The sequence below is a fragment of the Lactuca sativa genome, chromosome 4 (assembly GCF_002870075.4).
Source record: "Lactuca sativa cultivar Salinas chromosome 4, Lsat_Salinas_v11, whole genome shotgun sequence".
Classification (NCBI taxonomy): Eukaryota; Viridiplantae; Streptophyta; class Magnoliopsida; order Asterales; family Asteraceae; genus Lactuca; species Lactuca sativa.
In genome coordinates, this window is record NC_056626.2 from 10742451 (window position 1) to 10814539 (window position 72089).

Genomic DNA, 72089 nt, shown 5'->3' on the forward strand with positions numbered 1-72089 from the left:
CCCAATCTTAGCAGAGAAAGCAGTTGTGTATCAAAAGGTCAGGACCACTCCAAATCAAGTATATTGTAAACGAAGACAATGCTGATGGATGTGATGAGTACTTCTGGTCAGCTCCAATAGATAATGCAAACGAAACTGTGGGCTTATCTGAAAGGACCTCCTGGATGAGTAAAGGTAGATACATACCTGAACCCTTGAATTAGCCAGATAATTTCGATGAGCCAAGCACCAGTGGTACGAAAGACATTCCTCAGGAGGATGAAAGTTCGGCAAAAGAAGACGTTCCCTCTACTCCCTCAGCTCAAAGTGAAACTCCTTCAGTTCAAAAGGAACCAGCCAAGGAAAAACCAAAAATGAAGGCAAATATTCATCATCAACCAAAGCAGATGAGGAATAAGAAACGTGAGAGGAACCAAAGATACAGGAAGAATCTCTCTGAAAGGAGGCAATTCTGGCAATCCCAGAATGCATACTTCTCACATCAAGACAAGAATCTGAAGTATGAAAATAATCCTGTCGGAAAGCCTGAGAGCCACAATAACCGAAAGCCAAGGTTCGGTTCACCAGAAAATACCAACCGAAACCAAAGGTTCGGTTCTGAGAATGACTTCAACCGAATGCAAAGGTTCGGTTCTGAAGTCAAGAGAGAACAAAACTCTAAGGTCAGTCCCTCGAATGATCAAAAGCAAAAGGGTCACCTAGAGTCTCCAGCCAAGAAGTCCTCTCATTCCAAACCCACTCCTTCTAGTTCTTCTAATTCTTCTACATCCACCAATTCATCTCCATCTTGCTCTAAGGCTAATTCTGTTCGCTCTCAAAGATCTCATTCGTCAGCTGAACAAAAAGGCAAACAGAAGGTCAATGAATCCAAACCAGAGTCCAAACCGAACTCACCCAACCCTAATAAGATAAAAGTTTTTACCATTAAAAAGAAAGATGAAACAACACTCATAAAACGAACATATGTTGTTGACATCTCTCTTACTGTTCCTGTTCCCATGAAAAGCTCACGTGGACCCAAGAAACTTTGGGTTCCTAAATCTGCTTAATTTTTGCAGGTTATAAGTGACGAGCAGTTCGACGAAGAATGGTACATCGATAGTGGCTGCTCACGTCACATGACAGGGAGGAAAGAGGAGCTCAGGGAATACATAAATCTTGCAAATGGTGGCAATGTCAAGTTTGGAAATAACTCTTTCGGCACCATAAAGGTATACGGGATGATAACAAATGGCGACTTTACTATAAGGAAGGTGGCTTATGTGGAAGGACTCCAACACAACCTCATCAGTGTATCTCAACTTGTTGGAGGTACAGGTCTCAAAGTCTCATTCGATGATGAAGGTTCTGAAATTATTGAGAAAAAAACAAAGAAAGTGATTCTCAAGTCAGAGCGAAAGGGTGAAATGTTTCCTCTAAACCTTAAACCCATCAAAGGAAACCCAGCTATATGCCTGTTATCAAAAGCTGAATCTGACGAAAGCTGGTTGTGGCACCGAAGACTCTCTCATCTCAATTTGAAAGATATCAACCGACTTGTCACTGGAGGTCATGTTAGGGGTCTTCCATTGCTAAAGTTTGATAGAGATCATTTGTGTGCTGCATGCGAAATGGGGAAGCAGAGTCGTCAAAGTCATCCATCTGTAATTAACACAAAAGTTGTTGAACCACTCGAATTACTTCATATCGATTTGTGTGGTCCTTCATCTATCGAAAGCATCGGTGGTAGCAAGTATATTCTTGTTATTGTTGATGACTTTTCACGATTTACATGGGTGTTCTTTTTAAAGCTCAAATCTGAAGCGACTCATAAGCTGAAAATGTTCATCAAGCATATTGAAGTACAGCTCAAGAAGGTCGTTCGCAACATTAGGAGCGACAATGGTCTGGAATTCAAGAACAAGGAGTTTGAAGAGTTTCTAGCAGAAAAGGGAATAAGTCACAACTTCTCAGCTCCCTACACACCTCAACAGAACGGAATAGTCGAAAGACGAAACCGATCTTTGTGTGAAGCTGCCCGAACTATGCTAAGTTTCGCTTCCTTACCTCTTTATTTTTGGGTTGATGCTATTTCTGCTGCTTGTTTTACACATAACAGGTCTTATCTCAACAAGCGATTCACGCTCACACCTTATGAGATACTAAACAACAGAAAGCCCAATGTGAAATTTTTCCATGTGTTCGGTTCACGGTGTTTCATCTTTAACTCTAAAGAACACCGCAACAAGTTCGATGTCAAAGCCGACGAGGGAATCTTCCTGGGCTACTCTCTCACATCCAAGGCATACAGAGTCCTAAACAAGCGTTCGAGAAAAATTGAAGAGACATATTATGTGACCTTTGATGATAGCTATGTCAAAAAGCTACAGGCCAAAGAAGACACCGCTGGGGAAATCTTTCCTCAAACTGGCCAAGTCACAGTCTCGATCGCTAATCTATACGAAAAATTTTTGGAGCTCTTTGATGAACCAGAGAAAGCTTCTCTCTCAGAAGCGGGTGCAGCAGACAACAAGGTTGACCACATGAAGCAGATTGTCGAAGAAGCTGGAAGGAGAATGAATGAAGGAGGATCCACTTCTAATGAACCTCCATTCCACAATGCTTCTGTCGAGGGGGAGCCAAGCTCACATGTCGAGGGGGAGCCAAGCTCACATGTCAAGGGGGAGCCAAGCTCACATGTCGAGGGGGAGCCAAGTTCTACAACTACAACCGAAGGTGCTTCTCCAACCGAAGGTACCTCTCCAACCAAAGGTGCTTCAACGCCTGAAAGTCCAGCACCACAAGAAACCTCTGAACCTCAAGTTTCTCAAAGCTCATCAATCGAGGGGGAGCATGATGATATGACGCTTGATTACGATAGCCAATCTGAGCCAGAAGAAATGATCAATGCTGAACTAGACCCTACCTTCGATCCAAACTATCCTCCTCTTACCAAATGGACCAGAGATCATCCTATCTCTCAAGTAGTTGACGATGTCTCTGAGAAGGTTCTGACCCGATCACAACTGAAGGCAAAACAGACATCCTTATTTTCAAAGGTTGAGTTTTGTATGTTTAACTCTTTTGTATCAAAAGTTGAACCGAAGACAGTTAACACTGCCCTCGATCACTCTGATTGGGTTCAAGCAATGCAAGACGAACTGAACGAATTTGAAAGGAACAAAGTATGGCGCCTTATTCCAACTCCTCCAGATGCTTAGGTTGTTGGCCTCAAATGGGTCTTTAGGAACAAAATGGACAAGGAAGGGAATGTTATAAGGAACAAAGCTCGTCTGGTGGTAAAGGGATACTGTCAAGAGGAAGGAATTGATTATGAAGAAACCTTCGCTCCTGTAGCTAGGCTGGAATCTGTAAGAATATTTCTTGCTTATGCTGCCCACAAAAACTTTGAAGTTTTCCAAATGGACGTCAAATGTGCATTTCTTAATGGAGAACTCAAAGAAACCGTGTATGTGGAGCAACCTCCTGGGTTCGTGAACGAAAAGTATCCAAACCATTGCTATATTCTGGATAAAGCTGTGTATGGCCTTAAACAAGCTCCGAGAGCCTGGTATGAAACGCTGACTAAATTCTTAAAGATGTCTAAATTCAAACAAGGTTCGGTTGACCCAACCTTCTTTCGCAAAAAAGAAGGTAACCACCTTATGATAGTTCAAATTTATGTCGATGACATCATCTTTGGCTCTACGAATCCCAGCTTAACAGCTGAATTCAGAAAGTTGATGGAGACTAAATTTGAAATGAGCTCAATGGGTCCTATTAACTTTTTCCTCGGTTTAAATATTAGACAGGGACCCGAAGGCATCTTTATCAATCAGGAAGCTTACACGAAGACTCTCCTAGCAAAGTTTGGTATGATAGGAGACTCCAAAGTCAAAGTCCCAATGGCATTCGGCACCAAGCTAACTCCATCCCTAGACAAACCGGCTGTTGATATCACGCTCTATCGTCAAATGATAGGCTCACTAATGTATCTTACTACTAGCAGGCCTGACATCATGTTTTATGTGTGTTATTGTGCTCGATTTCAGGCAAACCCACGCGAACCTCACATGCTTGCAGTAAAGAACATTTTACGCTATCTCAAGCGAACCACCTCCTTAGGTCTATGGTATCCATCCAACTCAGGCTTCTTCGTTCAAGCCTATTCTGATGCTGACCTTGGAGGATGTGGACTCGACCGAAAAAGCACTACTGGTGGCTGTCAATTCCTTGACGGGAAGTTGGTCAGCTGGCAATCCAAGAAACAAACGTGTGTGTCATTGTCTACTGCCGAAGCGGAATACATAGCCGCTGCTTCTTGCACCTCACAAGTGATTTGGATCCAGAGTCAACTTCGAGACTATGGACTCAATATGAAGAAGATCCCACTATATTGTGACTCTGAAAGTGCAATTAGGATCTGTCATAACCCAGTGCAACACTCTAAAACCAAACACATAGCACTGAGGTATCACTTCATCAAAGTTCACGTGGAAGATGGAAACGTCGAAGTTCACTTCGTAAGAACCACTGATCAACTGGCTGACGTCTTTACCAAAGCTCTTCCTGAAGCATCATTCAATAGAATATTGCAAGGGCTAGGTATGATGGAATCAGAGTCAGTACCTCACACTACCTCTCAACCTCAAACGTAAGAAGCGAAACCAACCGAACGTTCGGGTTCGGTTAGATCATCTGACTCGCTCATCACTTCAAAGGTAGTTTTCTTGGTTGTATATTTCTTGTACAAAATTGTTTTTCTTAGTGTTAAAAATATTTTCCAATTGCAAGTCTAAAATCCCTGGTTTCTTAAAATTTTTCAAAACCGAAACCTACCGAAGGTTCGGGTTCGGTTTCTTAAAATTTTCCAAAACCGAAACCTACCGAAGGTTCGGGTTCGGTTTTTCAAAATTTTGTTGAACCGAAACCAACCGAACGCTCGGGTTCGGTTTTTCAAAATTTTCTGCAACCGAAACCAACCGAACGCTCGGGTTCGGTTTTTCAAAATTTTCTGCAACCGAAACCAACCGAACGCTCGGGTTCGGTTTTTCAAACTTTTTCACAACCGAAACCAACCGAACGTTCGGGTTCGGTTTTTCATAATTTTTCCAAAGTTTTTTTTTTGTCTTATTTTTTTTCTCTTGCTAATATTTTTAATTTTATTAAATTTTTTTCTTTTCTTTTATTTAATTATTATTTCTTTAATCAATCTCAAAAACTCCAAAAAAATATTTTTCTCTTTTATTTTTTCTTGTGTGTTCGTTCGTTTATGGGGGTATAATTGATGAATTACTTAAGTGTCCCTAGAAGCATGCTGTTGTATGTCTCCCAAGCCTCATAAGATTTTGAATAACAGCCTTCATGACCTGGTATACACAAACCTTGTCTTCCCAATAAGGCTACCTCATTTATTCTAATCATGAGCTACCTCACTCTCTTCTCACATGAGTTAAGAGTTTCCTGCTTGGTCCTTAGTTTCGCAGCAAAGGTACTTTATCTTCTTACACCATCTCCATTACACTTCTCCATTACATTCGTTTCATCAACGTAACCCTTGAGACTCTCAGAAATTACCACTGAGGTTTATGGTTACACAACATCTGTGTTTATGATCTTAGTTTCGTGTCACTACGAGCTGAGTGAAACCCAAAATTCAACACCAAATCTGAATTGACGGTGATCAATTAATTTGCTCAAGTTTTCACCAAAGAATTGACGGATGTACTTTCATGAAATCTCAAATTTTATTTTGTGTGATTCCTATGAAATTGTTAAACACCATAACATTTCTTCCCTTGGGATCCAGTTTTTAATTTTTTTTGAGATTTTATATTTTCCAAGCCAATTTCAAATACATTCCTACCTACTTGTTCAACAGACTTCACTGGTCTCACAAGTACTTTGATCCCTTTCTTTCTTATTTCAAGATTAGAATTGTTGCATCAAAGCGAAAGCCACCCCAATGTAGCTTAATTAAAAGAAGTCTTTCAACATTTCTTAAAAAGTGTTTGATCGTAATTCAACGGGATTCCACACTAACACTTTAAGGTCTCTCTTGACCTTGAAGGAAGAGATTCGTGCCCGGAATCATCAGTTTCGTGTCATTATTGCCATCACAGTTAATCCTAAAAAGAGTTGCTTTATTTCTTTTCGTTTTACACTCTTTGCACGAAAATCTTTGATTTTCCAAAATTCCGTTACTTATTAATTTCATGCTGATTTATTGAATTGGTGGTTCATAATTAAGACATGGTCAACAATCCTCCACGTGGGCAGTTTATTCAAAAAGATGCGGTTTAAAAGGATAAGACGAAAGGTTGTTGACTCGGCGGGAGTTAAACGGATTGAAATTCAAATGACGGTAAAAAGGGGGCGCGTGTGAATTTGAAACGCCCTTACTTTTACTGACATTATGGACGCGTGTGCGAAATCCAAGCGACATCTTTCTGGCATTTAAAGGCACGTGAGGATTTGAACCGTTTTTCTTCTGAAACGGCGCTTGTTGGGTGGCGTGATCCTAGGAAACTGACACTCTCTCTCCTACGTGATCATCACATAGAAGATTTGAAACGATTTTTCTCTCTCCAATCCCTCACTATAAAAGGCAGTCTACAATTTCATTTACCTTTTTACTGCTTCCGGATTTTCTAGAGAGCAAAAACTCCCAAAAGCTTCACTGTTCATCTTCTTCTACTACCTTCAACAATGGCAGAATCATCTTCCGTCCATGCTACCTCACAAATCCTTCCAATCCGTCCACAACAATGCCTGGTGATCGACCTCAATCCTCTGATGTACGACTCCTACATGTCGCCGATCATCGAATGCTTGAAGTATTCTCAAATTGCTCTGGCTCTCTCCAGGTTTATGCGACTGCCTATTACGACAAAGCAGTTGAGCGGGTGTTCTTCGAGATTGCTGAACATAAGACCTCTGTTTCTCGACAACGTTTCTGCACAATGCTAGGGTTGACTGTTGACCCATCGAGAATAAATCCGGAGACGATTCCGGTTGGGCATCTGTATAACATGTTTTACAATATGGGGTACACGGAGGTCCTCACCTCCGTCGCAAAGTTCAAAAAGTCCTGCTTGCCGCCACAGTGGAATGGCTTGTTTACAGTCCTCTTCAAGGGCTTATCGGAACGGAGCTCAGGATCCGACGGTGCCAGTCGACTTTTCCTGTCGATCATGTACGCAGTCTACAACGGGATTAACTTGGACTTTGGGTTGGTCCTCTGGCAACAGCTCATTCAGAGCCTCTCTTCATCATCACGACACTCTGACGTGTCGCTTGCCCGGTTCTGGATTTTGATCACAAAGTGGGCAATGGACAAGTTCGACATTCCCACTGCTGCAGGTGCATCGATGTCTTCAATCGGTACGTTTCATACCAAGAAGATCATCGTCTCGGATGCATCTAAATTTTCGTTCATTGGCTCCATTCCGGAGACAATGTATGGCGACGTGCCCTCTGACAGCAGGCTGATACGGACGATCAAGGAATTCAGGCCAACTGGTCCTAGGGAACTTACACCGGATATGCTCAGGTCCATCCACGATGCTGACAAACCGGTGAACAGGGGCAAAAAGGCGGACAAAGGGAAGCAAGCGACCAAAGCTCCTAAGGGTCCTTCTCCCAAGAAGAGGAAACAGCCTAAAGCTGCACAATCCCCACAACCGAAGAGGAGGAAAACTCAACCGAAGCGAAAGCTTGTTATTCCCTCTTCTTCGAGTGAATCAGAGAACGAGAGCTCGGGTTCGGACGGCTCTCAAGGAGGCGAAACCCCTCAACGAGGCAACACACCACCTCGGTCACCTACCCCAGAGATGGAACTTCATAATTCACCAGTTCCTTCACCTCCTCCAACCATTCCTACTTCCATTCCGACCATAAACCCCACTACCACTATTCCCCCAACCTCTTTCCCTATACCACCACCCATTTTCACTCATACAACAACAACCACAGCAAAGGTTACAACCAACGTATCTGATACGGGGGTTCATACCAGTGCAACCGAAACCCCACCCGTAACCGAACCACCACAAACCGAAACCCATACAACCGAACATACCTACACTCAACCACCACCCGAAACTACCCCACCCCATACTCAACCTGAATCCACAAAACCCACAACACCCCCAGCTTCACCACCCCCTCCATCTCCAGAAAATGCCTCCGATGGCGAAAACCCTTTCCTTGGCGATGATCACATGACCTTTGATTCGGTCTACTTCAGTCCGTTTCAGGTTCAGAGTGATGAAGAGGATGATGCTCCAGTGACAAAGAAGCATCTTAAAGAGCTCAACGAGAAGGTTGACTTACTTCTCGCCTCCTCTTCCAACCAACAGTCCTCCTTATCTGAAGCTGCTCTTTAGAAGCTTGTTGATGCCTTCTCCAGGGCTCAACATGATTCGGTAGCCTCAACAACTGCCGCCATCAGTGCCTCTACCAAAGCCTGTGAGGCTGCGACCGAAAAAGTCGATAAACTATTCTCCGACGCTTCCATCCTGTTGCAATCCTTACAGGAAAGCGCCGACGCCACAAAGACAACTTTGGAACCGATTGTTCAGCAATTGGCAAAGTTTGTTTCTACGGAGTTGACCTCGTTCGCTACACTTCGCCAATCCCTAAGCGACGACAACTCGGCCCTTCGTGCCTCCATCGATGCGCGCCTCGCTAAGCTTCAGGAGGATCTCGCAGTCGAAAATTCATTGATGGACGTTCTGGCGAGCAAAACCACCGCCCTCAAGGTCAAGAGCACGCAGCTTTCAAACTCACAGCAACAACTTGAAGCTCTTCGATCCGAAAGGGAGGTCATTAAGACATATGTTTCGGATGTACACACTGCTTTATCCAACATCCTAGAAGCACATGATCCGATTCTAAACCATTCGGTGAGGCGAACCCTTGCTGAAAAGCTTTCTCCGGCCATGGACCTTCTCAGCAAAATAGAAGGCTTACCCAGTTTCGTGTCCATTCCGAAACAAGGGGGAGAAAAGAAGAAGACCGGATCGAAACCACCTCCTTCCTCCAAAGCTACTCACACAACCGAACCACCTCCGACTGGTCAACCTTCGGGTTCGGGTGTGAAGGACAAAGGGAAACATATAGCTGAGGAAGAAGATGAAGATGAAGACAAGGAGACCATTGCTGACATGTTGAAACGAAAGAACAGTCGCAATGTGGATGACGACGTGAATCGTGTGGCGCGAGAGGCTGAAGAAGCCGAACGCAAGCAGAAGGAAGCCCACGATCTCCTCGAGAGCAGGAAGACTCTCTTCCCTGCGTGGACTCGGGAGAGAATGATCAAAGAGGCCATAGACACTCCCAGCATATTATGGCTCGAGCCGGTAATTTCGTTCGACTGCGATAATTCTGTCGATTCGCAGTTCGACATGCCGTTGACTCGAAAGGCATTCATCTTCCATGCCTTCTCAAATATCTTTGAAGTCCCTCATCCGAACGCTGAGCTTGACAGGGAGCTCATCGACTTCTATCTGGCGGCTGCTCGTCCTCAATATCTAACTTGGAGCGCACAGAAGATAGTAAGCGTTCGGGTACTGAAGCCTTACACCGAAGGTCGTTTCATAAACGTTCGGTTCAAGGTGATTCGGGGATCTGCAAGAACTGCACATCACATCTCCCTGGCGGATCTACCGAACTTAAATCCTCATGATTGGATTGTTCTGCACAACATCCTCTTGATGAATGAAGCTGAATATGGTCCGATTATAGACCATCTCAAGAGGATGATTGTTTGCTATATCATGGAGGTTGCCCTGATGGATCAGGAGGTTGCTACTGTCTTCAAGAAGAAACCGAAGATAGCTCCTGTGGGATCGGCCAGTGATCTCAATCAGATGAAGATGGGCAAGATCGACCCGAGATGCAATTCGGTCATGTTCACTAGAGCAGAAGGACAGAAATGTCTCTTTGCTTTAGCTGAAAAACATCTCTACACCACTGCTTGTCTAGAGCATGTATTATCGATCATTCGAAGGTGTAAAGAGAATACAGCGGATGATGTCAAGTACTTCAACGACATGATCCAGTGGTACATCAGGTTTAGGCAGACGATTCTGGCGCTAATCTCTCGTCTGTTTAACACTGTGAAGAAGAAGGTACCTGGCTCCGCTGCTGGCCCAAGTAACAAATGAAGGTCTCGCTCCAATTGACGCAAAGGGGGAGATTGTTGGGTTGAAGAATTGCTCAAGTGTTGCGTCGTTGGGCTCGATAGTTTAATTATTTTACTTGTATTCCGGTTTGGACCTGTCCAACCGAGAGCCCATTTTGTTTAATATATAAGTATATGCTTGCATGCATATTAGGTTAACGATTTTAGCGATTCATCTAGAGCATAATGATAGTATTTCTAGATTTCTTTAATCGTTCTTGTAACCTACCAATCCTCTACAGTTGATGTTCTTTATCGAGCTCTTCTGAGGATTTTGTTTAATCATTCGACTCGTTTGATTCAATCTTGTCTCGTTCTTATTTTCGTGTTCTTACAGTTTTTATTTACTTACCTGTTTGAGATCTAATCGATCTTCATAGATTTAAAGGTGGCTTGTCGGAACGGAGCTCAGGATCCGACGGTGCCAGTCGACTTTTCCTGTTGATCATGTACGCAGTCTACAATGGGATTAACTTGGACTTTGGGTTGGTCCTATGGCAACAGCTCATCCAGAGCCTCTCTTCATCATCACGACACTCTGAGGTGTCGCTTGCGCGGTTCTGGATTTTGATCACAAAGTGGGCAATGGACAAGTTCGACATTCCCACTGCTGCAGGTGCATCGATGTCTTCAATCGGTACGTTTCATACCAAGAAGATCATCGTCTCGGATGCATCTAAATTTTCGTTCATTGGCTCCATTCCGGAGACAATGTATGGCGACGTGCCCTCTGACAGCAGGCTGATACGGACGATCAAGGAATTCAGGCCAACTGGTCCTAGGGAACTTACACCGGATATGCTCAGGTCCATCCACGATGCTGACAAACCGGTGAACAGGGGCAAAAAGGCGGACAAAGGGAAGCAAGCGACCAAAGCTCCTAAGGGTCCTTCTCCCAAGAAGAGGAAACAGCCTAAAGCTGCACAGTCCCCACAACCGAAGAGGAGGAAAATTCAACCGAAGCGAAAGCTTGTTATTCCCTCTTCTTCGAGTGAATCAGAGAACGAGAGCTCGGGTTCGGACGGCTCTCAAGGAGGCGAAACCCCTCAACGAGGCAACACACCACCTCGGTCACCTACCCCAGAGATGGAACTTCATAATTCACCAGTTCCTTCACCTCCTCCAACCATTCCTACTTCCATTCCGACCATAAACCCCACTACCACTATTCCCCCAACCTCTTTCCCTATACCACCACCCATTTTCACTCATACAACAACAACCACAGCAAAGGTTACAACCAACGTATCTGATACGGGGGTTCATACCAGTGCAACCGAAACCCCACCTGTAACCGAACCACCACAAACCGAAACCCATACAACCGAACATACCTACACTCAACCACCACCCGAAACTACCCCACCCCATACTCAACCTGAATCCACAAAACCCACAACACCCCCAGCTTCACCACCCCCTCCATCTCCAGAAAATGCCTCCGATGGCGAAAACCCTTTCCTTGGCGATGATCACATGACCTTTGATTCGGTCTACTTCAGTCCGTTTCAGGTTCAGAGTGATGAAGAGGATGATGCTCCAGTGACAAAGAAGCATCTTAAAGAGCTCAACGAGAAGGTTGACTTACTTATCGCCTCCTCTTCCAACCAACAGTCCTCCTTATCTGAAGCTGCTCTTTAGAAGCTTGTTGATGCCTTCTCCAGGGCTCAGCATGATTCGGTAGCCTCAACAACTGCCGCCATCAGCGCCTCTACCAAAGCCTGTGAGGCTGCGACCGAAAAAGTCGATAAACTATTCTCCGACGCTTCCATCCTGTTGCAATCCTTACAGGAAAGCGCCGACGCCACAAAGACAACTTTGGAACCGATTGTTCAGCAATTGGCAAAGTTTGTTTCTACGGAGTTGAAGTTCTAAACCCTTAGAGGTTGATATAGGAATCTAGGAAGGTATTGGATAAGGCATGTATCTCAAAGATAACCCTAATCCATTAGCTTCCTCCCTAAGGCATCCAAGGCACCCTTAACGCCCATGGAAACCCTAGATACCATTCTAGAATTCGTCCCTCACCTAGGGACGTTCTAGAATTGCTCAATGTTCAACTTTTGAACATTGTATTTTGAAAAGTTTAAAATACAAACTATTTAACCAAGTATACATACCTGGATTCATACTAAAATCAGTGTCACTCGGACAGAACAATAGTATTACGATTGTTGGACAACACAATCAAATTTAGAGACATATAGTCAACCCTCGGAAGATATAGCCTGATCAACTATATTATCCGAGGAGTGACTAGCATGTGCCTAAGGGTGGATGTGAGGTTGCAACAAGTCTAAAAACTTACCAACAATAATACAATGAAAACATTAAAACAGAACATAAACTTAAGATACTATAGGAGTATTTTGTGTTACTATAAGTACTTATCTGAGAACTAAAGGTTTTTATTAGTAGGTCAATATTTCCTAAATGGATACACTAAGGTTATACGTGGCTAGGATGTCATAGACTTAGAATCTGTGATCTTTGCTTTTCTTCCTGTTCCATGTTTGGTCGTGGATTTGGAGTTAGGACCACTTATTCGAAGGTCTATCGTGTTTGCTTTCATATAAATGGTATGCATTAATCAAGTATTGAAGTAACTAATAAAGATCATCTTATAATTATCAAGTTAGTTCGTCTATTAATTATTTCTTTACCCCTTTTCTTGCGTATATATCATGGTTGGATTCCATATCCCCGGAGACCCGTACTATCCCAACAACGGCAATGTAGGATGGCTGGGAGAAGAGCCAGAAGATGATTATCCAATCCCCTTCACCTCACTGAAGGCTTCTCTGATGGTTATGACTCAGAGCCAGAAGTCAACAACCCACCCCTAGTAGCTCCAAACCCAAACCCTCGTCCAACATTTCAAGGACTCACACCTCTGTGGGCCACAAACTTGAACAGATGGAGTCAGGAATAGGGTCAAACCATTCCCTACAATGGGCACAGAAGCTTTTACAACCTAACCGAGGGAGGTTCCTCTAACCAAGTCCTGCCCATCATGGTCCTTAGGATTTCTCAGAACACCGAGCAAGGACGAGCAACTATCAACCGAGTAGTGGAGAGTGACGCCAACTCTGGCGTTAACACAGTCCACATTCGTTAGCTAGAGTCTGCTCATGAAAGGGATCAGGTCCATAATGCAGCTCTGCAGAGAGAACTTACTGAAACTCGAGCTGAAGTCAGGGAACTTCGAGCTCGACAGGCAATGACGGAAAGGCGCATGAGAGACATGGAGCGTCGTCTGTCTGAATCAAGGACTCATTCGAGTGGTTCTCATCGTAGATAGAGCCTACTCAACCTTCTCTTTTTGGGTATAACTTAGTTATGTAAAAACTCTAGTCTGGTTTCCTATCTTTGTTAAAACTTGGACCTGTTAGGTCTTGATTAGATCATAGGTGTGTTAAAATTTTCCCATCTTGGTTGATGTAAGGCCTACTTCTAGGTCATTTTTCCCGAACTTGTCACATCTGTAATTCCAGTATTATTGGCAGATATCTAATCTCATGGAAATTATTATCCAAATGTTATCATCTATTAGTACTAGATCTACATTCAAACATACTATTCAATTGTGTGGTTGGGCTACAGAGAGTTAATCCATGAGTCACTCTCATCAGTTTCTCTATTCTTACCCATATTGTCGTCTTTGTAAACTTATAGTTGAGAGATGCCTCCACGCCGATCAACAAGACGCGATCCTCGAATAACTGCAACACCACCTAGTCCTCAAATTGATACGACAACACTAAATGCTGTAGTAGCTGCGGTTGTGGCAATAGCCATGGCTCAATATCATTCTTCCAGTTCCACTGGAGGAGGAACACCTGTTCAATCTACTCACAGTGAAATCTTTGTGCGCTTGAGATAGTGCTCCTACAAGGACTTCACCAACTGCAATCCACTATCCTTTAAAGGGACTGGCGGAGTCATTACCCTCTCGCAATGGTTCGAGAAAACCGAATCGGTTTTCGAAATCTGCTCCTGTCCAGAAGAGAGCAATGTAACACATTTGTTTCTGGGCTTGTCATTAATGTTGATATAATAGTCTAGGTTAACCTTTGTAACCCGTTTTGAAATAATAGAAGTATATTATTTGATTATTATGTGTTTTGTGCTTAACTGTATGACTTAATTGAATTAAGAATAAAAATAAGCGTCAAAATGAAATGTTAGATAAGCTCGATATCTATGGATAATGTTGTAGTAGTTGAAATGAGGTTTCCGAATATATAATGAATGCTGAAATCCGAGTTATAACGAAGAAGTTATGACCTGTCGAAGTTTCGCGACAGAACCAGCAACGCTGAATGACGTAAAAAGTGAAATTTACGTAGGAGCAATATTTAGACTTAGTGATCAGAACGAGAGTCGTAGAGTTCGTTAAACCGAGAGCGTGCATAAAAAGAACACCCAAATCTGACTTCGTATGAGGAAGTTAAGATTTTCCGAAGTTTCAGCTTAGCTGTATGCAGCCCGAATACTCGATTTGAAACCGAGCGGTTTTTAGCCGAAACAATCTAAATGAGAACCGAAGATCACGTTAATTGTAGTGAAACGATAAAAAGATAGGTGAAAACGGACGTCGGATGAAAAAGTTATGAATTTATAACGGAGTTTTCCTGTCCCAGCCTACTAAAAATAAATAATAAAAATAAAGTCAAAATTAGCCGATGGAGTCTAAACAAAGTTGTAGAGCGTAGTCTCACCTACGCGTGGATATAAAAAACGTCAAAAACGGAGTTCGTATGAGGAAGATATTAATTTTTGGATTTTATTAAATAATTAATATATAAATTTAATTATTAAATCCGATATTATCCGAAGGGGAGACACCAGACTTATCCGGGTTAAAACCAGTGTAAGGCTGTACGCCCAGCATACAGCGAACCACGACCACCATCGCACTCGAGTTCTTCAGATACGTAAGTAGTGACGATTTCGGAGGAGTACGCCCCGCGTAGAGCATTACGCCCAGCGTAATGCGAGGCCTCAGCCTCCTATAAAAGGGCATGCGAGGGCAGCCTAGTTCTTTTGCCAATTTCTTACTTTCTCTCTAGATTTTGCCTCGACTTGCGTGCCAATTATACCACGAAGCCCCGGTATCATTCCTGAGCCCCGAAGCAAGTCCCGAAACCCCAAAGATTCCGAGAAGTGCAATTCCCGAGCCGAATCTCTGCTCGCGAGAAGCTCGGTTTTTGTGAAGATCTTCCAGATCTATTGAAGAATACTACTTCTGCAAGTCGTACTGTTGTCCGATCATCTTCTGATCAAGTGAATGTGTAGTTACTTTCTTCTAACGCATAATTATGAAGTATTTTATACGAAATACGTGTTATGTGTATAATTTTGTTGTTGTGGGTGTGAATGTATATTCACTTTCTTCTATCTCATAGATCTGATTTATTCTCTATGAAATACATGTTATGTGGGTGTGCCTCATCTGTTATGTGGAATATGTATTGAATGAGAATGCTATACAGGTTTTAAACTATGTATAAAAATATATATTTTTATCTACTAATATGTTGGGTAGAACATGGGTAAATAGTTGATGTGTGATAAACAGATGAGAGGCCTCAATGTTGTTGATGTTGATCTAGTTATTCAGCGGAGTATGGATAACGACCACAGACTCTTTCTAGACAGTCCAGTGGAACGCTAGCAGGTTCATAACCTGTAGGTGTTGTGAACGATGTGTTCACCGGTGTACTCTATCCCCCTCATGGTTGCCTTTAGGATATCTATTGTTGAGGAAACCCCTTAGCAGTAATGTCCCTCCCGATGAAAATCCTAGATTAGGTCCCTTGAGATAGATGTTGTTTTAGGGACATAAAGTGAGGATAACGGGAATGGGTAATCGGGTTATTCTTGGTTGGTGAAATTAAATATAATTATTTTTTGTGGGTTGAAAACCCTATATGCTCACCAGCCTCCCAAGCCTGACCCACTCATTTTATTCGTATTACAGGTAGTGGTGCGAGGGCATAAGATGGATGAATCATAAAGTTGCTTTGTTTACAAGTTTGTATATGTATATATTTGTTGAATGACTTGTAATGTTATCGTTTATGCTTTATGGCCTGTATCGATACATGACATCCTAAGTGTTGATTATATAATGAAAACGCTCTTCTTGATGAAATTCTTTGATAAATATTATTTTATCATATTTTATTTTTCGGAACAAATTCCGCAACTCTTTTAAATCAAAAGGATTTACTCTGAAATTATTTTTTTGTTTTTCGGAACAAATTCCGCAACTCTTATAAATTAAAAGGATTTACTCTGAAATTGTTTTGAAAAAGATAAATGAAATCGGTCTTTTCTGGCCGTGATTTTGGGGATGTCACAGTTGGTATTAGAGCATTAGTTTAAGTGAAATAGGAATTTGTAGGATTTATAGACTTAAACTTAGAATGCTAAGTGGAGATTGTGAGATGTGTGTCTGTTATAATATAGACACGAGCACTAGTATATTTTAGGAAGCTTCCTAAAATGCTTTTATGTGCTAAATGTTATATGTTGCCGTATATGATATTATTTGTTCGGATCTATGGTCTGTTGCCGACCGGATCTGGAAACCTTATGTGTGTAAGATTCTAAGCATACATCTACGGTATTAGAACTAACATGTAAACGTTTCGGAGTGATAAGGATGATTTAATTATCTATCATGGATGAGGATCTAATTTCACCGTATTCGGTGTGTAGATCAAAAATGGTAAGAACCAGGAGTGGCGTTGGAAACGCGGATGAAAACAGGAATCAACCACCAGAGATTGAGCAAGCACCTGTTGTAGTAGCAGCACCAGAACCAATAACGATGGCTAGGGTGCAAGCCATGATTTGGGCTATGTTAGCCGAACAAAGCGATGAAATGCGACAGATGTTGCATGATAATAGGGACAGACCTATCATACCTATTGAGGAACCTGAATTGATTCCTGAGCAATCGGAGGAAGGGAACAATAGTCGCATGCTCAGTCAAGTTGGGACTCAAGGAGAACGAAGGAACGATCCGGAAATGAGAAACAAGGATGGGCGTATGTACAAGAACTTCTTGGGCGCCAAGCCGCCAAGTCTTTGTGGAAGCCCGAAGCCTGTTGAGATTATGGATTGGATATCCGAAATGGAGATGGTATTTGAAAGTTGCGACTGTAGCAACAAACAGAACACTGTCTTCGCAGTTAGACAACTAAAGACTGGAGTCTTGAGTTGGTGGAAGTTGCTGGCGGATACTATGCCATGAGGAGAAGCCCGGAAAATGTCATGGGAGGAGTTCTTGGAACAGTTAATGGTGCTGTATTGTTCAGAGATAGATCAGATTCATCTGAACAATGAGTTCCAAAACTTGAAGAAGGGGAGGATGAGCATAGATGACTATGCTACTGCATTTACTGAGAAAATGAAGTTAATTCCGTATCTAGTGCCAACAGAACTCTCCAAGATTGAGAGGTTCGCTAATGGACTGCCTGCCGACTTTGGCCCGACAGTCAAGATGGCAACTACTCTGAAAACATCGGTTCGTGCAACTAAGAATGTGGAGGCCCGGCAGAAGGAAAAGGGTCTGGAAAGGATAGAAGTTGGTGAAAAGAGGAAGTTCGATGGAACTTCATGGTCCAACAAGAAAAACAAGTTCTCGAAGTCTAGTTCGAAAGGAGGAGGAGGGGAAGCAAAATGGTGCGACAAATGTAAGAAGAAGGATCATGGAAAATGTGAGGTAGTGGCCACGTGCTACAAGTGTGGAAAGCCAGGGCACTATGCCAATGAATGTACCCTCACTAAGAAAGTTTGTTATGGTTGTGGTGAGGAGGGACACATGTCGAGGGACTGCCCCAAGAAGAAGGAGGCAGCTAGACCCAACATTCTGCCAAAGTCGAAGGCGAGAGCATTCCAGATGACACTGGAAGCTGCTAAAGATGAAGCTGATGTCGCTTCAGGTACCTTTCTCGAAAACACATTTCCTGCCCATATTTTATTTGATTCTGGAGCCAACTACTCCTTTATTTCGCATGAAATTGGTAGGAAACTAGTTTTGCATGTTGATAGACTAGATAATGCCTTATTAGTCGAAGTTGCTAGTGCCAAGTTTGTACCTGTTAGCCATCGTATGAAAAACATCTTAGTTGACTTAAATGGGAATAAGTTCCACGAGGAATTATTACCTATAGAACTTAATGGTTTTGACGTCGTGTTGGGAATGGATTGGCTTAGCGCCAATGACGCCGAGATATTGTGCAAGAAGAAGATTGTAAAGGTAAACCTGCGTGGGAAAGAGTCGTTTATGGTGTATGGAGATAAACGCAGAGAAAATTCTGGAATCATTTCATTGATGAAAACCAGAAAGTGTTTGGCCAAAGGATGTATGTCGTATCTAGCATTTGTGATAGATGCTAAGAAGGAGAAAAAGGTGATGCAGAGCATTCCTGTCGTATGTGATTATCCGGAAGTATATCCCGAAGATCTTCCCGGATTACCGCCTGATAGACAAGTGGAGTTTAGAATAGACTTGTTACCAGGGACGACACCAATAGCAAAAACACCTTACCGATTAGCACTGACAAAGATGAAGGAGCTGATGATGCAACTTCAGGAGTTATTGGACAAAGGTTTCATTAGACCTAGTTCATCACCCTGGGGAGCTCCGGTGTTATTCATGAAGAAGAAAGATGGAAGTATGAGAATTTGCATCGATTACAAAGAGCTGAACAAGGCAACAATAAAGAATAAATATCTGTTGCCGAGGATTGATGACCTGTTCGATCAACTTCAAGGTGCGAGCTATTTCTCGAAGATCGATCTAAGGTCAGGATATCATCAGCTAAAAGTAAGAGAGCAAGATATCGAGAAGACTGCATTCAGAACTAGATATAGACACTACGAGTTTTTGGTTATGTCGTTTGGACTAACCAATGCTCCAGCAGCATTCATGGATTTAATGAACAGGGTTTATAATTCGTTCCTAGATAAATCTGTGATAGTGTTCCTAGATTACATTCTGATTTATTCGAAAAGCCAAGAGAAGCATGGCAGACACTTGCGAGAAGTGTTAGAAGTTTTGAAGAAGGAGAAGTTGTATGCAAAGTTCTCCGAATGTGATTTTTGGATTCGAGAAGTCCAATTCTTGGGTCACGTGGTCAACCAAGAAGGGATAATGGGTGATCTAGCAAAGATTGAAGCTGTAATGAAGTGGGAATAATCGAAAAGTCCCATGGAGATCCGAAGCTTTTTGGGATTAGCCGGATATTACCGAAGGTTTATCCAAGACTTTTCTTCGATTGCTAGTCCATTTACAGCTTTGACCCACAAAGGAGCTACTTATGCTTGGAGTGATAAGCATAAAGAAGCATTCGAGAAGCTAAAGAAGAAACTATGTGAGGCACCAATACTTTCCCTACTCGATGGAGTTGAAGACTTCGCTGTTTATAGCGATGCGTCTGGGGTTGGATTAGGTTGTGTTTTGACCCAAAGAGATAAGGTGATCGCATATGCGTCTCGACAATTGAAAGAGCATGAAAAGAACTACCCGACTCATGATTTGGAGTTGGCAGCGGTAGTTTTCGCTCTGAAGATATGGAGGCATTACCTCTATGGCACGAAATTCAAACTTTTCACTGATCATAAGAGTCTCCAATATCTCTTTAATCTGAAAGAATTGAATATGAGGCAACGACGCTGGCTAGAGTTACTTAAGGACTACGACTGTGAGATACTTTACCACCCCGGTAAAGCAAATGTTGTTGCTGATGCTCTCAGTCGGAAATTCAATCTAGAAAGGAAGAGGCCAAGAGCGTTGAGAATTGAAGTTGTCTCGACCATTTTGGAAAGTATAAAGAAAGCTCAAGAGGAAGCTTCTAAGAAGAATGACCGAAAGGAGGAACGTTTGGGCAAAACGTTGGTGTTCGGTATAAACAGTCATGGACTGAAGGTGTTCCAAGATCGGATTTGGATACCTAAGACAGGAGGAATCAGAGATCTTCTGATGAAAGAAGCTCACAAGACCATGTACTCGATTCATCCCGGTAGCACTAAAATGTATAGGGACCTGAAACCCTACTACTGGTGCCCGACGATGAAGCTTGATGTTGCAAAGTATGTGGCCAAGTGTGTGACTTGTGTGAGAGTCAAGACACGACATCAGAAACTGTACGGGAGTTTAGAACCATTGCCTGTGCCTATGGGTAAGTAGGAAGACATTGCTATGGATTTTGTCACTAAAATGCCCAGAACAAAGAATGGTCACGACATGATTTGGGTGGTCGTTGATCAATTCACTAAGAGTGCGCATTTCATAGCAGCCAAGGAGAAATGGTCTATGGATAAGCTTGCGAATTCTTACGTGAAGGAAATTGTGAGGCTTCACGGTGTTCCGTTAACGATTGTATCGGATCGTGATATCCGTTTCACCTCGAGGTTTTGGAAAAGTCTACAAGAGGAATTGGGTACCAAGTTGAGTTTGTGTACAACATACCATCCACAGACTGATGGTCAGAGCGAACGGACAATACAAACACTTGAAGATATGCTGAGATCATGTACCCTGGAATTCCAAGGTAACTGGGATGAACATTTACCTTTGGTAGAATTTTCCTACAATAATAGTTTCCACTCGAGCATAAAGATGTCACCTTATCAAGCTTTATATGGACAGAAGTGTCGTACGCCGTCTTGTTGGCTTGAGGCTGGGGAAGAGCAGTTTATGGGACCGGAGATAGTCCATCAAACTGCTGAAAAGTTGAAAATAATTAAGGAAAGAATGTTAGCAGCTCAAGATCGTCAAAAGAGCTATGCTGACAACAAGCGAAGACCGATGACTTTTGAAGTTGGAGATTCAGTTTCGCTTAAAGTCTCGCCATGGAAGGGACTTATAAGATTTGGTAAAAGGGGAAAATTAAGTCCAAGGTTTATTGGACCGTTTAAAGTCCTTTAGAGGATTGGGAACCAAGCTTACAAGCTCGAACTACCAAAAGAGCTGAATGGAATTCATAACACTGTCCATGTGTGTTATTTGAGGAAGTTCACGGGAGAAGTACCCGACATGATTCCACTTTCGGAGTTGAGAATCGATGAGAACAAAAGGTTGATTGAAGAACCAGAGGCAATCGATGACCGAAAGACTAAGAAGTTGCGATGCAAGATGGTCGAGTCAGTGCCTGTCCGATGGAAACACACGAATGGGCCAAATCTCACTTGGGAGACGGAGAGTGACATGATGAGTCGCTACCCGCATTTGTTTGTAGATGTGTGATTTCGGCGACAGAATCATTCTAAGGTGGAGAGAACTGTGACGCCTGTGTTTCTGGGCTTGTCATTAATGTTGTTATAATAGTCTAGGTTAACCTTTGTAACCTGTTTTGAAATAATAGAAGTATATTATTTGAGTATTATGTGTTTTGTGCTTAACTGTGCGACTTAATTGAATTAAGAATAAAAATAAGCGTCAAAATGAAATGTTAGATAAGCTCGATGTCTATGGATAATGTCGTAGTAGTTGAAATGAGGTTTCTGAATATATAAAGAATGCCGAAATCTGAGTTATAACGAAGAAGTTATGACCTATCGAAGTTTCGCGACAGAACCGGCAACGCTGAATGACGCAAAAAGTGAAATTTATGTTAGAGCGATATTTATCCTTAGTGATCTAAAAGAAAGTCATAGAGTTCGTTAAACCGAGAGCATGCATAAAAATAACGCCCAAATCTGACTTCGTGTGAGGAAGTTATGATTTTCCGAAGTTTCAGCTTAGCGGTATGCAGCCTGAATACTAGATTTGAAACCAAGCAGTTTTTAGCCGAAACAATCTAAACGATAACCGAAGATCTCGTTAATTGTAGTGAAACGATAAAAAGATAGGCGAAAACGGACGTCGGATGAAGAAGTTATGAATTTATAACGGAGTTTTCATGTCCCAGCCTACTAAAAATAAATTCAAAATTAGCCGACGGAGTGTAAATGAAAGTTCTAGAGCGTAGTCTCACCTACACGTGGATATAAAGAACATCAAAAACGGAGTTCATATGAGGAATATATGTATTTTTGGAGTTTATTAAATAATTAATATATAAATTTAATTATTAAATCCGATGTTATTCGAAGGGGAGTCACCAGACTTATCTGGGTTACGCCCAACGTAAGGTTGTACGCCCAGCGTACAGCGAAGCATGAGGACCCTCGCACTCGAGTTCTTTGGATACGTAAGCAGTGAAGATTTCGGAGGAGTACGCCCCGCATAGAGCATTACGCCCAGCGTAATGCGAGGCCTCTGCCTCCTATAAAAGGGCATGCGAGGGCAGCCTAATTCTTTTGCCAATTTCTTACTTTCTCTCTAGCTTTTGCCTCAATTTGCGTGCCAATTATACCACGAAACCCCGGTATCATTCCCGAGCCCCGAAGATCCCGAGAAGTGCAATTCTCGAGCCGAAGCTCTGCTCGCGAGAAGCCCGATTTTTGTGAAGATCTTCCAGATCTACTGAAGAATACTACTTCTGCAAGTCGTAGTGCTGTCCAATCATCTTCTGATCAAGTGATTGTGTAGTTACTTTCTTCTAACGCATAATTATGAAGTATTTTATACGAAATACGTGTTATGTGTATATTTTTATTGTTATGGGTGTGAATGTATATTCACTCTCTTCTATCACATAGATCTGATTTATTCTCTATGAAATACGTGTTATGTGGGTGTGCCTCATATGTTATGTGGAATATGTATTGAATGAGAATGATATACAGGTTTTAAACTATGTATAAAAATATATATTTTTATCTACTAATATGTTGGATAGAACATGGGTAGCTAGTTGATGTGTGATAAACAGATGAGAGGCCTCGATGTTGTTGTTGTTGATCTAGTTATTCAGCGGAGTATGGATAACGACCACAGACTCTTTCTAGATAGTCCAGTGGAATGATAGCAGGTTCATAACGTGTAGGTGTTCTGAACGATGTGTTCACCGGTGTACTCTATCCCCCTCATAGTTGCCTTTAGGATATCTATTGTTGAGGAAACCCCTTAGTAGTAATGTCCGTCCCGATGAAAATCCTAGATTAGGTCCCTTTAGATAGATGTTGTTTTAGGGACATAAAGTGAGGATAACGGGAATGGGTAATCGGGTTATTGTTAGTTGGTGAAAATAAATATAATTATTTATTGTGGGTTGAAAACCCTATATGCTCACCAGGCTCCCAAGCCTGACCCACTTAGTTTATGCTTTATGGTCTGTATCGGAACATGACATCCCGAGTTTTGATTATATAATGAAAACGCATCTCTTGATGAAATGCTTTGATAAATGTTATCTTATCACATTTTGTTTTTGAGAACAAATTCCGAAACTCTTTTAAATCAAAAGGATTTACTCTGAAATTATTTTAAAAAACATAAATGAAACCAGTCTTTTCTGGCCGTGATTTTGGGGATGTCACAAGCAAGGTCAAGTTCGCTGCTTGCACCTTTGAGGCAAAAGCCCTGACGTGGTGGAATAGCCATGTCAAGTCACTATCTCTAGTGGTGGCTAACATTATAGGATGGGAAGCTCTTAGACAGCTGATGATTGAGGAATAATGCCCGAGGGGCGAGATCTAGAAATTAGAAGAGGAACTATGGAGCCTAACCATGAAGGGCTCCGACATAGTTTTCTATACCGCCAGGTTCAGCGAGATGGTGGCCCTATGTCCCAATATGGTTCATACAGAGGGAAAGAATATAGAGAGGTACATCTGGGGGCTGGTGCCTCCATTTCAGGGGAATGTTTTAGCTTCAAACCCCACTACATTCGATAGTCCCAAGCAGTTGGCACAGCGGCTCATTGACCATGGGGTTCGTACCCCAAGCGCAACAACGACCCTAGCCATCTCAGAACCCTCCAAAACCGCTGAATCCAAGCAGAATTTCTGGGATGACAAGAAGAAGAAGAAGGCTGCCAAAAAGCAGCAGGTCGTGGTAGTTCATGCTGCGATAGCACCTGCCGCTGCTGCTCCGGTAAAGCAGTACGTTGGAAGTTTGCCCAAGGGCAACAAATGCAACTTCCACCACATCGGTGCCTGCCGGGAAATGCAGTGTTCAAACTGCAACAGGAAGGGGCACACAACCCGTTTCTGCAAAGCACCGACGAGGCCAATCAACCAAGTCCCCGGGGCAGGAGTGGGCCAAGCTTGCTACGGTTGTGGCGAGGCGGGCCACTACAAGAGGAACTTACCTGAGGCAGGGAATGCCGGTGGAGTAGGAAGAGTTCTGGAAATAGGCCTCGAGGAAGCGGTTGCCGACCCCACATTGGTCACTGGTACGTTCCACCTCAATAACTCTTATGCATGCAAACTATTTGATAGTGGAGCGGAGAGGAGTTTCATGAACCAAAAATTCTCTCATTTACTTAAGCAAAAATCACGAGCACTTAAAGAACCGTTCACTGTAGAAATGGATAATGGGAAGACAGAGAGCACTAGCAGTATATACATAGGGTGTACCCTAACTCTAGATAGCCATTCTTTTTCGATCGACCTCATGTCGGTCTCAATTAAAAGTTTTGATGTCATTTTCGGCATGGATTGGTTGAGTCTTCGTCTTGCTGACATCATGTGTTATGAAAAGGTTGTTTGCCTAAATCTGCCGTCGGGCGAAACTCTAGAAATCTATGGCGACAAACCCAGTACTAACCTTCGTATCATCTCAAGCATTCAAGCCCAGAAATTCTTGCGAAAGGAATGTCATGTATTCCTTGCTCATGTGGTCAATGTGAGCCAAGAAACGAAAGACATTAAGAACATTCCAGTAGTACGTGATTTTCCCGACATATTTCCAGAAGAACTCCTAGGATTACCTCCACAACGTCAAGTCAAGTTCAAGATCGACTTTGTTCCAGGGGCTACCCCATTAGCCATATCGCCTAATCGTCTAGCACCTGCAGAGATGCAAGAACTGTCTAGTTAACTTAACGAACTACTCAGCAAGGGATTTATAAGACCAAGCTTCTCACCCTAAGGAGCTCCAGTCTTATTCGTCAAGAAGAAAGACGGATCGTTTCGTATGTACATCGAGTACAGGGAGCTCAACAAACTGATCATCAAAAATCGTTACCCTCTGCCTCGTATAGACGATTTATTTGATCAACTTCAAGGGGCAAACTTCTTTTCAAAAATCGATATAAGATTCAGATATCACTAACTACGAGTGCTAAGGGACGATGTCCCGAAGACAGCCTTCCGAACTCGTTTTGGGCACTACGAATTCGTAGTGATGCCGTTTGGATTAAAAAACGCGCCCGCAGTATTCATGGATTTAATGAATACGGTGTGTCATCCTTACTTGGATCAGTTCGTCATCGTCTTCATCAATTACATACTTATCTACTCTCGTAGTAAGGAGCAACATAGTCAAAATCTGCGACAAGTCTTAGAAACGCTACGTTCGTAGAAGCTCTATGCGAAGTTCTCGAAATGTGAATTTTGGATCCGTAGATTCCAATTCTTAGGGCACGTGGTTAGTGAAGAAGGAATACACGTGGACCCTTCAAAAATCAAAGCCATTGAGAGCTGGTCAGCACTAAAGATGCCTACCGAAATTCGTCAATTTCTAGGCCTCACTGGATACTATCGCAAGTTCATTCAGAACTTCTCCTGAATTGCGAAACCTCTTACAAAACTGACCCAGAAGGGTGTGGCCTTTGACTTGGAAGAGAAGCCGGAGAGATCGTTCCAAACGCTCAAGCGAGCCTTGTGCACCGCACCAATACTATCCCTCCCCGAAGGGAGAGAAGACTTCGTTGTCTATTGTGATGTGTCAAATCAAGAGCTCGGATGTGTTCTGATGCAACGAGGTAAGGTCATCGCCTATGCCTCAAGACAGCTGAATACACACGAGGTCAATTACACCACTCATGATCTTGAGCTAAGAGCAGTTGTGTTTGCTCTGAAGATCTGGAGACACTACCTGTATGGTACAAAAAGCACTATCTTTACAGACCACAAAAGCCTACAACATATATTCGACCAGAAGGAGCTCAACATGAGACAACGATGGTGGTTCGAGCTACTCAGTGATTACGAATGCGAAATTCTTTATCATCCGGGTAAAGCCAACATAGTAGCTGACGCCCTAAGTCGGAAAGAATACTCTAGTCGTAGAGTCAAATCATTGACTATGACTATCCATTCACACTTGTCCACGCAAATTAAGGAGGCTCAGCTCGAGGCTTTGAAACCTGAAAATGTGGCGAGTGAATCCCTGACAGGGATGGATAAGAACATGGAAGTCAAAGGTGGTGGAGCCTTATATTTCATGGATCGGATCTGGACACCGAAGCACGGTGGTTTCAGAGACTTGGTCATGACCGAGGCGCACAACACTCGTTATTTCGTCCACCCAGGTTCTGATAAGATGTATCTGGATCTTAAAAAGCTATACTTGTGGCCTAACATGAAAGCAGAGATTGCTACCTTCGTAAGTAAATGCATTACTTGCGCTAAAGTCAAGGTCGAATACCAGAAACGCTCAGGTCTTCTACAACAGCCAGAGATACCAGAATAGAAGTGGGAGCAGATCACTATGTACTTCATAACCAAGTTGCCGAAGACAACGGGTGGACTTGATACCATATGGGTCAACGTCAACAGATTGACCAAGTCCACATACTTCCTGCCTATCAAAGAAACAGACAAGATGGAGAAGCTTACAAGAACCTACATACGGGAGATTGTACGACTGCACGGTGTTCCCATATCCATTATCTCGGACAGAGATAGTAGATTCACTTCGAGGTTATGGCAGTTGCTACAAAGTTCCCAAGGAACTAGACTGGACATGAGTACAACCTATCCTCCACAGACCGATGGACAAAGTGAGAGGACTATCCAAACCTTGGAAGATATGTTGCGAGCCTATGTGATCAACTTTGGGAAAGCATGGGATACTTATTTACCCCTTGTCTAATTTTCCTACAACAACAGTTATCACACGAGCATAAAGGCCGCTCCATTCAAGGCCCTCTATGGCCGAAAGTGCACATCCCTTCTGTGTTGGGCTGAGGTGGGTGATACCCAGTTAGCTAAAGGACGAGTTCCTGACAGCACTCTCACGGGTCCGGAGATGATACGGGAAATGACAGATAAGATCGTTCAGATTCGTGAACGATTGAAAGCCTCTAGAGACCGACAGAAAAGCTACACATATAAATGAAGGAAACCGTTGGAATTCCAGGTGGGCGACCGTTTTCTATTGAAGGTCTCACCCTGTAAAGTCTTGATACGCTTCGGAAAGCATGGAAAGCTAAATCCAAGATACATAGGGCATTTGAGATTCTTGCTAGAATCGGCCCGGTAGCTTACAAACTTAACTTAACTCGTGAACTCAGTAACATACATTCTATTTTCCATGTCTCGAACTTGAAAAAGTGTCGGTCCGACGAGACTCTTGTAATCCCACTTGACGAGATCGAGATCAAGGAGAGTCTCAACTTCGTGGAAGAACCAGTAGAGATCATGGACCGAGAGGTCAAGCAAACAAAGCAAAGTCGTATCCTGATAGTGAAGGTTCGTTGGAGTGCCAAGCGAAGACCTGAATTCACTTGGGAGCGAGAGGATCAGATGAAACTGAAACATCCTCATCTTTTTACTTAGTTATTTGTAACTACTTATTTGCTTAAACTTTAATTTCGGGACGAAATTCCTTCTAATGGGGGGATGATGTGACAACCCGAAATTTTCATTTGTACGAACTCTATAGTCAAACACTTCAATTAAAAGTCAAATTCATTTCTGCTAATTTTCAGCTCGGTTTAAAGGCCGATTGGGTATTTTTAAATATTTATTCTTTGAAAGGATAAACGAAAGGAAGTATACTTTAGGATTATTTTTTCAACATTTATGTCTCAAAACTCCAAGAGTTAGGATTTATCAGCCCAAATAGTGTTTGGACCGAAAACCCTAAAGGGTATATAAATGACACTTAGTCATTTTTACCATTCTTTTCCATTTTCCAAGTCAAGAACAATTCTCTCTCAAGTATTATCCAAAGATTTTTCGAGATCTTCAAGATTGTAAGTGTTTCCTTCCTTGTTTAGTTGATCTTTTCCATTATCTAGTGATCTTACATGATTTCATCCGTGAAATCATTCGATTTTCTTAGATCTTCAAGTGTTCTTCAAGAACACCAAGAACACACACTAGTGTTTTGGGCCGAAAACACCCTTCTTTGCTTCCATATTGTAAGTATCTATCTCTTATACTTGTTATCTAGTAAGGATACTTGTTTTTGAGCCTTGAAATCATCATTTTTCCAATAAAAAAAAGAGGTTTTCGGTTAGTGCATCTCCTTAAACCGAAAACCCTAAAGAAAGGTGCCTTTAAGACATTAAGCCTTTCCTAAGCTTAGTATTGAGTCTAGAACACTTCTTTGCTTGTTGAAAGCCCTTGTAAATCACCTTATGCATCAAATATCAGGAGTTTTCGGGCAACCATTTGGACCGAAAACCTCTTTGGACCGAACACCATATGGACCGAAAACCACAAGAAACATACCACTTGAACCGAAAACTCCCTTAAGTGGCTATACAACCCTTAGATGCAACCCTTGGTACTTCTACCACTTGAATCAAAGTGTTTTCCATGTCCTAGGGTGTCTTAACTTGGTTAATTAATTGTTAAATGATTAATTGGATACATATATGTATTATTATATGTTATATAGGATTCGTGTGTGTGCTCAAGTCTTCACTTGACACTTAGCATCCTATACAATCCGTTCTTCCAAACCACTCACTACAGGTGAGTTCAGACCCTAATCTATCTTTTAAATGATTTTAAATGATTTTATGGGGGGAATACAAGTTGAAACATTATAGTTATTATATCAATCACATGTGATTAATACCTATCAAACCAAGGATTTGTTATTCAATTAGTTGTTTTATCAAACAAAGCTAATTCAATGGTAATCAAATGCTTTTACATGTTAAATACTTTTTATTCAAACTCTTTTAAACTTATACTTTGTCAAATGCATATCTATATAGATATAGTTATATAAGTAGGATTAAAAAGACTTAGGACTGATAGCTCGCCTTGCTTCCTGTTCCTTGTTTGGTTGTGGACTAAGGGTATCGGTTATTTGTCCGAAAGTCATTTTAATCTTAGTTATATATTATGTATATGTGTATAGATATAAAGTTCCTTCATTCAGTTCAATACCTTTGGGTAGCAAAGGTATATAAACATGTTCATACATACAAACAACATTGCTAGTAAACTATAATAGGTACAGTTTAGGAAGTTACAATACTATTACTAGAACAATGAAACTAAAAATGAGTCAGTTCATAGATGAGTCAACACATACTATAACAAGAAACATATATAGAATACTATGATGAGAAACAAGTAATAACATACAGAGAGAACATACATACATACTAGACAGAGAGAGAATATACAATACAGCTAGTACATACTATACATTATACAAGAGAACATACTATTATGAGAAACAGAGAAAACATACACACATACTAAACAGATGGAGAACATAAAATACAGATAGTACATACAATACATATACAAGAACATTACAACAGTTATGTGAGCCACGTAAGGGAGCAAGGCATCACCTGTCATGGCTCGTTTTCTATCCAGAATCTCCTTAAGTGGAGAGCGTTGAGTTTGTGTATAGATCTGTACTAGATTGACTATCCTACACCTTGCTGTTCGCTACAGTGGGACTTGCAAGTCTACGGGTGCCAAATGTCATTTCTTCCGACGTCTTTCATCGTCGTGTTTTTAGTTAGTAGTAAGGTACAGGCATATCACATGGTACTTTAATTAACAATTGGATTAAGGTAGTTAGTACAGCAGTAGTTACCTAATACAACACTACAGTACTATTTTATTTCCCCATTGCATTCACTTGTGTTATTCTCACAATGAACAGTAATGTAAAAAATATAATTTTGGTTAATGATAGTCAGAATTGGGAAAATACATACTCTTACAAGAGGTATTCATACAAACATTTGATGCCTTGGTAGAAGGCTACTTTTACTAGAAAACATAGGGTTTTCTAGGAGAATTCAAACATTTACAAACTTATACATCAAGTACATACAAACACTTTCATACAAACAATGACACTAAAATACTTATGATCTCACCAGCTTTAAAGTTGATCAACTCTTTCAAAATAACTTGTATTCTCATGTCATCAGTAGACAGATACCGATGCCAGGCTTTTGAGAAGATGGAGCTCATTCAGGACTAATCTCATATTTTGATTTACTTTTTGGTGTCTATTAAACTTAACAGAACACACTTGTATGAAATTATACTATTAATGCAATGGATGATGTTGTTGCTTGATTACTACTATGCATTGTTGTGATAATGAACATGACGTCCTCGGCCCCTAAACGTTTCCGTCCTTTCGGTTTTGTGGTGTGACAAGGATCACAAACGAGATGTAAATAACCATGCAAAATTGCTTGGCACTCTCGATGTTATTTATCATCTCGTTTTAATGTTCCGGTTAACCACACACGCTCCATTAATCAACGATAATTTCGAGATACCCACTACCACTCTTTATTACTCCCTCCTTAGTGTGCTGGTTAACCCCACACGCTCTAGTAACGACATATAAAGTGTCATATGTAATTTCATGGATTAGCATATAAATTCATATTTTCCTAAAGTAAGTAAGAGTGGGATTATTAGAAAATAGTTTAGTTACTTTATGTCATTATACTTGTTAATGAGATAATGTCCTATCAAATTCGTTCGGCTAACGACCCTCCACCATACAAGACAGCGGTGAGTAAGAGTGTATATCCAATGACGTTCATTTTATAGGCCGCTTCTTAAACTCCTTTTATAGTATGGCTTCGTGAATCAGGCGTACTGGCGATTTTGCTGACTATTCTTACACGTATAATATATATTAAACTTTTAATTATATACACATAGTATAAGGTGTATTTTAAAACATTTTTAAAATAGCAAGGGTTTAATCTTTTAATAAATTAAACTTTTAATTTAATTAAATTTCAACCATTTTATGGATTTATTAATTATCTTTTAATTAATTACTTAGTTAAATTAATAATAAGATCCGTATCGATGTATTTTAAACTTTTCAAAATACCAAGTTTATAAAATAAACCAAATAATATTTGACATTAATTATTAAGTTTAATTAATATATACATTTATTATTTATACACTTAAAAGATCAATCATATTAATCAACAAAACAATTAATCAAGTCAAATACTTATCTTCTAACTTCAAGGCTTTTATTTTATCATCATAGATACACCAAAATCGGATTTGGAGGATAAATATAGCAGATAATTACCAAACAAAAGCAAATTTAGGCAGAAAATCTTAAAAAAATCGGACCTCAGCTTAGCTCATGTCGTGAGTTGCGACAAAACCAAAAACAGGTTTCTTTTTCTTTCGATCGATTCACGAATGTGCAAATATATGAAAGATAGCCATAGGCTCTGATACCACTAATGAGTTATTAGGGTTACAACTACAATGCTCTAAGCAGAAAAGCATTTAAACAATTCAAATGATTAGGGAACATGTAACCTAATAGGATTTATGACTTTCACATATAGGAAACATACTATGAGTTATTATCCTACAAAACGTTTCTTTGAAAAACTAATTCATAAGAACAAGAAACTTACCTTGAAGATTGTTATAGAAAACAATCTTGAATCCTACTACAAATACTTTTGGTAGCAAGCACCACAAGCGTCGTGCCTCTGATGGTTCATACCCAAACCCTAGCAACCAAGAAATTTGAAGAGAGAGAGAGAGAGAGAGAGAGAGAGAGGATAAGATTAGAATTTTCAGCCCTAAGCCTCTAAATGAAACATTTTTGAAATTCTAAACCCTTAGATGTTTATATAGGAATCTAGGAAGGTATTGGATAAGGCATGTATCTCAAAGATAACCCTAATCCCTTAGCTTCCTCCCTAAGGCATCCAAGGCACCCTTAATGCCCATGGAAACCCTGGATACCATTCTAGAATTCGTCCCTTGCCTAGGGAGGTTCTAGAATTGCTCAATGATCAACTTTTGAACATTGTCACCTTTAGTCATCCTCGTTCTTTTAATTAGTCCGATTAATCCAAAAATTAATTCCAATTAATTTCTTCTTAATTATTAATTAAATAATCCTATTTCAATTAATATATTATTCTCATAATATATAAACAAATTATTTATTTTGATTTCTAATTAATTTATTAACCATATAATAAATTAATAAATCAATCTCTCTATAAAACCTATCATATTCAATAGTTAGGTTTGAGGGCAACCTAAAAGGACCATGCTACCATCAATTTACGTTTATACCAATTATAGTTAATGGCTTAGACATGTAATCCAACATATGAAAATTAGCATAAATCCACTGAACACTTGAACCTCTACCTTGGATGAAATCGATGATCACTGAGCTAAAATCGATTACAGTATTGTAATGAATTGTTGATGTCTATAGATGAGCATAAACCTCAATCACTCATATAGAAACAGACAAAAGATTGATTAGTGTGAATCGAATATTAATGAATTTTGATCGATTAGCGTGAATTGGTAGAAAGAATCGAAGCAGCTAGGTTTTGTGATGACGTGAAGATAATCCTAACATTATGTATCAAATCTGATGATCTAAAATTTACCCTAGCCACTAATTTATCCCTAATTACCTAATCTTTTATATTAATTATTGTTAATCATGTTTTCTTATTAGCTACAAGATCAGTTTTGATCTAAGTTTCAGATTCGGTCCCCATGTCTCACAAAATATAAGTGGTCTCAAATATATATATATATATATATATATATATATATATATATATATATATGAAGATAGAGAATTTGAACATTAATTCATTAAATTCGGTTTGCATTTATTTAGTCATATCAATTTCTTATGAATTTATGTGTTTACCTTCAGCCATGAGTAGTTAATCTAGTTTACCTTTTTTAGCTAGATGAAACCTTGAAACTATGAGTTAGTTTACTATTTATTGGATTTTATAAAGTTTCCTTGGTGCTTGTGTTTGATTATCATTACCTAGCATGTTAAAGTTTGTATCTTTATTGCTTAAATTCAAGTTTAGTGTAGCTTAGTGACCTATTAATACATGGACTTGTTTACCTAGTAGTTTAGTGACCATTAAATTGCTTGAGATAGGAGTGACCACATCTTAGATAAGTGATAAAAGTAACAACTTTGTATGTGTTGGAGAACATAATTATGATCATAATTGTGTTTGCTTAATTGACTTAGATAAATCTTACATAGCCCAATTATCGTTAATAACTAATTTTGTGTTTGCTTGTGTAGGACCATTACATAGTAGTACATGAACTAGTGAAAATATTCGTAGATTGGACCAAGATTGCTAATTACATAAAAATTGGTAACCAACTTTATTAATTCATAAATAATAACTAACCATAGGATAAAGGTGGATTAGAAACTAAATGAAAGTGTTTTAAATATATTGATTAAAATCGTTTTAGTTGAGTGTGTAAGTTAATCTGAACTTGAAAAATCAGATAAAACCCTTTGTTAATTATTGCTTGCTTTTATATATATTTTTAGTAGTTATTTTAATATATTTAATCCCCTCCTTGTTTTCGATACCCAACTTACTTTACTATACTGTATACTGACTAGGTACAATTTCTATAGGTGCATTAGTATATAAGTAGTTAGGTTAAAATTTTAATGCTAAATACGTGATATATTTTGCACACATCAAGTTTTTGGCATCATTGTTGGGGAATGACTATTTCAGTTATTAGTTAATTGCTTTAGGTTAATGGATCCTTTTTATGGGGAAAAACCTGCAAAAGTTACTTTTAGCATTAGTTAAGTTTCTTGAAATACTGAACTCACGACGTGAGATCTGATATCTCAGAATTTTATTTCGTTTTTATTTTTTTTTATAAATTTCAGTTCATTTTTACATTTTTGTTTCAGTAGTAGATGAATCGTGGATCAAAGGCACCATTGACACCACCAGTTGACGATCCAGAGTCAAGTTTTTATAAAAAGAAGGCAAGTACTTTTTGAGGATCAAGCAGCAAGTCGAAAAACGAAAGCATGTTCGAAAGTTTTGAGAAGACTCCTAACAAAATGGAAGTTGGTTGCGACCCCGAAACAGAAATAGACAAAAGTAGCGAACTTGAAAGCAAGCCCAAAAACAACATGACGAACATTGCTGACATGACGATGGAGGCATACAAGAAGAGAATATGTGAGGACACCGGTCCAGGGCTTGTGTAACCTGCAATTCCTGCTACCCCAACTTTCGAGCTAAAGGGACACATCCTTTCGACACTAAAAGATATTCCATTCTCCAGAAAAGATCATGAAGATGCATACAAGCACCTCGATGAAGTTAATGACGTCGTTGATTATTTCAATATTCTGAATGTACCACGAGAAACTGTCTTGTTAAGAATGCTTTTGGTTGCCTTCAAAGGAGTAGCAAAAGATTGGCTAAAGGCACTCCTAACCAGTTCAATCACCACATGGGTGCAAATGCATGAAGAATTTCTCCAACAATTTTGCCTACCATCAAAGGTTTCTAAACTCAAGAAAGCCATATCCAATTTCGAGCAACAACTTGGGGAACCCTTATATGAAGCATGGAAGAGGTATAAGAGGTTACTAAGGAATGTTCCCTAAAATGATCTAAACGGGCAACAAGAAGTCTCGATTTTCTATGATGGGGTAAAACTAATGGCATGGCAACTCTCTGATTCTCAAGGACCATTAACCAAGAAGAATCATGCTAAAGTTAAGGAGCTAATCAAAGAATTTTCCAAGCATTCAAGGGAGTACCACAACCCAAGACAAGACGGGGCTAGGGGAATCGGAAATAGTGCTTTAGAAGACATGGCAGTTGTTTTGACAATGTTGAGTAACATGGATCGAAGAATGACGAAGATGGACCAATCCATACATGAAATACAGGTAGGGTGTGAAATTTGCAATGAGCCAAATTTGATTAAGGATTGCCATTTAGACAAAAAAAAAAGGAATTGGAAAGTGTAATTTTGCTACTCTAGAGGAGTCTAATATTATGAAGATTGGAGAAAGTCAAAGAAAGAATGGTTACCCTATGAAGAGTATATGATGTAACACCTGTGTTTCTGGGCTTGTCATTAATGTTGATATAATAGTCTAGGTTAACCTTTGTAACCCGTTTTGAAATAATAGGAGTGTATTATTTGAGTATTATGTATTTTGTGCTTAATTGCTTAATTATGTGATTTGATTAATTAAGAATAAAAATAAGCGTCAAAATTTAAGTGTAAAATAAACTCGATTTGAGATCGAGAGGTTTTTAGCCGAAACAATCTAAACGAGAATCGAAGATCTCGTTGTTAGTAGCGAAACGATGAAAAGTTAGGCGAGAACGGATGCCGGAAGAAGAAGTTATGAATATATAACGAAGTTTTCATGTCCCGGCCTACTAAAAATAAATAGTAAAAATAAAATCAAAATTAGCCGACGGAGTCTAAACGAAAGTCGTAGAGCGTAGTCTCACCTACGTGTGGATATAAAGAACGTCGAAAATGGAGTTCGTATGAAGAAGATATGGATTTTTGAAGTTTATTAAATAATTAAAATATATAAATTTAATCTTTAATTCGGATGTATATCCGAAGGAGTCACCGATCTAATCCGAAGTATGCCCAGCATACAGCGAAGCATGACACGCCTCGCACTCGAGTTCTTCGGATGACGCATGCAGTGACGAATTCGGACGCGTACACCCCGCGTACGGCTGTACGCCCAGCGTACTGCGAGGCTTCAGCCTCCTATAAATAGGATGCGAGGGTTCCGGGCATATTTACTCAGTTCCTCTCTTTTTCATGCCGAAGCTCTGCGTCTAAACCCCCGAAGCCATCCTGACACCCCGGATCTTATATCCAAGTTAAGAAGGAAGTTTTACGCTCCCGAGATCCCAAGAGGTGCGATTCCCGAGCCGAAGCTCTGCCCGCGAAGAGTTCGATTTTTTTGTGAAGATCTTCCAGATCTACGGAGAAACACTACTTTTGCACGTCGTAATGTTGTCTGATCATCTTCAAAATCAAGTTAGTGTGTAGTTACTTTCTTCTAACGCATAATTATGAAGTATTTTATACAAAATACGTGTTATGTGTATAATTTTGTTGTTATGTGTGTGAATTTATATTCACTCTCTTCTATCTCATAGATCTGATTTACTTTCTATGAAATACGTGTTATGTGGGTGTGCCTCATCTGTTATGTGGAATATATATTGATTGAACATGCTATACAGGTTTTAAACTATGCATAAAAATATATATTTTTATCTACTAATATGTTGGGTAGAACATGGGTAGATAGTTGATGTGCGATAAACGGATGAGAGGCCTCGATGTTGTTGTTGTTGATATAGTTATTCAACGGAGTATGGATAATGACCACGGACTCTTTCTAGACAATCCAGTGGAATGCTAGCTGGTTCATAACCTGTAGGTGTTGTGAACGATGTGTTCACCGGTGTACTCTATCCCCCTCATGGTTGACTTAGGATATCTATTGTTGAGGAAACCCCTTAGCAGTAATGTCCGTCCCGATGAAAATCCTAGATTAGGTCCCTTAAGATAGATGTTGTTTTAGGGACATAAAGTGAGGATAACAGGAATGGGTAATCGGGTTATCGTTGGTTGGTGAAATTAAATATAATTTATTTATTGTGGGTTGAAAACCCTATATGCTCACCAGGCTCCCAAGCCTGACCCACTTAGTTTTATTTGTATTACAGGAAATGGCACAAGGGCATAAGATGGATGAATCATCGAGTTGTTTTGTTTACAAGTCTGTATATGTATATATTTGTTGAATGACTTGTAATGTTATCGTTTATGCTTTATGGTTTGTAGTGGAACATGACATCCCGAGTTTTGATTATATAATGAAAATGCATCTCTTGATGAAATGCTTTGATAAATATTATTTTATCATACTTTGTTTTGGGAACAAATTTCGCAACTTTTTTAAATCAAAAGGATTTACTCTGAAATTATTTTAAAAGCATAAATGAAACCAGTCTTTTCTGGCCGTGATTTTGGGGATGTCACGGTTGGTATCAGAGCATTAGTTTAATCGAACTAGGAATTTGTAGGATTTCTATATTTAAACTTAGAATGCTAAGTGGAGATTGTGAGAAGTGTGTCTGATATATTATAGACACAAGCACTAGTTTATTTTAGGAAACTTGCCTAAAATGCTTTTATGTGCTAAATAATATATGTTGCCATATATGATATTATTTGTTCGGATCTATGGTCTGTTGCCGACCGGATCTGAAAACCTTATGTGTGTAGGATTCTAAGCGTATGTCTACGTTATTAGAACTAGCATGTAATCGTTTCGGAGTGATAAGGATGATTTGATTATCTATCGTGAATGAGGATCTAATTTCACCTTATTCGGTGTATAGATCAAAAATGGTGAGAGCAAGAAGCGGAGTTGGAAATGCTGATGAAAACAGGAATCAACCGCCAGTGATTGAGCAAATACCTGTTGTAGCAGCAGCACCAGAACCAATAACGATGGCTGGGGTGCAAGCCATGATTCGGGCTATGTTAGTCGAACAAAGGGATGAAATGCGACAGATGTTGCATGATAATAGGGATGAACCTATCATACCTATTGAGGAACCTGAATTGATTCCCGAGCAATTGGAGGAAGGGAACAATAGTCGCATGGTGAGTCAAGTTGGGACTCAAGGAGAACGAAGGAACGATCTGGAAAGGAGAAACAACAAGGATGGGCGTATGTACAAGAACTTCTTAGGCGCCAAGCCGCCAAGTCTTTCTGGAAGCCCGAAGCCTGTTGAGATTATGGATTGGATATCCGAAATGGAGATGGTATTTGAAATTTGCGACTGTAGCAACAAACAGAAGACTGTCTTTGCAGTTAGACAACTAAAGACTGGAGTCTTGAGTTGGTGGAAGTTGTTGGCAGATACTATGCCACGAGGAGAAGCCCTAAAAATGTCATGGGAGGATTCTTGGAACAGTTAAGGGTACAGTATTGTTCAGAGATAGATCTGATTGATTTGAACAATGAGTTCCAAAACTTGAAGAAGGGGAGGATGAGCATAGATGACTATGCTACTGCATTCACTGAGAAAATGAAGTTATTTCCATACCTAGTGCCAACAGAACTCTCCAAGATTGAGAGGTTTGCTAATGGACTGCCTGCCAACTTTGGTCCGACAGTCAAGATGGCAACTACTCTGAAAACAACTATTCGTGCAGCTAAGAATGTGGAGGCCCAGCTGAAGGAAAAGGGTCTGGAAAGGATAGATGTTGGTGAAAAGAGGAAGTTCGATGGAACCTCAGGGTCCAACAAGAAAAACAAGTTCTCGAAGTCTAGTTCGATAGGACGAGGAGGGGAAGCGAAATGGTGCGACAAATGTAAGAAGAAGCATCATGGAAAATGTGAGGTAGTGGCCACGTGCTATAAGTGTGGAAAGCCATGGCACTATGCCAATGAATGTACCCTCACTAAGAAAGTTTGTTATGGTTGTGGTGAGGAGGGACACATGTTGAGTGACTGCCCGAAGAAGAAGAAGGCAGCTAGACCCAACATTCTGCCAAAGCCGAAGGCGAGAGCATTCCAGATGACACTGGAAGCTGCTAAAGATGAAGCTGATGTTGCTTCAGGTACCTTTCTCGTCAACAAATTGCCTGCCCAAATTTTATTTGATTCTGGAGCCAACTACTCCTTTATATCGCATGAATTTGGTAGAAAGCTAGCTTTGCCTGTTGATAGACTAGATAATGCTTTATTAGTCGAAGTTGATAGTGGCAAGTTTGTACATGTTAGTCATCGTATGAAAAACATCTTAATTGACTTGAATAGGAATAAGTTCCACGAAGAATTATTGCCTATAGAACTTAATGGTTTCGACATCGTGTTAGGAATGGATTGGCTTAGCGCCAATGACGCCAAAATTTTATGCAAGAAGAAAATAGTCAAAGTAAACCCACCTGGGAAAGAATCGTTTATGGTGTATGGAGATAAACGCAGAGTAAATTCTGGAATCATTTCATTGATGAAAGCCAGAAAGTGTTTGGCTAAAGGATGTACGTCGTATCTAGCATTCGTGATCGATGCTAGAAAGGAGAAAAAGGTGATGCAGAGCATTCCTGTCGTGTGTGATTATCCAGAAGTATTTCCCGAAGATCTTCCCGGATTACCGCCTGATAGACAAGTGGAGTTTAGAATAGACTTGTTGCCAGGGACGACGCCAATAGCAAAAGCACCTTATCGATTAGCACCGACGGAGATGAAGGAGCTGATGATGCAACTTCAGGAGTTATTGGATAAAGGTTTCATTAGACCTAGTTCATCACCCTGTGGAGCTCCGGTGTTATTCGTCAAGAAGAAAGATGGAAGTATGAGAATGTGCATCGATTATAGAGAGTTGAATAAGGCAACAATAAAGAATAGATATCCGTTGCCGAGGATTGATGACCTATTCGATCAACTACAAGGTTCAAGTTATTTTTCAAAGATCGACTTGAGGTCAGGATATCATCAACTGAAAGTAAGAGAGCAGGATATAGACAAGACTGCATTCAGAACACGATATGGACACTACGAGTTTTTGGTTATGTCGTTTGGACTAACCAATGCTCCAGCAGCATTCATGGATTTGATGAATAGGGTTTGTAATTTGTTCCTTGATAAATATGTGATAGTGTTCATTGACGACATTCTGATTTATTCAAAGAGCCAAAAAGAGCATGGCAGACACTTGCGAGAAGTATTGGAAGTCTTGAAGAAGGAGAAGTTGTATGCAAAGTTCTCCAAGTGTGATTTTTGGATTCAAGAAGTCCAATTATTGGGTCACGTGGTCAACAAAGAAGGTATAATGGTTGATCCAGCAAAGATTGAAGCTCTAATGAAGTGGGAACAACCAAAAAGTCCCACGAAGATCCGAAGCTTTTTAGGATTAGCCGGATATTACCGAAGGTTTATCCAAGGCTTTTCTTCGATCACTAGTCCATTAACAGGTTTGACCCACAAAGGAGCTGCTTATGCTTGGAGTGATAAGCATAAAGAAGCATTCGAGAAGCTTAAGAAAAAGCTATGTGAGGCACCGATACTTTCTCTACCCGATGGAGTTGAAGACTTCTCTATTTATAGCGATGCGTATGGGGTTGGATTGGGTTATGTTTTGACCCAAAGGGATAAGGTGATCGCATATGCGTCTCGACAATTGAAAGAGCATGAAAAGAACTACCCGACTCATGATTTGGAGTTGGCAGCGGTAGTTTTCGCTCTGAAAATATGGAGGCATTACCTCTATGGTATGAAATGCAAACTTTTCACTGATCATAAGAGTCTCCAATATCTCTTTAATCATAAAGAATTGAATATGAGGCAACGACGCTGGCTAGAGTTACTTAAGGACTACGACTGTGAGATACTTTACCACCCCGGTAAAGCTAATGTTGTTGCTGATGCACTAAGTCGGAAAGTCAATCTTGAACGGAAAAGGCCAAGAGCGTTGAGAATTAAAGTTGTCTCGACAATTGTGGAAAGTATAAAGAAAGCTCAAGAGGAAGCTTCTGAGAAGAATGACCGAAAGGAGGAACGTTTGGGCAAAACGTTGGTGTTCGGTATAAATAGTCATGGACTGAAGGTGTTCCAAGATCGGATTTGGATACCTAAGACAGGAGGAATTAGAGATCTTCTGATGGAAGAAGCTCACAAGACCATGTACTCGATTCATCCCAGTAGCACTAAAATGTATAGGGACCTGAAACCCTACTACTGGTGGCCGACGATGAAGCTTGATGTTGCAAAGTATGTGGTCGAGTGTGTGACTTGTGCGAGAGTCAAGACACAACATCAGAAACTGTACGGGAGTTTAGAACAATTGCCTGTGCCTATGGGTAAGTAGGAAGACATTGCGATGGATTTTGTCACTAAAATGCCCAGAACAAAGAATGGTCACGACATGATTTGGGTGGTCGTTGATCAATGCACTAAGAGTGCGCATTTCATAGCAGCCAAGGAGAAATGGTCTATGGATAAGCTTGCGAATTCTTACGTGAAGGAAATTGTGAGGCTTCACGGTGTTCCGTTAACGATTGTATCGGATCGTGATATCCGTTTCACCTCGAGGTTTTGGAAAAGTCTACAAGAGGAATTGGGTACCAAGTTGTGTTTGAGTACAACTTACCATCCACAGACTGATGGTCAGAGCGAACGGACGATACAAACACTTGAAGATATGCTGAGAGCATGTACCCTGGAATTCCAAGGTAACTGGGATGAACATTTACCTTTGGTAGAATTTTCCTACAATAATAGTTTCCACTCGAGCATAAAGATGGCACCTTATCAAGCTTTATATGGACAGAAGTGTCGTACGCCGTCTTGTTGGCTTGAGGCTGGGGAAGAGCAGTTTATGGGACCGGAGATAGTCTATCAAACTGTTGAAAAGTTGAAAATAATTAGGGAAAGAATGTTAGCAGCTCAAGATCGTCAAAAGAGCTATGCTGAAAACAAGCGAAGACCGATGACTTTTGAAGTTGGAGATTCAGTTTTGCTTAAAGTCTCGCTGTGGAAGGGACTTATAAGATTTGGTAAAAGGGGAAAATTAAGTCCAAGGTTTATTGGACCGTTTAAAGTGCTTCAGAGGATTGGGAACCAAGCTTACAAGCTCGAACTACCAGAAGAACTTAATGGAATTCATAACACTTTTCATGTGTGTTATTTGAGGAAGTTCACGGGAGAAGTTCCCGACATGATTCCACTTTTGGAGTTGAGAATCGATGAGAACAAAAGGTTGATTGAAGAACCAGAGGCAATCTTTGACCGAAAGACTAAGAAGTTGTGACGCAAGATGGTCGAGTTAGTGCTTGTCCGATGGAAACACACGAATGGGCTAAATCTCACCTGGGAGATGGAGAGTGACATGATGGGTCGCTATCTGCATTTGTTTTTTGATGTGTGATTCCGAGGACGGAATCATTCTAAGGTGGAGAGAATTGTAACGCCTGTGTTTCTGGGCTTGTCATTAATGTTGATATAATAGTCTAGGTTAACCTTTGTAACCCGTTTTGAAATAATAGGAGTGTATTATTTGAGTATTATGTGTTTTGTGCTTAATTAATTAATTATGTGATTTGATTAATTAAGAATAAAAATAAGCGTCAAAATTTAAGTGTAAAATAAACTTGATTTGAGATCGAGCGGTTTTTAGCCGAAACAATCTAAACGAGAATCGAAGATCTCGTTGTTAGTAGCGAAACGATGAAACGTTAGGCGAGAACGTATGCCAGACGAAGAAGTTATGAATTTATAACGAAGTTTTCCTGTCCCGGCCTACTAAAAATAAATAATAAAAATAAAATCTAAATTAGCCGACCGAGTCTAAACGAAAGTCGTACAACCACAACCCGAGAAGAAGATGGATTTAGAGTCAATGCTTACTAGGTTCATGGAGGCTTTTGAAAAACGAAATGATGCAACTGATGTTACAATTAGAAACCAACAAGCTTCCATAAAAAATATTGAGACTCAACTCGAGTAATTGAACACACTAGTTCACGAACGGTTACCACCTAAATTTCCCGATCAAAAGAAGGAACCACTTGTCATGGCCATATCCAGTGAAGAAGACACTATTTTTGAGTTTTTGGAGGCATTAGACGAAGACACAAAGAAGCCCGATCCACAGTCAAAGTAGAAGAAATTTGAAGAAAAAAATGAATTTGCTGATACCTAGTTCTTCCGTCGTGAGGATCCTTCCCTCACGTCGTGGGCTGGTCTGATCAAAATAAATCTTCTTTTGTCAAGGCATATCAAACTCCTTTACCATATCTTTCTTGAGCTAGAGTTCACCCATTAGAACAAGAACATAAAAATTTTATGCAACAAGTCAAGGGTATTCCAATCAATACCCCTTTTATTGAACCCTTACCCATGTTTCCCAATTATGCAAAATTCCTACAAGATTTATTGGATACTACCTAACAGTTAGAGAAGACCTCCAAGGTACTCCTTAGTGAACAAAGTTCAATGGTGATTATGGATGGAATACCAAAGAAAATGGGAGATCCCCTACGCCTTACACTTCCCTGTGAATTTGGAAATAACACGAAGACATTTGCCATAGCCGATTATGGAGCAAATAGTAGTTTAATGCCATATTTTTTTTACCAAAAGCTCAACCTTCCATAATTGAAGACCATAAGGATGACAATTCATATGGAAAATTGTTCAGTGACTCATCCTCGAGGCATAATTGAGGATATATTGGTAAAAATTGAAAAATTTATTTTTCATATCGATTTTGTCGTGCTAGACATTAAAGAGGATGAAGATGTCCCTATTATCCTTGGATGCCCATTACTTAATATTGTGCGAGCCTTGGTGGATATTCGTGAATCAAATCTTACCTTGCGAGTGGGAAATAAGGAGATGACATTTGGAGTTAAAGATAGATTCAAGAAGGATAAGGCTCAAAACGAAGTGTTCTGTATGGATGAAGAAAACGAGCTTGAAAAGTTAGAAAATTAATGGAAGAAGAAATTCATACAAGAGAAGAAATAAACCGTACCAAGCCAAGAGCATTAATTCCACTGTTCTTTGAAGTCTTTACATTTACAACACCAAAGTCCCAATTGAATGAAGAAAGTGAAGAATCTTTGGTCTGAAGCGATGATGAAGAAGTAAGTGACAATGAGATTACACAAGAATTGAACAAGCCAACTTTGGACAAAATGGATGTTGAAGCTAGGGAAAAACAAAAAGAAAAAGGAGAATCTAAACTTGCTACGAGGAATAAAGTGTTGAAGCAGAAACACGAGGAAGGCGATGCCAAAACAAAGAAGGAAAATTCTAAAAAAGCGTATTTAAGAAGGGTGCACACTTACAAAAGAAGGTTGAAGGAACAAAAAGTGCAAATAGAGATCATACCTCCGACCCATACAACGTAGGGTGGCACAGAGTTTGGCTCATGACTCCATAAAAAGAAGCGCTTCACGGGAGGCAACCCGAGCTCAGTTTGCATTTTTATTTTTGTTTTTGTTTTTTCATTTTCGTTTAAGTTTTAGGTTGAGTCATTTTCATAGTCATCTTAATATTTAGATATAAGAGAAAAAACCAAGTGTGGGGTTAAATTCAAGAGTGGTAAAAATTCTTAAGGAAAAATAGTGTTTTTGGTAAAAAAAAAATAAAAAAAATAAAATAAAAAAACCCTCGAAACCACAACGTCGGACTAAGCCCCACGACGTGGAAAATAATTTTTTCCTGATGATTTTTACCCAGTTTAAAACTCACGACGTGATGTTTACCCATCACGACATGAGCCATAAAATCAAGGAGGACCATTTATACGTAAACTCAAACCTTTGACTTTACTCCCATTTATTTAGACCTACTCACACAAACGGAAAAGTTTTAGTCCCCACACTTGATTGTGCCACCAATTTTTCTTCAAAGTTTGCCCGATTTCATGTTTAATCTTCAGTTTCGGTAAGATCTCCCTACTTTAATCTTTTTGATTTTGCTAATTTTATGCATTTATAGTTAGAGTTGTTCTTGAGGGTTAAATGTCAAAATTGGTGCTTTTCTTGGTGAATTTTTAGATGCATGTATGCTTAATAGGCTTAGAATCATAGCTTAAGCAAACCCCAAACATTGATATGAGTTCGATTTTCCCTCATAAAGATTGATAGCAGATTTGGCTTTAAACTGTCGTCACGACCTGATTTTTTATACTACATCGTGATATCTGGGAAATCAGCTTTTCTGTTTCTTTTAATTACTTAATCTTTGGTGTTTTGTTGGGTTGTTTTGATGTTAAATTTTACAGATATCATGGGACCAAGACGTGTATTTCCCCAAGAGCAAGAACCTATTGATGTCCATAGCATACACCCGCTTTATCGGTTCCCATAAAACATTTCACAATTGATGTTGAACAATTACTCGAACAAATTGGGTTGGTTATACAATAGGGAATTTGCTCTAGCGTCCGTTATTGACTGGTCTTGGCTAGGTGGGGTTGGAATGGTGACGGAATTGAAAAGATTTTGGAGAAAGTAATATGTAGTAAATGGGTTTGCTTTTTAATGTAAAGGATGGCGCAATATATTCTCAATTCAAGAGTCGGTATATAGAGAATTGTATGTGGAGTTCTTTGCTACAATTAATTTTGAAGAAGAACAACTAACCCAACATTCAACCGGGCTCTTGCATTTCGGTTGGGAGGCATTTATGGAGAGTGCAAATTACTTGAGTTTTCTTGGAGGATGGGATTATACACTGAAGCTGAAACACAATCACCAAATTTCATTTTATTTTTACAGGATTGTGTTCGAGATTTCACTACCGGGATGATTGATGTGCAATTTTGGAGGACTATTGTAAAACATGAATATAGTCCTCGGGATTCTCGCGAAGGGTATATTCAATCACCCATTAATCGACTTTTGCATCGTATAATCACATTCACCATCAATCATAAGCACCACGGTGGCAAAGTGCCATCCCAAAATCTTTTCGACCTTTGGAGCATTATCACATCGGGAATATTTTGTGACCTCCCTGATATGTTGGCGAGATTCTTGGGCATGAAGGCGGTGAATTCCAGGGGAGGTAGACCAATCACGGGAGGCCATTTGGTTACACGACTCGCATGATCATATGGAATTTTAAGTCCAACTTTTGTTCTGAATTTGACACGCTTCAAGGATTCTGATTTAACGACTCAATTTTTGGATCTTATGTGTTTCGTGGTCAATGTGGGTGGGGGATATATCATACCCCCGGAAGATGAAAAGGAACCATTGGTGCGTCTCGTGGAGCAGTCGAGGCCAAGGGGACGAAGAAATGTGAGAGCACGAGGAGAAAGGGGGCTACAACAACCTCAACCATTTAAGGGTGGGGTACCAACTGACCCATTTCAAAGATGGGTTGGTACTTAGTTAGATAATCTTCGTGGGGGTGTGAAATATCATAACGAAGCTATGGATGTTTTATTTTCACACTTTCACATTGAGACACCACCCACCATGCCACCTCATTATCCCTATATTCCGAAATAGGAGGAGCTTTGGTGTGTTTTATTTTGTGTGTTTTTATTTTTGTTTGGTATGTATTAAACATAGAACCGAATATGTAATTTCGTTTTCCATTTTCCACTGATGGTTTGTTTTGGTTGCAAAATTATTAGAGTGTCGATAGAGCAAAAGAAAAAAAAAAGTGAGAGAAGTCATGTGCGTCAGAGAAAGAATCGAAGCCCATAATTTTTTATTAGTGTCGGGTGACATTCGTATGAGAGAAGGTAGAGTAAAGAGAAGAAAGAATTCCATTAAAATGAGTCTTAAAAAGACTCTTAATGAGTTAAGAGTAAAAGTGAAGATTCCATGCGTAGAGACTTGTAGAGGAGGATGTAATCGGTAAACTCCCAGTTTTCATGATGTGAGGTTATAATTCTCACGTTGTGAGGTTGATACAGTCGCGATTCCCAGATTGATTTAAATAGTTTTCATGTTGTAAATTCTCAGTTTTCACATCGTGAAGTTACATATCACGTTTCTTTATCTTTTTTCAACCTTAAAATGTGGTGTATGCTTTCCTGGTTTACTTTGAAGGTTTTATGCACCACACTTTATGAAGATGCAAGTTTATGATTCACATCTTTCCAACACATTCATAAGAACCAATGAAGTCCAAGTTCCAATTATCTATTCAAGATGTTCATGTTTTCCACACGCACTAAAGAATTCGATATCGCCACTACTACCCACGGGAGTCTATTCTCTTTTCTCCTTTTTTATTATTTTTATAGTTTTATGCATACAATTAGGCAATTGTATGAAATAAGTGTGGGGTAGGGGGTCAAAAAAGGAATTTAAATTAAAAATTTCTAGAAAAGAAAATTTTTTCTAATAGATTTATAATAATAATCTAAAAATTAAATCTAGTAATAATTTAAAACGTAAGTTGCTAGTGTTGTGTGGGATGGTCCAATGGGAGCTCAAATGTTAAATTGAGCCAACATATGTTATAGTATATTTGTGGCTTCCCAAGTTCTAGTGAAAATTCATGAGATATGAAAAGTAATCTAGTAGTTATATGACATAATAAGTTTTGCATTATGTACCTGAAATCTATCTAGGAGAGCTTATGTAGTCATTGCACTTAGACTAATACCTCTAACCAATAAAGGTTGAAGTTAAGCTCCCTTGCCTAAGCATGTAGGATTTGAGAGAAAAAAAATGAGATATTATAAAAAAAAAAAAAAAAAAAAGAGAAAAAAGTTGTAAGAATTTTGGAGCTATCAAAGTATGAAGATCAAAAGATCAAAAGATCAAAAATTCTGAAGAATCAAAACTTGAAGATACCAAAAATCAAACAAGAAGGTGGTGAATTCAAAGAAATTGTAAAGCAAATATCAATGAAGAGATGAATTTGAAGAGCTTCATTGTGGTATGAAAGTTGTACTTCTTTCTAGATATTATGTATGCTTGCGTAGCTTAACTAAAAATACCTTGAGGTTAACAAAGATTTCTAGGGATGGATTCGGAGGGTTGCAAAAATGAGTGTCATATAAACTAAGGAGTGAAGGTTCATAAGGATTATGAGTATTTAGGATTGGGAAGCCTTTAGGAACCTTGGACAAAAATATATGCATTGAGCTATTGGTATATGGTTGGGTTCTAAATGGAATGTCTTATATGATACCGGTGATGAAAGTTAAACTTAAAAAAAATAGTTTTGCTTGGGGGCAAGCAAAAGATAAGTGTGGGCTATTTTGATATTGTCGTATTTATACATATATTTAGGCAATATTTTAATACATTTTAAGTAATAATTTGGTAAATTGCAAAGGTTTGTGATACTCATTAAATTAATTTACATTTTGCAGCCAAATAGGACACTCTTGAAGAATAAGGACCAGGAATGACAAACATTGTAACTTTGGAGGATTGAAGCTTAAGAGAAGAAGATTTCAGCAAAAAAAACCAAAATCACGTCGTGAGGCACCAATGATCACGACGTGAGGGATAATATTCTAGAAGATAGGCACGTGGAAGTCAATTTCCTTTCCAGACAAGGATAACACCAAGATCTCAATGTGAGACTATAATTCTCACGACGTGAGGATGGGTTTTAGGAAATAATAAATATCTCTTTGCTTATTCGAGTTGCGATGTTGGTTTTTGACATATTCTCAAGAGATAATCTAGTTTGGAGATTAGAAACTTGCGAAAAACACCCTTGAAAGGAGAAATTGTTTAAAGAAAGCGAATTTGAAGATTAATTCAATACATTCGGTTTGCGTTTATTTAATCATGTCAATTTCTTATGAATTTATGTTTTTACCTTCAGCCATGAGTAGCTAATCTAGTTTACTTTCGTTTAGCTAGATGAAACCTTGAAACTATGAGTTAGTTTACTATTTATTGGATTTTATAAAGTTGTCTTGGTGCTTGTGTTTAATTATCATTACCTGGCATGTTAAAGTTTGTATCTTTGTTGCTTAAATTCACTTTTACTGTAGCTTAGTAACAATTAAATTACATGAACATGTTTACCTAGTAGTTTATTGACCATTAAATTGCTAGAGATAGGAGTGACCACATCTTAGACAAGTGATAAAAGTAACAACTTTATATGTGTTAGACAACATAATTATGATCATAATTGTGTTTTCTTAATTGACTTAGATAAATCTTACATAGCCCAATTATCGTTAGTAACTAATTTTGTGTTTGCTTGTGTAGGACCATTACATAGTAGTACATGAATTGGTGAAAGTACTAGTAGATTGGACAAAGATTTCTAATTACATAATAATTGGTAACCAACTTTATTAATTCATAAATAGTAACTAACCATAGGATAAAGGTGGATTCGAAACTAAACGAAAGTGTTTTAAATATATTGATTACAATCGTTTTAGTTGAGTGCGTAAGTTAATCTGAAATTGAAAAATCAGATAAAACCCTTTGTTAATTATTGTTTGATTTTAGATTTATTTTTATTGTTATTTTAGTATATTGAATCCGCTCCCTGTGTTCGATACCCAACTTACTTTACTATAGTGTATACTGACTAGGTACACTTCCTATAGGTGAATTAGTAGATAAGTAGTTAGGTTATAAATTTAAATCTAGATAGGTGATATCTTTTGCACTCATTAAAACTCTTGAGAGTAATATAAAGGCCTTGCATAAAAGGGTGGTGCCATTAGTTAAGGTGCAGTGGTGGCACATGAAAGGCTCAGAGTGGACTTGGGAGCCCATAACGGAGAGCACTACCCGGATCTGTTCTCAGTTGAAGATGTCAAGGGTGAAATCTAGTTCAAGTGAGGGATAACTGTAACATATATTCCATTAAATGATTCATTTATGCTATTGGCAATTAAAAGAAGTAAAATGTGGATTTTTTGATAACCACGACATGGAGTAGGATACACCAAAACATGGTCATCACCTTATGAAATGTGCATCATTCTTGTGCACCCCGACGTGGCAACGTTATGGTCATGAGTGGTGGCCGCCAGAGTGCAAACCCTAATTTTCTAGGTTTTAGGCCTAGTTTAAGGGATGTGATGGCTAGGGTTTTCACATCATCGGCCTCCATCACCTGTCTTTCAGCCAAGAAGAAACCCTAATCTCCATTTTTGACCTTGTAAGCTCTTTGTGGTGCTTTGGCCTCTTAAAGAAAAAGAATAAGAATGAGAAGAAGAAAGTGTATTGGTGAATTGTGTTGAATTAGGTGTCTAAGCCCATAACTATTTTGGTATGTACTTGACCCAATTGTGAGCATGGTCCTTTTGGGTTGCCTTCACCATAGCAACTGATAGGATGAACTAAGGAGAAAGAGGATTAATTATGATTTATTAATATATTATATGAATAATATATTAAAAGAGAAATCATATTGATTAATTAATATTAGTAAAGAATTAATAAGAATTAATTTTATGGCTAAAAGAGATTAATTAAGTAAAGGGGACTGATTTTGTAATTATAAGATAGTTGCAATGGACTCCATAGAAATTGGAGTGGATGAAATCTATGGGGAAACCCATAAGAATTCATCCAAGGCCTCTAAGGAGGGAGTCCATGGGCTGCTTAGGGCCTAAGTAGTCAAATTAGGGTTTCCTAGTTGAAAACCCTAATAGCAAACCTATATAAGGAACCCCTAAGGCCCCAAAAAGGTGGTGATTGAATCCCTAAGGGTTCTTAGACGTTTTTGGTGCTCCTCCTCCTTCTCCTAGGTAATATTGTTGCTCATGGTGTTTGTGACTCCATTAGAGGTGCAACATTTGAGACACTAAGCTTTCAAAGGTCAAGATCAAAAGGAATTGAGATTGTTATTACTACATAACAATCAAAGTAAGATCTAAACCCTAATTCATATGTTAATTCGATTATTGTATGCTAGATCTAGAGTTTATGAGTTTTGGATGGTTATTGCATGTTCATTAGACAAACTAGATCCAAATCTTTAGGGTTCGCATGTACACCATAGGATTGATGTAGTGCTCAAAACCCGTTAAATTGTTCTAGCAAGCAAACCTCTCCCACATTATCGTGTATAGCTTTTGGACCATCATAAGACCTCAAGATCATACATTTTGTGTCAAAGTATGCTAGATCTAGGTTTTTGACCATTTCCTCCATGTTTGAAGTGGTTTGAGTGTTAGGATTTCATAAAGTTAGCAACTTTATGAGTTTTTGAGGTTCCTTTGTGGCCTCTTGTCTTAGATCTACAAAGTTATTGAGTTTTGAGTTCCATGCTTGAGATCTTAATCTCGTTTTCACCATTTTGACCTAATTTGAGCTCAAGACATGCATTAGGCATGCATGTATGAGGTTACTTTGTGGCCTCTTGTCCTAGATCTACAGTGTTATTAAGTTATGAGTTCCATGCTTGAGATCTTAATCTCGTTTTCACCATTTTGACCTAATTTGAGCTCAAAACATGAATTGGGCATGCATGTATATAAAGAAACAATTTTTATGGAGTATTAGGAGTAAGAAATCCATCTAGAAAGTAGCAATGAATGGCTTGAAGGATTAAGAGCTTAATGCATTAAGCTGATATGAGTAATGTCTAGGATGTAGTTGGTAGATAACCATGACGTGGTGATAGACATTCTTTGCGATAATTTTGTCTCAACATGCCACAACATGGCCAATGGGTGTCCACGACGTGGGGGTCAACTAGGGCTGACTTTGACCGTTGACTTTTTTACCATTGTTGACTTTGGTCAACTTTAGGGTTTTAGGGTGCAGATTAAGAGGTTAATCGTATACTGTGTTTAGCTGCGACGTAGTATCGGTCTTCTCTATCAGAGATTTGTTGTGTTAGCATGTTGTTTGCAAGGTGAGTCTTCTCACTATATTACCTATGTCATAGTAGGATGCATGCTACTATAGCTTATTCTTATTTGTTGATTGTTTTTTGTTTGTTTATTGAGTCAATGATAACTCTAGGACTACTAATAATCCACAGAGTTGTTGATAACAGAAGTGGCTGTTGTGAGCCCATAAGACAGCTGATAGTCTCAGGACTGTTGATAGTCCTAGGGTTGCGGATAACCCATTGGAGTTTATTATGTTATGATGTATGTGATATTTTATGGAATTTACTAAGCTATGAACTTACCATTATAGATTTAAATGTGTTTCATGTACTTCAGATTACCGTGGGAAGGTGATGGCTTGACTATACACTCTCATCGGTAGTTTTCATGATTCTGCATTTTTATGATACTTTGATTTTTGGGATAACTATATTTTGATACTTATGGTTTCTTGACTTGGTTTTCATAGAAACAATGTGTTTACTTAACTTAAAAATGAAAAAATGGTCATGATTTTGGGATGTTAAACACTAATGAAGTGCTTGATGGAGATGGTGAGGGAAGGCAAGACACGGAAATTCTAGGTCAAAGACAGACTATTACTCATTATCAGTAATCGAATGTATGTTTCAAAAATGGAACAACTTAAGAAGAGAGATCTTAAAGGAATGTCAAGATAAAAATGGGTTGGACATCTAGACACTCATCATACCATGGAAATCGTAGAACGATCATATTAATGGCCAAGTATGTGAAGTGATGTAGATGCATACATGACGACTTGCCTTATCTGCAAACAAGAGAAGATTTGATTAGCCAAGCCAACAGGATTATTGGAACCACTACAAATTTCTAAACGAAGTTGGGAAAGTGATGTGCACGAAAGTACCCACTAATTTTAATATTTATAACCTAACAAATTTAAACTAACTATGCACTTATAGGTAGTGTACCTAGTCAGAATACAGTATAGCTTGGGTACGTCGGGTGTCGATCACAGGGAACGGTGTTACTAATTAATTTACTTACTATTAAATTAACCTAACTATTAACAAGTTTAAAAGGGGTTTTATCTGATTTTACAAGATCGGGCGAACTTAAATATAAGTAAAAACACACTCTTGTTTAGTTTGAATCCACTTCTTTCTTATGGCTAGCTAATGTTTATGGATCATCTAGTTGGTTTTAAGTATATTAGTAATTTAGTTCTATCTTTACCAATAATTAACTAATTCATGTCAAACCATGTATGTTCACACACAATTAAACACAGAACTAATTATGAATGTAAATATGCTATGTAAGATTTTATATAAACGCAATTATAGTCACAATACACGCTCTCTAGCACAGCTAAACTTATCCACTCTAATTACTAACTAAGATTGGTCAATCCTAGCTCTAACAATTCAATGTTCACTAAATCGTTAGGTAAACAAGTTCATGCAGTTAATGGTCACTAAGCTACACAGAACATGCAATCAAGCAATTAGAGAAACAAACATAAGCATTCTAGGTAATACAAATCAAACACAAGCAATTTTACCAACTAAATAAATCCATAAAAATTAAGCTATTCATAAGTTAGAAGCTTCATCTAGCTAAACAAAAGTAGCTAGATTCAACTGCTCATCATAGCAACTAACAAACTAACACAAATTGAATTGAAAGGAAACATGTTCTTAATTAACTAAAATAAACTAAATTATGGAGCTTCACTCTTTTTGGTGTAGAAAAGCCTCTTCCCAGAACTTTTCTCTCCTTAAAATCGCCTTCTGGAACTCCTCTCTCCAGCCAAAAGTTGCCTCCTTCGTAATGATCAAGAATGCTTAAATAGCCTCCAAAATCTCGCGCCATGTCGTGGCTATCCAGGCCACGTCGTGGGCTCCAAGTTATCTGTACCGGGCAAGGATTCCTCCATAACGCGATCTTTATCTTCTAGAATTCCCATGCCACATCGTGGCTGACTTTGCCACGTCGTGGGTTTAGTGATTTTCGTGGATTTATTCATCTCTTGTCTTCCAAGTCTCCTATGTTCTACATATTGTCACTTTTAGTCCCTATCTTCGAAAATCCTTTTAGTTGACTGAAAATAACAATTTAAAGTCATAAGTACCATTATTCTAAACATATTATCAACTTATTAATAAAAATGTACTTAAATATTGCCTAAAAATAGGTATAAATACGGCAATATCAAGATACCCCACACTTAGGCTTTGCTTGCCCTCAAGCAAATTTAAACTTAACCCTTAATTACTAACATCACATAGAACAATCCGACTCCAGCTCAGCCATTATGCCAAGACCTCAACGCATGCATTTGTGTCTAAAATTTTCCTAAAGTACCCCCATACTTTAAATACTCACAATCTTCATAAACACTCGCCTACTTTTTCCGAACAATGCTCATTTTATGCAACCCTCTGAATCCATCCGCAGAAAACTTCCTTATCCTCAAGGTATTTTTAGTTGAGCAACCTAAGCATACATAATCTAGAATTACAATCTATGATACCATTATGGAGCTCTTTTGGAATTCTTCACTTCCTTGATAATTTGATCTTTGATTTCTTTGAATTCACCTCCTTTGTTGATTTGATTTCTGGTATCTTCAACTTTTTTTTTTTAATTTCTTGGAATTTTGATCTTTTGATCTTCACTTTATTTGCTCCAAAATTCTTCAAACTTTTCTTGCAATTCTCTCTTTTTTTACATGTACCTCTCTTTTTTCACTCAAAACCTACATGCTTAAGCAGAGGCGCTCAACCTCAACCTTTATTGGTTAATGATAATAATTTTCCTGGATACATTTCAGGTTTAGGCTGCTAAACATATTGCATCCCTCAAACCAAGTGGGGTTATGTTTTTGTTCCATGATTTCACTAAAATATGGGAGGCCACAAATGCACTATAACGTATATTGGCTCAACTAAACATTTGAACTTTTATCGGATCTTCCCACATAACACTAGCAACTATCAGATCAAATTATTATTACTAGATTCAATTATTAAAAATTTCAATTTTTAAATTTTCAATTTTACTATCAAATTCTATCATTATCTAGCAATTTACTTTTTCTACCCCTACCCCACACTTATTTCATACAATGCCCTCATTGTATGCATCAAAATTAAAGAAAAGGGAGAAAAAGGAACAGACTCCCCTGGGATAGTGGCGTGAATATCTCCAAAAGTGTGGAAAACGCGCATCTTGAATATGGACTCCAAAAATAGAAACTTGGATCTTGAACTCGCGATATAAGGAATGTACCGGCAAAACATGAAATCGAGCCTTCAATCGTATTCAAATTTGGTGTAAATCTCCAAAAGTAGAATGACCAATGTGGGAAAGCATACGCCACATTGTATGGTGGTAAAAATGAGCCAAAATAATCTTGAATATATTGACAAGAAGAATAGCATCAACCCATAGAAGACTAAAATTTCAAGGGCCTTGAAATTGTAAAAATCTCATATTCACGACGTGAGTTTGAGACAATTCACGACGTGAAATCAAAACTAAGCGTATTCTGAGAACCTCCTGATAACTGGCTCACGACGTGAATAATAAAAGTTCACGTCGTGAAAATCGGGCAGTCAGAAAAACATTGCCAATTCTTCTTCTAATGTCTTAATGTAGTTAGACTCTTCTAAATTCATCAGTTGATGACTCTTTCGCTGACTCTCCACTCTCTTGACTCACCCCACACTTATTTGGAAAATATGGATCTCGACTCTCGGCGTTAAACACTTCCGGCTAAAAACGTACGCATTCATAACTCGCTATCCTTTCAAGGCGCTCCTAGCAATTTCTGAGAAACAGCCAACAACGGAAAATAAAAGTAACATAATATTCAAAGTAGTTCTTACAATCCCATAAAAACAAACTAAAAACAAATCAAACAAAATAACGAGCAAACATCCTCCTCATCATCATGTGCTCCACTGGTTCCAGCTCCATCACCTCCGCGTCCACCATACTCCGACCATCGTGGGCAAATCGGGTAATGATACCCTAAATGAGGCGGCTGCTCCACCCTAAGATGCCAGACAACATTCTCCATAGTGTCGCTTATTCAATTCACACTCAACGATAACTGGTCAAAGTAACCAGCCATATCTCTCCCAAAAGGCGCACCAACCATGGAAGCAAGTGGGTGTATCGGCTGCCCGCGGTCTCCTCTTCCTCTCACATTCCTACGCCTCGGTCTCGGCTCTGGCGCAGGTTGGTCGGCCGGCTGATCATCCTCATCATCACCCTCAACATCTGATGGTACTATGCCCCAATGCGACCCAAAATTTCTGACCACCTGCATAGTTTCCAAATATCCCATACCAAAGTCATGCTCGTCCACACACGTCATGGATCTAGTAATATTAGGAATAACCAAATGATAAGAGCAGGCCAAACGGGTAACAAAATACCCCCCACAAATGGGGCTCCCAGGGCGCGAACTCGCGACAGACCCGGCCAGAAAACGGGCTAGAAAATACGGGATGTTGCAACAAACACCAGGCTGTAAGATGCACCATAAGAAGAATAAGTTCTGCTTAGTCACTTTGTCTCCATGCCTCTTGTGGTTGATGGAAAAGGTGATGAACCGGTGGAGTAAACGATGGATCGGGGACCGAATACTGCTCTCGGGAAATACTCCGGAATTAAACATTCCAGACGCAATATTATGCCAGAAAGAATACCCTGTGACACCCTCCGCATAACCTCTAACAGCTGCACTCAAAAACATGCCAAACTCGGGAGTCATAGCCTCCTGTCGATCATACAGTCCTACTCTCCAAGCAAACTCAACCCGGCTGCACTCCCGGTACTCACCCCCCAATCGAAATACCAACGCCTGTGGCCAATGTGGATCTTGAACAGTTTCCTGAAATGTCACCGTTGCGAAAAACTCGACACAAAACTCCTTGTAGACCCGCTCTTGCACCCAGAACAGATTCTGCCAACCAAAACAGGTAAACGAATACCCATCTCCGATAAATATCATTGTCAAAAACGGGCCCACCTGGTCTACGAGCCCTACTTCCCTCAATCTTGTCCAATTGACTGTCGGAGCAACTGCAATTTCCCTGTTGTAGAGCCACCCCAATCTGTTGTTCCAACAGGTCAAAACATCGCGGGGCATTATCACGGGAAAATTGTAAAACGGGTGCAAACCCGCAACCCCAGCTGGAACCTCTCTTCTTGGAGCCATTCCTGCAAAAACAAGGAAAAACCACAGCCAAAACAATAATCCACAAATTAGACATAAAGGAAACAAATTCTGTTCAGCCCAAGAATTCACGTCGTGAATCCTGTAAGATTCACGTCGTGAATTGGCATTCACAGAAGGCAGAAACGCAACAATAAGGGGTAAATCCAGTCAAAATAACAATGGGTTTTACTCCTATACTACTTCTAAGCACTTAGCATGAACATTCAAAGGTTATTACGAACTTTGAAGAATTAATTTCGTCATTCCACTAAATTAACAAACCCTAACCCTAAGTTCATCTACTAGAGCAAAAATTAAACTTAATAATCAATAATTATTACCTTTGTTGGAAGTATTACGTAAGCACAAGGATGATTAGTAGAGTTGTCGGCTAAAATCGCAACAATGGGGACCAAGGTGGGACCAATTTCTGCTTCCAATTCGTGAAGAATAAACAAATGAAGGGTTTACTGGTTTCTAGGGATTTATTTTGTGGTCCCGTACTTTTGAAAATTCACGTCGTGAGTTCTTAAGGATTCACGTCGTGAATAGTGTCTGGGCTTAAGTTTGGGCCATGTACTCACGGACTGATCTTGGGCTTGCTAGTCTAATAGTATTATTACTCCCGACGCTTTCTGCAATCTCCCCTATTGCATCGCCAAATTTCTTGCTGAAGGGGCGGTTAAGGAAAAAGTTAATTCCAAAATTAATGGAGGCATGTTTGTTACTAGGCTGGCCAGGTCGTTTGGGGTCCTAGATTTGCAACAAGCTAGGGCACTCACGGTCATTCACCCTCCACCATTCAACATTGCATTATACAGGAGGGCACAGATCGTTGAGAAGTTTGGTGATTCATTTTCCATTCCACATGCGGACGAGCCGGCAATCCCCGAGGAGCCGGGAAGGCGGGTACGACAACGTAGCGAGCAGGTACAAGAAGACCCATCGGTTATTCCGGTGGAGGAGGACAACGATGGGTGGAATCAAGTAGAGTACCGACGCTATTTGGACAATATTGGACGAGGGGTTAATTATAATAATCAATCTTTTGAATACCTCTTCCAACAGATGAACATTGCCCCAAGAACCGGACCCGGATATCCATACATTATGAGTTGGGATGAAAGAATGAGGAGGAGAAATGAAGAAGGAGGAAGTGGTGCGGGAGGAGCCGATATGGAGGAAGAAGATTGAAGAGTTTATGTTTTGTGTTTTTATGATGTTTTGTTTTGTTTTGAACAATTGTTGAACACTTGGATGATTTTTATTTTTGTTGGGATGGTTATTACTTTCACTTTTAGTTGTTTACTTTTCAGGGATGGAAGATTAGGAAGCATACTAAATTGTTAAGGGTCAAGTGAGGAGTGAGATATGTTCAAGAAAAGTACGGAGTCTTGTCCTTAGGATTGAGTCCGTTAGAGTCGAGAGTAATGGAGAGTGTTGCTGCTGAAGGATTTAGAGTGAGGGTCAGTGAAATTTCCAATTTCAAAACCTGAGTCAAAAGGAACATCAGCAGGATCAGTTTTGGCAATACAGTGCCTACTCGCCGAGTCCACAACTTCTACTCGGCGAGTACATGGAATATTACACATTAAAGTTCCAAGACAAGCCACTACTCGCCAAGTACACTTGTAATTTTCGAGTTCCAGCGCTGTTTTGAGCACTTTCACTGCAGCATTTATCCACTTTTTGTGAAGAATTGTTACTGGGGATTTTCTAAGAAGCTTGTTCCGTGATATTTTCGAGTTGTCAACCACACGAGATGCATGACACCCAACACATGGATGAGCTGTTCCCATGGCTAAAGTCAAGTGAAGATGGAGCTGAAGAAAAGAGTATCAACCTATCGACTGCTACCCTAGGGGAGTTTGTTCCAATTCTCCCTATATTTGCATTTTTATAATATGCAATGAGGGCATTGCATAAAATAAGTGTGGGGTAGGGGGTTGGTCACATATTAGAAAATTTAGAGTCTTAATTTAGGCTAATTTAAAAAAAAATTGTTGCATACCAAAAATATTAGTTAGGGATTAATTGAGAAAATTTTGGTAAAATCAAATTAGGATTCCATGTTAGAATTGTGTTGATAATTGCATGAAAACCCAAATGTTTAGTTGAGCCTATACACGTTCTAGTGCATTTGTGGCTTCCTTATTCCAGTGAAATCATGGGACAAAAACACGACCTTGCTCAGCCCGAGGGATGCAATATGTTTAGCAGCCTAAACCTGAAATGTATCCAAGAAAATTATTATCGTTAGCCAATAAAGGTTGAGGTTGAGCGCCCCTGCTTAAGCATGTAGGTTTTTAAGTGAAAAAAGTGAGGTACATGTAAAAAAGAGAGAGAGAGAGAGAGAGAGAGAGAGAGAGAGAGAGAATTGCAAGAAAAGTTTGAAGAATTTTGGAGCAAATAAAGTGAAGATCAAAAGATCAAAATTCCAAGAAATTTAAAAAGTTGAAGATACCAAAAGTCAAACAACAAAGTGGTGAATTCAAAGAGATCAAAGATCAAATTATCAAGGAAGTGAAGAATTCAAAAGAGCTCCATAGTGGTATCGAAAAAAGTTGTAATTTTCTGGATTATGTATGCTTGGGTTGTTCAACTAAAAATACCTTGAGGGTAAGAGGTTTTTTGCGGATGGATTCGGAGGGATGCATAAAATGAGCATAGTTCGGGGTGAGTGGGCGAATGTTTATGAGGATTGTGAGTATTTGGAGTATGGGGGGTATTTAGGACAATTTTAGACACAAATGCCTGTGTTGCGGTCTTGGCATAATGGCTGGGTTAGATTGGAGTTGTCATATGTGATTCTAATATGTTTAAAATTCAGTTTTGCTTAGGGGCAAGCAAAAGTCAAGTGTGGGGTATTTTGATATGTGCATAATTAGTTAATTATTTAGCATACATTTTTATTCATTTTTAACTAATTATGTGTATAATGTGGACAAAACGTACTTAATACTGTTTAAATTTTGTTTTCAGTCCAAAAGACATGCTTGGGAGTGAAAGGGAACAAGGGGAAGCAATTAGAGACCAAAGAATGAAGATTGAGGGACAAAAGCTTTCCTACTCGGCAAGTACACGAGCCTACTCGGCGAGTCCATTAGAATATTCCAGAAGATAAGTCACGACTCCTGATTTGAGACGGATAACTAAGAACCTACGGCGAGTTGGGTCTGCTACTCGCTGAGTACACCCTGTTTTGAGATAGTTATAAAAACCGAGCCTTTATCCGATGGGAATACTTTTCTGGCGTTTTTTGGAGATTCATCTGCGATTGAGAACCCTTGGAGGAGCTAAGGAACCCTAATCTTCAATCTCTTGAAGAATCAAGGCAACTAGGTTAATCATTCCACTTAGCTTTAGGAATTAAGTATGTTTAGCTTAGTTAAACCTGTTTTTGTGTTTGTTTTTACTGCAACTATGAGCTAAATACGTTTCTGTTTCTATTTGGGGAATACCAAGTAACTCCTATGGTTTAATTCTTAGCTTTTGATTGATTGTTTATTGGTGATTTATTAAATTAAGTTTGTTAAAGAACCTTATGCATTAATCACAACTATTTTCTGTTAATTGGAAGACAATTAAGCTGCATGAACATCTCTTAGTTGTTAACCTCATATGTCTATGTGAACATTTAATCATATGCTTAGGAATAATGAATATGAAACTAAGATTAACAAGATAATAGGTAGATTAATGTGTGAGCTTGTTTGAGAAACCAACAAACAAGAGATTAATTGAACCACTAATTTGATTAACCATTACAAATCTTATTTAATCCAAATCATTAATCTAGGGAATTAATTAGTTTAAACACTTGATCACCGCTTGAATTAATTAATTGTCTAAGGTTTAGGAGTAATGAACATGAACCTAACCACTATAGTTGGTAGCCAATAACAATTAATCTATCATAAATTCAAAATAACCATACGAGTGAATTGGTTGAACCTAAATAGAAACATCTTTAACAAATTTGGTGAATTAGTTGTTCGCTTTAGTTACTTAGTTAAGTAAGTGTTTTTGTGGTGTGTTTAAGTTTCTAGTCTTGCAAAACTAGAGAAAAACCTTTTTACTTTCATTATTTGCTTAGTTAAAATTAGCCATTAGTTTAATTTTTCCCGTTCCCTGAGATCGACACCCTACTTATCCAACTATACCATTAAAAGACAGGTTCACTGCCTTTGTGTGCTAAATTTATTAATAAAAAGTAGGAATAAAATAAGTGCATTTTACACACATCAAGCACCCACTAATTTTAATATTTATAACCTAACAAACTTAAACTAACTATGCACTTATAGGCAGTGTACCTAGTCAGATTATAGTATAGCTTGGGTAAGTCGGGTGTCGATCACAGGGAACGGTGTTACTAATTAATTTACTTACTATTAAATTAACCTAACTATTAACAAGTTTAAAAGGGGTTTTATCTGATTTTACAAGATCAGGCGAACTTAAATATAAGTAAAAACACACTCTTGTTTAGTTTGAATCCACTTCTTTCTTATGGCTAGCTAATGTTTATGGATCATCTAGTTGGTTTTAAGTATATTAGTAATTTAGTTCTATCTTTACCAATAATTAACTAATTCATGTCAAACCATGTATGTTCACACACAATTAAACACAGAACTAATTATGAATGTAAATATGCTATGTAAGATTTTATATAAACGCAATTATAGTCACAATACACGCTCTCTAGCACAGCTAAACTTATCCACTCTAATTACTAACTAAGATTGGTCAATCCTAGCTCTAACAATTCAATGTTCACTAAATCGTTAGGTAAACAAGTTCATGCAGTTAATGGTCACTAAGCTACACAGAACATGCAATCAAGCAATTAGAGAAACAAACATAAGCATTCTAGGTAATACAAGTCAAACACAAGCAATTTTACCAACTAAATAAATCCATAAAAATTAAGCTATTCATAAGTTAGAAGCTTCATCTAGCTAAACAAAAGTAGCTAGATTCAACTGCTCATCATAGCAACTAACAAACTAACACAAATTGAATTGAAAGGAAACATGTTCTTAATTAACTAAAATAAACTAAATTATGGAGCTTCACTCTTTTTGGTGTAGAAAAGCCTCTTCCCAGAACTTTTCTCTCCTTAAAATCGCCTTCTGGAACTCCTCTCTCCAGCCAAAAGTTGCCTCCTTCGTAATGATCAAGAATGCTTAAATAGCCTCCAAAATCTCGCGCCATGTCGTGGTTATCCAGGCCACGTCGTGGGCTCCAAGTTATCCGTACCGGGCAAGGATTCCTCCATAACGTGATCTTTATCTTCTAGAATTCTCATGCCACGTCGTGGCTGACTTTTCCACGTCGTGGGTTTAGTAATTTTCGTGGATTTATTCATCTCTTGTTTTCCAAGTCTCCCATGTTCTACATATTGTCACTTTTAGTCCCTCTCTTCGAAAATCCTTTTAGTTGACTGAAAATAACAATTTAAAGTCATAAGTACCATTATTCTAAACATATTATCAACTTATTAATAAAAATGTACTTAAATATTGCCTAAAAATAAGTATAAATACGGCAATATCAGAAAGTATCTCTATGGATTTCATTTTTGCATTACCCACATCTAAAGGGTGCGGCTCTATAATGGTAGTCGTTGATTGGTTTTCAATACATGGAATGTTTATTCTAGCCCCATGAGATTGCATAGCCGATAAAGCAGGACACCCATTCTCCAAACATGTTGTGAAGTATCGGGGACTTCCTCAAGACATTATAAGTGATAGTGATCCCCGCTTTACTGAGAAGTTTTGGAAAGAGTTGTTTAAAATCATGCTCTCGGATCTCCACTTCTCGACAAGTTTTCACCCTCATACCGATAGCTAAACTAAAAGGGTGAATCACTAAGTTAAGATCTATTTGAGGCACTCTGTAAGTGCAAACCAATGAGATTAGGCCAAGATGATTTATGTGTCCAAATTTTCATATATCTTACATCAAAGCGAGGCTACAAGAAGGAGTATTATTCAGCTTGTAACGGGTCAACGACCATTGATGCCACATGAGTTAACAAAAGGCTACTAAAGATCCAACCCAAGTTTACGTAAGAATGGAATGACGAACTCAACATAACAAGGTCATGCTTGAAGGCAACCAAACGAATGAAGAAATGTATAGTTGAGAAAAGGCGGCCAAGAGAGTTCACAGTAGACAGGGGCGACTCAACCAATTTGGGGGCTCTAAGTGAACAAAAAAATGGGTCCCTTTGGTTTTATAACATCAACCAAATCCCAAACTATTTCTTAATGCATCTTAGCTAATCAGTTATATAAACATGAAGGTTGCTGAAGTTTTGAACTCCCAACCGATGTAGGACTCAAAGGTAGAGTTAATATGAAGCAAGAGGATGGTCAAGCTTACATAAGAAAGGAGAGTTGGATGAGTTTCATCCATGAGTGATGTAGGATATGTTTCAGTAGCTTCCAAAATAAAATGAATGAAAGCTAAGCAAACAGATTCGAACCTAAGACCCTAAATTTGATAAACCAATGCCTTTATCACCAGGCCAAGCTCCAACTTGTGTTTTAACCCAATATATATATATATATATATATATATATATATATATATATATATATATATATATATATATATATATATATATATATAATAGAATACGCTTTAAAATTAGCAGCCCTTTAGAATTAAGGGCCCTAATCCCTTGCTTAGTTTTGCAAAAGGTAGAGTCGGTCTTGACAGTAGGGGGCGAGATGATGGTAAAACTTCCACAACGGATGTTTAAATCCACGCGACAAGTACACAAAGGTCTGAATTGAAGATATAAGGGGCCATATAAAGTTATTGAAAAGATTTGGGACACGGTCATACAAAATTAGAATTACCATCACACTTAAATATCCATCCGGTATTCCATGTAAGTCTCCACAAACCGTTCAATCGAGATGTGGAGGAACCCTCCAAAAGTGAATCGCATCGCGCTCTAGTAGCAAATGTTGTCTCCTATAATAAAGAGGTAGAAAAAAATCCTAACCAATAGAGTGATTCGGAAAAGAGGAACGCATATCTGGACAAAGCTCTATGTTCGATGGAAAGGGTTACCTGATTGCGAGTCCTGCTGGGAACGTGAAGATATGTGGTAGTTTCGAGACAAGATTGAGGCATACATATCTAAGCCCACGAGGACATCAAGGACTTAGGTGGCGGAGGATGTCACGATCGGGATTCTAGAATTTTCTGGAGTACTCGGGGAAGTGCTAAAACGACAAGAATGAGCCGGAAGACCATGGAACGTCCTAGACTTGTCTACGACATCCAAGAAAAATCTAGTACTTTTGATAAAGTTTTTTAAATACATATAGCTTTGTAGAAAAATATAGAGTGGTCGTGAATGTAAAATGTATGTAGTAATCTCCAAAAATTTCCCGAGAGGATGTGTAAGGAGACTATAAATAAGGGAGGAGCTTATTTGCTCTAAACCATTGGAAGTTGCTTTGTAATATCTCAACTTCTTATAATGCAAGTTCTCTTTTGTTTGTAGTAACTCTCAAGCTTTAGTCTCTTTCTCTCCAAGTCGTTAGTACATCTCAAGGAAGTGTAGTAAACCTGACTTAGTCAAAGAAATACCAAGTGACACACGATGATTGAGTTGTCCCATGACAGCTGGCTTAGAAAGGTCTACACATGATCTTCTTGTTGTTTGATGGAAAAAGTCTTCTAAGTATCATAGAGCTTTTAACCCTAAAAAAGATCAAGCTTATTTTTTTTTCAATTTTTCTTGCACCTTCACCATCGCCTCCACCACCTCAACCATCACAACCTTTACCACCATCAACACCTCCACCACCAACACCATTGCCTCCTCAGCTGTCGCCAAAAACGTCGCCTCCACCGCCCCACATCTCATCATCCGCCACAACCACCAGTTCGTCACCATATATCTACCACCGCCACCACCAGTTTTATCTATGCACCTCAACCACTAACATCGCCACCAACGCCATCTCATGTCTAACCTTTAATGGTTGCGGTATAACGTTGACATGCTTGGTTTATTAAATTTTCTTTGGTTTATTAATTGTTCTTTGTATATTGTAATCATATTATAATATCTTCTAATCTCTGGAATTGAACATAAACTAGTATTCTATTACCTCGTGCGTTGCGGCGAATAACACATTTTCAAAATGAACCATAAAAGTATAAAATAAAATTTTGGTGGAAATAATTATATATGGAGGATGCAGGTAAAAATAAATTTTGACATTATATTTTGATTTGCATACTACACAAATGATAATTATTTAAGATATTATAATGATAAAAACAATATTAGTAAAAAAGAAAACTATAAAAACAAATATATAAAATACTAAAACCGATAATTTAAAATATAATAAGGACCAAAATGACAACTTATAAGATACCAATAATTTGATTTTAAAATTATAAGAATAAAAATTATTACATGAACATTAGTTTAGATGTACGAAATATAAAAACAAATGAAACTAAAGAGAGGAAAATGAAAAAAGAATTAAAAGATAAAGTAGATATGAAGATGCAGAAAAGGAGTGAAAGAAACCGTTCTATTTTTGCTTACCACGGGAATAAATAGAATTTTTCCTCATTAACACATTTTGGTATTTAATATATATATATATATATATATATATATATATATATATATATATATATATATATATATATATATATATATATATATATATATATATGGAAAAGTGAAGATACATTATAGCATTATCTAAGCTTAAACACTAAACATCATCAAACTATATCATTTTATTAGCTAAAGATTGCAATTAGGGAATCATAATTAACACTTGATATTGCATATTCAATATTGAAGCAATGATTTTGATAGGGAAGCAAAAATGTTAATTATCTTTGACCTTCATGATGATGGGAAACAACAATTTTCATTGACGTAAAGTAATAAACGATAATGGAAGAAAGAAAGCATGGATAGTTAAACGATAAAAGTGGAAAAAAATGCAATGGAAAATTGTATATTTACCAATTGAAAACTAAACCGATTATATTTATTAAGATAAAAAGTACCTAAGCTTAGGTGAGGCTGTAATATATATATATATATATATATATATATATATATATATATATATATATATATATATATATATATATATATATATATATATATATATATATATATATATATATATATATATAATCGTCTTCTGTTTTAGTTAAATTTAAGTATGTAGGGTTGCGTATGTTCTATTAATAAAAATCCAAATATATCAATTTCAGCGAATTTCTTGGGTAGATAAAATCACAACCCCTATAAGCATAAGTGATTGGTTTGTCCCAGATTTTGTATTTCTTTCTCTACTACATCAGAAATTGTACAATTTCCAACATAACTGGTGTATCTGTGATTCTTGGCACCTTCCAGTATCATAAAGAACTCCAGTATCATAAAAACACTCTTAAATACACATATTTCCATAAATACGACTCTCTTACACACAAATACACACACACACATATATATATATATATATATATATATATATATATATATATATATATATATATATATATATATATATATATATTAGGGATGAGCTTTGGAACCGGTTTTCGTATATTATAAGAACCGAGAACCGGTTCCGGTTCCGATCCCGGTTTTTTGGTTATTTTTCAAAGTAGAACCGGTTGAAATACTATAGATTATATGTTATCTTCTGGAACTTGTAAATGATTCAATATTTAACCAAATTATGACTTTTTACTTTCTAAATTGAAGTACAAACACTAAATTACATGATGAAAAAAGAATCAAGTAAGTCCGACTTCATATGAGTGGGTTATGCGCATTTTAAAAGCGGGGACAAATTCCAAAAAAATAAAAAATGTTGAAACATAAAAAACGCAGCATTGATATGTTGTCTTCCGGGGTCTATAACTGATTCAATATCTAACCAAAATATGTGTTTTTATAGTCTAAAATGAACTACAAACATCAAATTACATGTTGGAAAAACAAATTAAGTAATTCCGACGTCATATGAATGAGTTATACACATTTAAAAAATGGGACATATTCAAAAAAACAAAAAAAAATTATGCTGAAATAAAAAAAACGCAACATAGATATGCTTTCTTTCGGGAAATGTGTCTGATTCAATATCTAACCAAAACATATGTTTGTACCGTAAAAAATGAATTACAAACTCCAAATTACATGTTGGAAAAAAAAATCAAATAATTTCGACTTCATATGAGCGAGTTATGTGCATTGAAAAAAATGTCAAACCGGTTCCGGTTCTTAGAACCAGGACCGATTTTCATAAAAATGGAGAATCGGTAACCGGATGTATTACCAATTCCGGTTCCGGTTCCGGTTCCGGCGGTTTTAAGGCTCATCCCTTATATATATATATATATATATATATATATATATATATATATATATATATATATATATATATATATATATATATATATATATATATATATATATAAGACTGATATATTATACGGGTTGATTAAATATTAAAATTTAAATAATAAGTATTTTTTTAAATAAAATTCTAAAAGAAAGAATAAACAAACATATTAATTACAATTTATTATCATATTTATTACATTTAATACTTATATATATAAATAAAAATATTGTCATTTTTTAATTTTTAAAATTGAAAAAACTTCTAAATTAACATGTGAATATTATTTATTTAAAAAATATCATAAAATAACAAGTATTAAAATTGATAAGGGATTTATAAGTGGCAATGTTAGTTTCATTTATTAAGAATGATATATATATATATATATATATATATATATATATATATATATATATATATATATATATATATATATATATATATATATATATATAGGTAAGTTTAATTGAGAAAAAATAAAAGGTTGAGAATGAGAGAATCATTCTCAGCCAATCATTTTATATATGTAAAACACATTTGGATTAAGTCATTAAAGACTCGCTGTTTTTCTGAATCGTTCATTCGTTCTTCATCAACAACATATGTTATTCATTCATCTGGATCGTTCCTCTGTTCTTCATCAACATCATATCTTCTCCATCAACATCATCTGTTCTTCATCAACGTCATCTGTTCTTCATCAAAAAAACATCAACGTCACCTGTTGATCATCAAAAAACATCGACACTTCATAAAACATCAATTCTTCATCAAATATCTTCATTATTTCATCAAAATATTGTGATTCATCATCGAAAACATTTATTCGTACTATTAAGTGTAAGTCGTGATTCAATCTTGTCCAGTTTCATTGATGTCAAGCAAAAGTGATAAACATAATCCATATTTATCGATGTCACATCATTTTGCGATCACCAGTCATCGAAACTTCATCAATCGAACCTTCACCAATATGAAAAAAAATAGATAGCAATCGAAAGTGCATCAACATAACCATATATTTGAAGATTTTTTTTAAATCGATTTTCAGGCTTAAAAAACTTTGTTTTTCATAAAAATTTTCACAATTTTTGATCTAAACCTACTGATTATTGATCAATTTTATAGGATTTGATTTGTGTTGTAATTATTAGCTTCAATTGTTAATTTTTTTACCATAATTATATAAGTTAATTTATTTGCACGCCAACTGTTCGGTGAAATGCATAAACTAAAAATATCACGTAATATTCACAAGTGAATATGTCTTTACACGAGAATCAATGTATGTCTTTTAAAAATACAGAGTAACTATGTAATTCATATATGAATAACATATAAAAATTATTTTCACATGCGAATACATGTAATATTCACAAATGAATACAAGTAATATTCATAAATGATAATGTATTTTTTTCGAAAAAAAAAACATTGTTTTGAGGTCCTAAGCAAGTTTGTAATTCATATGTGAATAACATATAAGAATTATATCTGCATGTGAACATATGTAATATTCACAAATGAATATATATGTAATAATCAAATGTGAATATATATGTATTATTCACAAATGAATAAAACTGTCAATAAAACCGATGACTACAAAATATATAAAGTTAAAAATAAAAAAAAGTATTTGATAAGAATATATATTTATTCACATACAACTAATCTTTTTAGGTTAATAAAATAATTATATAAGCATATATATTTTTATTAATGTTCTATTCATTTGTGAATAAATGATAACTTTTTTTTTTCGGAAAATTATAAAAATAGAAAAACGTCATTTTGAGGTCCTAAACAGTCCCGAATGGCCGAAAAACACCGTACGTCACGGCGAAGCAGTGAGTTTTGTAAATCGCACCATTTTACATCAAATATGCAAATTTCGTCCAATTCCGAGACTAAACTTCATTGCGGCAAATTGTTTTGATGATGTCACTAAATTTTCATTCCTACTAGTGATGACATCATCATGACATGCTATGTATTCATATATGAATAAAGTTTAGAAATCATTACGACATATAAAACATCATTGTAATCTGTTATTTGTACTTATGTGAATAAACTATACATGTATGTTTATTTATTTTGTGAATACAACCTTTATATATAAAAATAAACAATACACTATAAGAATTTGTTTGTGAATAGTTTTTTTTGTATATTGTAACAATATTATTTTACATGTAAAATCAACATTATACTAAGACAAACAACATTGTATTGGTTAATGAATATCATTTGCATTTGAATTTAACACGATCAAAATGAAGAATATATTAAAGTGTATAACATTTATACGTGAATATAAAAACATATTGTCTTCGTCAATGATATCTTCTCAATTACGTCAACCAATCGTCAACCACCAGGATATGAACAAACCATTGATTGAAATGTTATTCTTTTATTGAGTTATAACGATACCTGAAAAACATGTGAATACACATAAAAAAAATGTTAAAAATATACTTTTAGTTTAGCGACTTATCACATTCTAATTATCACATGATATATTCACACATGAATGTATAATCATATGTGAATATTCTATGATATATGTTGTTTATATTGTATATTTACATGTGATATTACATGGTATATTCACAAATGAATATTACATAGTATATTCACATATGAATATTATATGGTAGATTTACATGTGAATATTATATAGTATATTTACTTGTGAATATTACACATTCTAGTCACATCTAAATATTGCATGGTATGTTCATTCATGAATATTACACAGTATATTCACATATGAATAATATATAGTATATACACTTGTCAATATGATACAATATATTCATATTTAAATATTAAACGATGCATTCATTAGTGAATATTACATAGTATTTTCAATTGTAAGTATTAGATGATATATTCACTTATGAATATTATATGATATATTCATATGTGAATATTACATAGTTTATTCACATATGAATATTACACAGGATATTAACATATGAATATTACAAGGTATATTCACAAATATATATAATTTTTATATGTTATTCACATATGAATAACATATAAAATTATATATTTGTTTTGTGTTTTAATAATCATATACTGATTAAGGTGTGAAAACATATTCATATGTGAATATAACGTGGTAATTTAGTTTATACATTTCATCAAACAGTTGGAGTGCGTACAAGTAAGCTTTTTTAAAAATGCTAAAAACATGATACTTTGACTATTTAAAACTTACAAAATAATAGATTGATAGAGAATTATATGAAATTTTTCAAAAAAAAATTGATTTGATGTTTTTCTAACCTTAATTTCGAAATTTTGTTTGATGATCGATGTTGAATGAATGATATGAAGTGAAGCTGTTGTTGATTATTGATGCTGTTGATCTAATCACACTAGGAGTATAATTAATCGTAGATGTTGAAGATATGCTCGTATTCAAGCAAAATTGAAGGTTGGATTGAAAGAACCAAAAACGAAATTTGTTTGTCTACTGTTGAATGACGTTGATGAACGTGTTTTTGATGAATATGGATGATTGATTAACACCGGATGATGTTGATCGAGGATTTAATTGAAGAAATATGGATGATCGTTGAAGGTTGGAGAAGAAATTTGGATGATGAACAATCGAGTAGTAATGAATTTGAATTGTTATCAAATTATCCACAGTTACGTATCTGTGATTGAAAGATATCATATCATATTTACAAGTTTGTCACCGTGTATTTTATATATATATATATATATATATATATATATATATATATATATATATATATATATATATATATATATATATATATATATATATATATATATATATATATATATATATATATGCGCGTCACGTGAAGCCATAAGGTGTCAAAATCTTAGGTTAAAATTTTAGAAAGGCATCTTGCTTCAATCCAAGAAAAACAAAAAAGGAAAGAAAATTAATGGAAACGCTGATGTTCAAGATTTCCTTTCCTTATGAAAACATTGAGGTTGATAATGGTATGCTATATTAGAAAGGATAAGAAATTTGTTTTAAATATTATATAGAAAACCTATGCTTCTCATTTTTTTTAAGTTTATGCAAAATAGGCTAAATAGCAATATACATGTTGAATTCTTTTATTTTATTTTTGTATTTTACAAATAAAAATTAAGATTGTTATATTTTAAATAAGCACCTAGAAATATAAAAATCTCTCATTTGGTGGTAGAATCCCTTTAGCCAAAGCCCATGAATAAACATGAACAAAAAAAATCATGTTGCCTCATAATTCATTATCTCTTCTTAATCTTTGATTTTAATGTTATTAAAAAAATTATTAATATGTAAAATATACATTTTTATATATAGTTTTTCAAATTTCCTTCTTGATCAAAAAATTAATCATTAAAATGTGACTTTCCCATTACCGTAATTATATTAACTGGAAAACATTTTGAAGGTCATTCAAATATTATCCTCATTCAGAACGTCAATATTTTCAAGCATTCACAGAAAAGAAAGTAGATAAGAACATCAAACACTTGCACACGTATTTTACTGCTAAACAAAAAGTTAAGAATAATATTTTTCTTACGGAACCTTGAGAATTGAAGTTTCTAATAAAATTAAACTCAGGTTTAATTGCTTAATTGCTATTAATTAGTATAAGAAGGAAATTAAAAATGGACTTAAGAAATATTTTTTTATAAATACTTACTAAAATATTTATAACATAAAGTTCTAAGAGAGAAAAACTATATATTTATAAGTTTAATTATTAGAATACTTTCCATTTTTATAATAATTATAAATATTTATTTTTATAAAAACTTTTGTCTAACGGTTTTTCAATTGTTTAAAAATA

The 72089-nt window shown here is 37.7% G+C and overlaps 1 non-coding gene across 1 annotated transcript; it reads right to left on the minus strand.

Moving 5' to 3' along the window:
* Positions 1-34787: 34787 nt before the first annotated feature.
* Positions 34788-34894, minus strand: LOC111903686 (small nucleolar RNA R71). The gene has a single exon (XR_002854254.1). It is a non-coding gene; the product is annotated as a small nucleolar RNA R71 (small nucleolar RNA).
* Between the last annotated feature and the right edge of the window lie 37195 nt (positions 34895-72089).